Below are 72,089 nucleotides of genomic sequence, written 5' to 3'. Positions count from 1 at the left end.
TGGACATACATTTTCCTTTCATAGAGGTAAGGTGGCTAAAAAGGACTCAGGTTTACATTTTCACAACTTCAAGTTCAGAGATAATGCAATTTCTTGTTCAAAAGTCCCAAAAGTATTTTCAATAAGCTCTGATTGTATATCTTCCCCATCCATGGAATAAACATTGAGACCAGGACATATGCTGTTTTGATGGGTCAGGCTCAAGCCACAAGTACACACTGGGAAACTGATGTCAACTTCTCTCATGAGTCAAAGTACTATATCAGCTGAAAGATAAAGAAAATTCCCACCAGGAATTCTTTAAACTATTATTAGGGGGAAAAGTGTGTATGGGGTGGGGGTGTTAGGTAAGAAAACAAAGTAAGTATTAAGCAAGTAAATATTTACTACTGATACTAAGTTTAAAAGAATGAATCAAATTGCAACTGAAAGATTAAATGACAGTAGAACTAACCAGATATTTTCTCTAGCATATTTGGTCACACTTCATAAATAAAAAATAAATAAAAGGAAAATAATGGGTAATAAACACTGTATGAAAGAATAACACTGACATATATCTCCTGACTGGGTTAAGTCAAAGGTTATGGAGATAAGTAAGTCCACAGTCAAATATTATTAAACCAGTTTTTCATTTGGTTTTGATTTAAAGGTACATCAGGAGAAATGATTTATTTTCTGTCCAGAAGTAATACATCAAATAGTTTTTTAATGGGACAAAAGAGGGATAAGAGAGAAAAAATGAAAGAATCAGAGGAAGCATAGCATTATTTATCAAAACTTATACAATAATTCTGCAAACTTTTTTTCTCCACTTGGCCGCTCTTATTAAATTCTGTCTGGTGGAAACACAAAGTCATGGAACAAAGCAAATCTGTGTCATCAAAACCAAGTAGCTGGATGCTGTGGCACCTGCCTGTAATTCCAGCAATTCAGAAGGCTGAGGCAGGAGGATTAAAAGTTCAAAGACAGCCTCAACAACTTAGGGAGGCCCTAAGCCACTTAGTGAACCCTGTCTCAAAAATTAAAAATAAAAAAGGCTCAGTGGTAAGTTCCCCTGGGTTCAATCCCTGGAAACAAACAAACAAACAAACAAACAAACAAAAAATGGACATTATACTGGTAGATATTAATGAGGTGATGGGGCAATCATAACAGGTAGAAAAGGGACCCAGTTCCACACTCACCCAGGTACTTGAGTGGAAAGCCTTAGAGGGAGCAAGGCAGAGAACATGAGCCAACTTCCTGTCATGTAAGGAGCTCAGAAAGATTTTCAGTATATGAGACAACAATGGAGGATGAGAAGCTGCCCAAAGTGGAAAACAGGTGCAACAATACTGGTAAATGTCAGAAAACCCCTAAAGATCTCAAGAATTTCTTCTTACTCTTGAGTCTGCTTATATTTTGAGGGTATTAAGGACTTTTTCATGCACTAATTGTGCTTTAAACAGCTCTTGAATTCTACCTTTTGGTTGATGAACACCTGAATGCTAAGACTGAGCTCTTCTATCATCTGCCTTAACTGGTTTTCAACAAAGAAAATATTTTTCATTCACTTATCTGCCACATGGGAAAGAAGCAGATCACTGACTCAGAACTCCCAGGTTCATCTTTGTCTCACGCAGTTTTCTCTGAGTTCTATGAGAAAAAGACCTGACAAGAATAATTAGAGTAGGAAAAGTTTATTTGGGGCTCATGGTTTCAGAGGTTTCTGTCCATTGGCAGCCAACTCCATTCCTTGGGGCCTGAAGTGAGACAGAAAATCATGGCAGAAGGGTGTGGTAGAGGAAAGCAGCTGGGGACATGCCATTAGGGAGCAGAGGGAGAGAGCCCCACTCAACAAGGACAAAACATATATCCAAAAGTTTTGCCCCCAGGGTTCTACCTCCAAACACACCCTAACTAGCTATGGTTACCACCCAGTTAATCCATAAAAGAGAATTAATGCACTGATTAGGTTCAGACTGTCATAACCCAATCAATTCATCTCTGAACTTTTTGCATTGTCTCATATATGAGTTTTTGGGTGACAGCTCACATCTAAACCATAAAATTTTTGATGGATATTTTGGGTTCGTATGATGATAGAACTTTAGAATGATTAAAAACATAATAGTAATAATAAATGTTAAAATCCTCTAAAGCATCAACTTAATTGATTGCAGAAAACCTAAGAAAACCCAAGAATTCAAATATACATCCCAAAACAAAAGAACGAACCCCAAAAAATACAGCTAATGAGACATTGTGGCATCATTCTCCTGCAATCTCAGCTACTTGGTAGGCTGAGGCAGGAGGATCACAAGTTCAAAGCCAGCCTTAGCAACTTAAAACCTCAGCAACTTAGTGAGACCCTGTCTGAAAATAAAAAGTAAAAAACACTGGGGATGTGCCCAGTGGATTCAATCTCCAGTGCCTCTCCCTGCCAAAGAGAGAGAGAGAGAGAGAGAGAGGGAAAGGGAGAGGGAGAGGGAGAGGGAGAGGGAGAGGGAGAGAGAGAGAGAGAGAGAGAGAGAGAGAGGGAGAGGGAGAGGGAGAGGGAGAGGGAGGGAGGGAGGGAGAGGGGGCGGGGGGGGGGGAGAGAAAGAAGAAGGAGGAGGTGGAGGAGCCACCAAACATGTTGAGTGTTTCAGAGGAAGTCAGCAGTGCAAGAATAGAGTGACACTTGTAACCAACTACATGAAGGTCACTGGGTTTGGACAAAAGCAGTTTCAATGGCATATAGAGCAAAAGTGAGGCTTTCATAAGATTAAAGGAATATAAGTGAAAACTAGAAATTTATTGATAGATAAAACTCTTTCTAGAAGTTCAGTCTTAAGTGAGAGCTGAGAAATAGAACAAATGCAGAAAAGCAACATACGATGAATGAATGATGAATGGAAAGATGTAGTTTATCTTGCTGATATTTTGTCATTTACTGTTGTCTTTAGGAAGGGGAGGTAAAAGCCATTTTATACTATGATGGAAATGGTCCAGTAGAGACAGGGAAGACTGAGAAGAGAGAAGAGATGGCTGGAGTAGGGAAGTATTTGAGGAAGTTGTAACAAGTGGAAGAAAAAAAAGGTAAATTTATATTTCTTCTACTAGGAAAATGACTGATAAATAAATATAGAAGCAACATGCATTATTAAAAAAAATAGTAATCTACCTTCTTTTTATTTAATTGATAGGGTCTGAGGCACATGCAGGTAGAGATAGCTAGTTTCTAGAAATGAAAGAAGACATTGGCAGGAGAATTTTTAAGACTAAACATGCAGATTTGGGATGGTCCAGGCAAAGGTCACAGTTAAAACCATCACAGCCTTTGCAGTATAGCTCCCTTAGTTACAGAACACCCACTCTGAGGAGCCTACCCTGACTTTCTGGGCTGTGACAGATATTTCTACTACATGCCACATTAGGACCTTGTCCTCATTTCTACTGAAATCCTCATACACTCAACTCAAACTGTATATTTACCAGTCTGTCCTGGTATCTTCCACAGGATTCTTTCCTGGTACCTAGCCCAGGATTTCTAAATGGAGACAAGCAGAAGGGGATTTCTGTTTTGTTCAATTCACAGTCCTTCCATATCACCTTGATAAATATTTTGCACCTCAGAGGTACCCAATACAATCTTGAAACAAATAAGATATAACTTGAAAATTAAAAAAAAAACACAACAGGGTTTTGTTGTGCATTTTATAGCTGTCTTTGCTTAATGTGTTATCACTTTCCACATGATACTCTGCTCACAGTAGCCTTTCTAAAAGTACTTTGTTATTTTATAAACTTTCTTTTTAAATGTTTCCTAAATCACATTGAATAACAAAGTCAATTATGTGTAACTCATTTAATTAAATTGGCAATGAAAATGAAGTGAATAAACAGTCAGCAGAAAAAATAAATATGCTATAAAAAAGGATTCAAGTTTATATTTTGTACAAAGTAAATATAATAAACATTGTTCAAATAAGATGGAATGCATGGCAAAGAAGATGTCTGCAAATTTCTCTAATGCTTTAAGTGAAATGAGGAAATCATTCATTATGGTAACTTGATTTTACTTATGTATATGGAAAATATTGTAATTCTAGTTTAATGATATGAATTTATACCATCTTATATGTGATTTTTTTCAGTAGAGTAAAACAAATAGACCTTATTGTTATTAATTTATCTTCATATATAAGTACATAAAATACATATTATCATGAATTAAAATACTTATTGTTAAATATGTAATGTTTTATTTAAAAGCCACAAATTGAAAAAAACATGGTATAATCTTCTCTCTAATTTAAATCCAGATGTTACAAATGCTAGATTCTCCAATATTAGGAGTTACATTAAAAAAATGCACTTTGTCAGACAAGATTGGTTATGACCCACTAATATAATTTGAAAGAACAAAAGCAGAAGATTTATGTGGTTGGAGAAAACACACACACATGAGAATATATGTCAGAAGCATGATTTTCAAAAACACTCAAAGATTAATGTCCATGAGTAGGAAAGTGAATGGAACGTCTTAGAATGATTCTTTGGAGAATCACTTATAGGTTGTCCTATAGCCTGTACTACATAATCAGAAAAGAAAGTCTTCCCTCTGCCTGCAGAATTTATTGCTAGTTGGTAACTTAAGCAGAGTGCTTGCAAAAGGGAGCAAATTTATTTTCGGGGAGGAGCCACTTGGTGGGTAAAGGATCTGTGGAGAGTAAAGTAACCTGAGTCTCTCAACCTACAAAATAGAGGAGAAATTGAGGGAGTTCCAACTAGGAGCAACATATTAAGGTACTTCACTCACACAGAAAAGACTTCTTACTTGGGAAATAACCAGAGTTCTACACAGGTTTGCCTAACTCCAGCCAAAACCACCATAAAGCACATCTTACCAATGGGTTCAGACATCCTTACCCAGAGAACACAGCAGCATTTCCACTCAAGAAAGTAATCTTTTAGGTAAAGAGACATGCCCAGCTGCAAAGCAAACCTCCACTAGTTACCCATGAACACAGACATAAATGATGAGTGCAAAACTATTTAATATTTGAACCATGAAATTGAAAGACAATGATGAATACAGAGCACAGGTCATGTAAGGGGTTTAGACTCAATGTAAAGAACAAGGAAGAACTTAGGATTCTAACTAGTCTCTTCGGCAAAATCAAGATTGTGCAGTCTACCTTCAGAGAAAGTACACTACTATGAAATCGAAGAATGTCATCTGAGACATATTTCATTAAAATTATAAAAATAAAAGTATTTTTCATAAAAATTATAAGTTTTTAAAAATTTTTGTGAGCTGTTTGTAATTCTGGCTGTGATGCTACAGCTTGTAGCATGGGAATTGTCCCAATGAAAACTAGCAGGTAAGTGCTATAAAATACAAAATGAATCTTTCAGAAAGCATAGAAGGGCTGTTAAAGCAATGAGGACACGAGGAGCCAGACCCTAAAGAGAAGGGACTCTCACTGAGCTGAGCCCAACTTCCCTCACACATCTTTGGAATATTTACTTTTTTGGGGTACATGGTTGAGACACAGGACTGTGAACAGCTTCTGGGAAACAAGAAACCAAAGAAGATGCTGTCAAGAATTCTCAGGCAAAGAAACAAACATTGGAAATCAGAGAAATGAGGGTAACAAGAAGCTTCTCAAAGAAAGTAGGCAGCACAAAGAAATTAACAAAATATTTGGCATATATTTTAAAGAATTTTTTAAGATGCACAGTGCAAAATGTTACAGTCATAAAGAAAGTGGAGTGCTATAATACTGAACGCAAAAACACTACAATTCATTGTTCACCAAGAATCCTAGTAAATACTCTATACTTCTATCTGGAGCACCTAGGAGATTACACACTTAGATTAAAAATAAGACTTACAAATACTGCCTCATGGTCAGTTTAGAAATTTCTTAGTCCTTGACTGGACTGGACGTGGGCAATCTATCTTTCCTTTTTCTGATTACCAAAGAATGGTGCAAATTTTCTCTAGAGGAAAAAAATGAATCAACCATAGCTTCTATGCTTTTGTTTTTAAATTCATGTTCTTATTTACTTATTTTTTTTACATTTTTTCATATTTTTATTGATGCATTATAATTATACATAATGCTGAGATTGTTAACATATTTGTACATGCACACAATATAACAATATAACTCAGTCAATAACATACCCCAGTATTTGCCGCCCCTGTTCCTTTCCTCTGTTCTACTGAATTTCCTTTGATTTTCATGAAACCCTGGCCCTACTTCCTTTCTTTTCCTTTCACCTTTCTAGATTCCACATATGAGAGAAAACATGGAGCCCTTGGCTTTTCACAGTTTGACATATTAATGTTCTAATACGTTCTAACATAGTGTTCTCAAATTCCATTAATTTTCCTACAAATGACATAATTGCATTCTTTCTTAGGGCTGAATAAAATTCCACTGTGCATATATAGACCACATTTTCTTTATCCACTCATCTGTATGGACACTTAAACTGGTTCCATAACTTGGCTATTCTGAATTGTGCTGGTATAAACATGATTATACATATATCATCATAGTGTGCTGGCTTTAATTTTTTAGTATAAAAAATGAGGGGAACTTTAATATGTTTAGGATAAATAATGAGGAGTGGTATAGTTGAGTTATTTGGTGATTCCATTCCACTGATTTCCATAGTAGTTATACAAATTTAAAATTCCACCCATAGTGTAAAAGTGCTCCTTTTCTCTGTATAGTATTTATTATTGTTTGTATTCTTGATTTCTACCATTTTTACTGGCATGAGATGAAACTTTAGTGTAGAAATCTACACTAAATTTTCATTTCCATAATTGTGAAAAAAGTTGAATATTTTTTTGCTGACCATTTGTATTTTTTCTTTTTGAGAAGTGTCTGTTTAGTTCTTTTGCCCATTATTAATTCCTTTCTTTCTTTTTTTGTTTGTTGGTGTTACATTTTTCAGTTGCCTTATCCTCTTGACAGTAGGTTACCAGCAATGATTTCCCCCCATTCTGTAGGTTCTATTTTTGCATTCTTCATTGTTTACTTTGCTGTTTAGAAGCTTTTTAATTTGATATCATTCCATTTATTAATTCTTGGCATTATTTCCTGAGCTTTAAGATCCTATTGAGGATGTTGGTGAGTATGCCTGTACGTTGGAGTGTTAACTCTACATTTTCTTCAAATAATTGCATAGTTTTCTGGTCTAATTGCTAGGTCTTTGATCTATTTTTAGTTGACTTTTGTAAGAATCTTGTAAGAATCTAGCCTTCTTCTTCTACCTATGAATAACCAGTTTCCCCAGCACTATTTGTGTAAAAAGTTATCTTTATGCCAACATATGATTTTGTCACCTTTGTCAAGGATCAGATGACTGTTGTTTGTCATCTGAGTGTGTTTATCTCTGTGTCTTCTTTTCTGTTTCATTGGCCTATGTCTGTTTTTATGTCAGCATTATGTAGTTTCTGTTACTATAACTCTGTGGTATAATTTGAAGTCAGGTACTGTGATTTCCTTTTTTGGCTTAGAATTACTTTGGCTATGGGGTCTTTTATTCTCCCAAATTATTTTTAGTAGTGTTCTTCTGCAAAGAGTGTCATAGGTATTTACATGGTGTTTTGGGATTGCCTTGAATCTGTATAAATGCTTTTGATGATATGGTCATTTTAATATTAATTCTGCCTGTCCATCAACATGGGGTTTTCCCCCATCTTCTTATGTCTTCTTCAATTTCTTCAGTGTTCTATACTTCTCATTACAGAGGTGTTTCACCTCCTTAGTTAGATTTATTTGTGAACTCTAAAAACTTTTTTGAAGCTATTGTGAATATTGTTTTCCTGATTTCTTTCTTGGCAGATTCATTATTGGTATATACAAAAGCTATTGATTTTTGTATGTTAATTTTGTAACCTACTACCTGCTGAATTTTTTAATAGCTCAGACAGTCTTCTGGTGGAACATTTTAACCCTTCTTAATATAAGATCAAATCATCTGAAAACAATGATAATTTTACTTTTTCCTTTCCTATTTTCACCCTTTTATTTCCTCCTCTTGCTTAATTCATTTGGCGAAAATGTCTAGTACTATATAGAAGAGAAGAGGTGAGAGTAGACATTCTTGTTCAGTATTTTTACATGAATGCTTTCAGTTTTTTCTCATTTACTATGATGTTGCATAGCCTCTACACTTTTTATATCAAATAACTGGTATTTAGCAAATTCAATTACTTGCCAGGAATAGTAATTGGATCAGCAGATGCATATATATGCAAACATAGAAGAATGAATACATATTATATATACCATATTTTATTTATATACACACATAGACATGTGAGGAGTGAAATAGAGAGCAAAAATAGAAAAATAGAATATAGGTGATATAGATATTGTACTTGTCAGACTTTAATTAGAACCTATTATCATTATTTCAAGAAAACACGATAAAATATAATAATTCACTAATAATCAGACTCTCCACTTAAAAAAATAACAAACAAGGAGAAACTGAAGAAATAAAGACTAACATATCTGAAATTAAGAACTCAACAAGTTTAACATCAGATAAAGGACTGAAAGAACCAAACAGTAATATCCTGAATTGACATTACACATAAGATGAAAGACACATGAATGACTATAGAGACTTATGAGTGTGGTGAACATATTTCCAGTATATGTAATTTGAGTCTCAGAGGAGGCAGAAGAGAAAGACTGAGAAAAGCAATGCTTAAGACAATGATGACTATATTTTGCCAAAATTGATCAAAGGCTTCAATCTATAGATTTGATAAATTTTAGGAACCAAACAGAATAAATTAAAAGTAAATAACACATTTTGTGTCATATTAATATTTTAATATTGCTTAAAGATAAAAGGATATTCTTTAATACAAGGAAAAAATATCTATTAATATTTCTTTTCTTCTTAGTACCGGGATTTGAACTCAGGGTGCTTGACCACTGAGCCACATCCCCCACCTTTAAAAAAAATGTTTTATTTTGAGACAGGGTCTCACTAAGTTGCTTAGGGTCTTTCTAAATGGCTGAAGCTGGCTTTGAACTTGCAATCTTTCTATCTCACCCTCCCCAGTCACTGGGATAACTATTTCTTTTTTAAAAAAATATTTTATTTTTTAGTTGTAGTTGGACACAATATCTTTATTTTATTTTTACGTGGTGCTGAGGATCAAACCCAGGACGTCTCATGTGCCACGTGAGCACTCTGCTGCTGAGCCACAACGCCAGCCACTAATAACTATTTCTTTTTAACAAGCAATATTAAGGCTGAGAGCTGAGTCTTTAGTATAAAAACTAGAACCAAGAAGACAATTAAATAACACCTTTAATTGAAAGAAAATACCCATTGATCCCAACATCTCTACTCAGTGAATTAGCATTTGTAGGCAAATAAAACTAAGACAATTTTCATCATTAATCTTTTTTTTTTTTTTGGTGGTGGTACTGGAGATTGAACCCAGGGCCTTGTGCATGTGAGGCAAGCACTCTACCAACTGAGCTAGATTCCCCAGTTCCCTCATCATTAATCTTATTCTGAAGGAAAAAAATAATAATTGGGCAAAAGAATGTTGTTCCATACAGAAATGGTAGAAGGAATAGTGATTCAAAAGATAATTAGGTAAATCTAAGTGCAAACTAACTGCATAAATGTTAATAATGTTTAAAATATATGTAGAATTTATATGCATAAAATGGCAGAAGGATGACAAGTGGAATTCTTTTGGACACAGTAATTAGTTCATATTAAACAATGTTAATTCAAGAACAATTGTTCTAACATCAGGAATCCAGTGATAAAGGAGTAGGCAAATCCATCATTAGTAAGAAGAAAACAATATAAAATACTAAATGCAAAAGAAGAAAAACAATAGAAAGGGAGCATAAAAGAGATTAGAAAGGTTGAAACTGAATAATAAATGTATATAACTGGCATACTCCCAATAAATGGGAGTGGATAAAACAGTAACAACAGTCTTAGTGGATAAAACAGTAACAACAAACATACTGTGTTTCTTGGGAAAAGTACATGTAAATATGAGTGTGCAGAAAGTTAAAAAGAAAGAATGTAAGATGATATATACCATACAAATAAGTACTAAAAACAATAAGAGGTGATTTTGTTATATTAACACAAATCCATTTGACATTAAAGTCAAAAGCATTACTAGAGATACAGTAGCAAGGTTTTTGTATTATGTATTAGAATATGTATTCTATTTTTATTTCTATGTAACAAGTTATTTCTTTGTAACAAAAACCATGCCAATTTTAATTTTTCTCAGGGTTTCCAGGGATCAGGAGGCTCTAAGTGAGAGAACAAAGTTCTCTGCTCTAAGGTCTACCGGACTGCTACCAAGGTCTTGCCTGGACAGCATGCCCTCTCATCCCATCAAGGGGACCCATATAAAAGAAAAGCAGCCATAGTTTTTGTTTGGAGGTATTATTCACTGAATATGGGCTTCTGGGTTGAGAGGTACTTTGTTTTAATTAAAGGTGTCATTGGATTAAAAGTGGCTAGTAAAGAACCCATTCACTCATGATGTTGATAGAATGCCTTTCCTTGTGACTATGCAAACAAGGGCTCTGGCTTCTCACTGGCTGCTGCCTAGAAGATCCCTGAGGTTCCAGAGGTCTCCCATAATTCTGTGCCAGGTAGCTCTATGCATGGGCAATTCACTAAATGGCAATTTACATCTTCAAGGCTAGCAAGAGAATCTTTCTCTATGCTGCTTTAAAAATGGAGGTGGATCTTATATAACATAATGCAATCATGGAAAGGACAGGCCATTGCTTTTGTTTTTGAGTCCTACCTCAAGGAGAATAGATATATGAGGTAAGACTTGGGGTGGAGATCACACAAGCCATCTGAGGCGTTTACCTACCATAGAAGGATTCAAAAATTTTTGTGCATATACAAATGTATTTTCACAACTAAAAAATAAAAGAGTAGTCAGGCACGGTGGCAAGCACCTTTAATCCCAGTGGCTAAGGAGTCTGAGGCAGGAAGATCAAAAGTTCCAAGCCAGCCTCAGCAAAACCAAGGTGCTAAGCAACTCAGTGAGACCCTGTCTCTTATTAAAATACAAAATAGAGCTGGGGATATGGCTTAGTGGTAGAGTGCCCCTGAGTTCAATCCCTGGCACTCCCAAAAAATAAAAATAAAAAAGGAAAAAAGACAAATAAAAAATCATGTAGAAAGGTTTTAATTCACATCTTTCAAGATCTCATCATGAAAAAATTCTCAATGAATATAAAATTATGAAATTAAATATAAAGCATAAGATATAAAATATGTACTGTCTCTAGAACCGACTTCAGTTACATAACAATTTATATGATATGATTATATATCCTATTATGGCAATATGAAGAAGGAGCAGAGCAGGGTAACTGGAACAAGGAGACACAAGGAGACATGAAGAAGGTCCTGAAATGCCTGGAAATAAAATTTCTTAACAGCAAATGGATTACAGAAAAATAAAAATGAAAGTTCAAAATTATTTTTGCATTGAATTATATTGAAAATATAATATATATAAGATATGAAAAACAATCCTCCTTGGAGAACATTTACCAAAATATATACATTATAGAGAAAAGGTTGAAAAGCAATGATGTCAATTTTCATCTCAAGAAATTATCAAAAGAAGAATAAATAAACCCACATGATGCATAAGGGAAGAAATAATGGTAAGGTTCAAAGATCATAAAAGAGAAAACAGTAGCATAATAAAGAAAATTAATAAAGACAAAAGATTTTCCTTTGAAGATTAAAGTTCATAATCCAACAGCAGAAATGAAGAAAAGATGTCACATAAAACTACAAGAACATAATGTTTTTCTGGACCATGGAGTCCAATACATGAAATATATGTGTGACAGTTAAAAAGTGCTATAGGGCTGGGGATGTGGCTCAAGCGGTAGTGCGCTCGCCTGGCATGTGTGTGGCCCGGGTTCGATCCTCAGCACCACATACCAACAAAGATGTTGTGTCCGCAGAGAACTAAAAAATAAATATTAAACAATTCTCTCTCTCTCTTTAAAAAAAAAAAGATGCTATAAAGTTGACTTAGGGTTTTAATAACTTTCCCTTTCCTAATCTGCAGAGTGGGTGCACCAAGTGTGGTTTTATTTGGTAGAGTTTCACGGGGTTAGACACTATTTTTTAATGCTTTTTTATATAGATATCATGCCTCGATAAAATTATTATGTAAAACTATAATGAAATAACAAAAAAGACAAATTTTAAAAAGTGAAAAAATTATGGCTAAGAACAATAACACATCTACAATTATACTATTTCCAAAAGGTCCTGACTGATTGCTATTAACTTCAAACAGCGATTGTTTAAAAGTTTTAAACTGTTTGCTTTAAACTTGAAAAAATGAATGAAATGTAAATGCATTAAAAAATACAAAATTGACATCTCCTATGGTTTGTACCTTGAATATTCCCCAAAAGTGCAAATGTTAAAGGTTTGCTTCCCATAGTGGCACTTTTGGGAGGTGGTGGAATTTTAGGAAGCAGAGACTGGTGGGAGGTCCTTAGATAATGGTGCATGCTCTTTGAACGGTATTATGAGACCTTGGCCCTTTCCTCTTCCTTAATTTGTTTCCTGTCCAGGAGGTAAGTAGTTTACTCTACATGGCCACCAGAGGCACAATCCTAGATTGGAACTTCCAAAAACTGTGAGCCAAAATAACCTTTTCTCCTTACAAGTTAATCTTATCAGGCATTTCAGTATAGTAATATACAACTGGCTGTTTTAATCAACTTTTTCATTTCTGTGACTGTTATGGGCCAGGCTATATAGGCAATGACCAAACAGACTCCATTTTACCATGAGACTCCATGTCCTGCAAGGAATGCTTCTCCCATGGGAAAGCCCCACCTCTGTACCCATCAACAGTTGCTTAGCGTAGCGTGTTTGACAACACAAAATGGCAATTCTTACACAATGTAAAATTGTTCTCTTTTTGGTTCTCATTTTCCTTGGACAATGTACCCTGTCAGAGATTGTCAAGACATTAGTAACCATTCTTTAACTTGTACTCAACTAGGGACTCTCCCTTCTGCTGATGACTTTAGATTTCATGACATTTGTTTGTGGGTTTGAATCATAGCAACAGACACTTATGATTAATATGTTTTTAGACTATAAAAGGTGTACTCAAACCCCAGGAGGAAGTCAAAAGTTATAGACTTGCAGCCTGACCCTTGGTCCACCAGCTGGTGGATCTGGACAACTGGCTGGTGAATAAAGTTTCTGTCTCCTGCTTTAAGATTGATTTATTGCAATCTAACCATAACATAACCAAAAGACCTCACAAGAACAACATAGAGTGGAAAATTAAGGGGGTGGGGTGAGGACTCATGATTTCAGAGGTCCATAGATGGCCAACTCCATTCCTTGGGGCCTGAGATGAAGTAAAACATCATGATGGAAGGGCTTGCTGGAGCATCTCAGGACATTACCAGGAAGCAGTGAGAGAGATAATGTGCAGCCCACAAAATATATATTCCAAAGGCACAGACTCAATGACCCACCTCCTCCAGTTTTTACACCCTACAAGCCTTCAGTCAGCACCCAGTTAATGCTATCAGTGGATTAATTCACTGATTGGGTTAAGGCTCTCATGACCCAATTATTTCACCTCTAAACTTTCTTGCATTGTCTCAAACAGGAGATTTTGAGGGATACCTCATATTTAAACCATACCTCATATTTAAACCATAATACATGCTCTAATAATAAAAAAATTTCAAGACATTGAAATGACAATCAACATATCTTTCTTGCATGATCTATTCAATCACAAAGACATGAAAGTCATTAGCCCATTTTCTTGTCTAAATTTTACTAAATCCCCCAAATTTGGTAACTTTTTCAAAGAGTAAGAAAGAATGAAAAGTTGATTTCTATCTAATTCACTTTGTTAGTCTAGCAAGACTTTTTTTTAAAGAGAGAGAGAGAGAGAGAGAGAGAGAGAGAGAGAATTTTTTTTAATATTTATTTTTTTAGTTTTCGTCAGACACGACATCTTTGTTTGTATGTGGTGCTGAGGATCGAACCCAGGCCACACGCATGCCAGGCGAGTGCGCTACCGCTTGAGCCACATCCCCAGCCCCTAGCAAGACTTTTATTAAAAATATATATTTTTTTAGTTGTCAATGGTCTTTACTTTGTTTATTTATTTATTTGCAGCACTAAGGATCACACCCAAGGCCTCATGCAAGCCAGAAAAGTGCTCTACCACTGAGCCACAACTCCAGCCACCTAGCAAGACTTTTAAAGCAAAATTCAACAAAACAAATTAAGAAAAGAAAATTAAATACCAACACAATTGTGAAAATTCATGTAAATTTTTAAAATTTACCTTGAGTGAAGGAAGTTAAAAAAAAACCTTCTCATTGAAAAAGTCAACTGAATATAAGGCAAAATGAATTAATAAAAATTCTCCCACTAAAAATTTCAGATAAAATTTTATAATTCTAAGAATATGGAGAAAATTCTAGGAATGTTAGGAAGAATAAAATTCAAGTACCTATAAAAGAAAATATAAATCATGAAAATGGAAAGTCTGTATGGCTATTAAGTAATACTATTATTGATATGGAATTCAGTTTTCTGATATCTTGACATTTAAGTGTGAGAACAAAATAAACATTTTTAGAAATTCAGTGATTTGCAAAGTTTGACTTTTATTTTTTTATTTTTTTTAATATTTATTTTTTAGTTTTTGGCGGACACAACATCTTTGTTGGTATGTGGTGCTGAGGATCGAACCCGGACCTTACACATGCCAGGCGAGCACGCTGCCGCTTGAGCCACATCCCCAGCCCCCCAAAGTTTGACTTTTAAAAAATAATACCTGCACCTCTGATGGTGAAAATTTTAAAAAGGGAAAGTACATGAAAGTCAAGCAATACAAAATATATATTTATGTATTGTAGTTTGTCAGATTTATAGCAGATCCAGGAAGCAAGATTTGTCAGATAAATGGAAAGATAAATATTCCAGCAGATTGGATTATAATGAGATACCATTTCTTCAACATCATGATAACAAAGTTAATTAAAAACCACTATTAAAAATGAAACATACCAACAAACAAATTTAAAGAAAAGGGAACAGAAAACTACAAGAAAGTTATGATCCTAAAATGAAACAAACTGAGTTATAGACTGAGCAAATTTGATGAAACAAATAATTCAAACTGGTCTGTACCTTAAGATAGCTTTTCAATTTTTGTGGGTATTATCATATTTCTTGTTGTGAATAATATTCATAAAATAATAATCCTCTCAGTACTGTTAATTTACTTCAATTTTTAAAATTAGGTTTAAGCAAAGCATCAAAGTTTTAATTATAATTAGAGAAGAGTGATAAAGACAGATTTCTCATTTCCCTGTTGCACATGCTGGGAACTTGACAGAGTAGTTCAATTTGATTCTTCAAGAAATAACTCTGTTGAAATATAGCACTTAAAGCTCAAAAATAAAATATTACTAACAATACTAATAAAAGTAAAAACAATGATGACAAAGAGGTGGAGAATTGGCTTCATTCATTACATTTTTTGTTGTGGGGGGAATGGAGTCTATTGAAAGTCATTGATAAATCAATTAAAAATGTCTGAATATTTATTATTGTCATGGTGACCTCCAATGGAAATAGAATTGATTTATTTCTGAGGAATGGATTGAAATGAGCAAGGATGAAATTCATTACTTCTACTTTTGTAACCTTCGGTATTGCTTACATCTCTTACTTTATACTCCAGATAGAATAAAAATAAACAATTATAACCTAGTTGTATCTATTTAATATGATACTCCTGGAGCTGGGGATGTGGCTCAAGCGGTAGCTCGCTCCCCTGGCATGCGTGCGGCCTGGGTTCGATCCTCAGCCCCATATACAAACAAAGATGTTGTGTCCACTGAAAATTAAAAATTAAAAAATAAATATTAAAAATTCTCTCTCTCTTTAAAAAAATATGATACTCCTTACGTTGAAATCTCTCTGTAATATGATAAGCCTCTGAATATCTGCATTCAAGTAAGAGACAGGTTACTAAGTATCTTCTGAGCCATGCACAAAGCTCCCTTTTGCTTTTTGAGCTTTCTACAATTTAACTACATTAATACAAACTATGTCCTCTAGCTATCTAAAAGTAACTTCCTTCTAAGACTTCTCTTTCTGACAGTCTTTCTTCCTCCTATATCTTTTGTGTTAATTTATATTTAAAATGTTTTATACCTGTTAGATTATTTGCTTATCCCTCTTAGGAACTTCTGATAAAGATATTCCATTACTTCTGTTTATAGTTGAGAGAATGATGCTCAGAAAGCTTAAATGACGTATTCAGTTGAAAAATAGAAAAGCCAGCATTTGAACCCATGCTCACTGGCTCCAGAACCCATTCTCTTAATTACTGTATTACTTTATTATGAGCTGAATACTTAGTTTATAATAAATTTTATATCATCCATATCTTTCATATGATTTTGTCCTTGTGTAACAGTTACATTTTATATGCAACTTTGGTCATCTCTTTTTGATATATTTTTACCCTATTCAGACAAGGAAATTAAACAAGAATGGCTAAGGCAGCAAAACTTGGTCTAGGCATGGTGGCGCATGCCTGTAATCCCAGCAGCTCAGGAGACTGATGCAGGAGGATCCCGAGTTCAAAGTCAGCCTCAGCAAAAGCGAGGCACTAAGCAACTCAGTGAAACCCTGTCTCTAAATAAAATACAAAACAGGGCTGGGGATGTGGCTCAGTGGTCAAATGCCCCTGAGCTCAATCCCTGGTACACTCCTGCTAGACCTACCACCACCCACCTGCCAAAAAAAGAACTGTGTTTCTCAAGTTAGACTGATCTTTTTCAAATGGCAGCTCTACTGACCTTGTGTAGTCCCAGTTTATCAGTCAATCATTGGTCCTAATTTTGCATGAGATCTATCTCACAGGTCCCTTGCAAAGTTGTAAGATAAGGTATGTGTCCAGAATGGCACAGTTAATTAATTGTTGCTTATCTTTCCTTTTGTGGCACACTGCCAATATTTGTTGATGTCCTAAGGGTAATATATTCAATAGACACCTTTCATTGTTTCCCAGTGACAGCATGTTGGTTTGGTATCTGAGAATAATCACGTCATACTGACAAACTATACAAGGTGCACATTGATTATGTTACAAAATGAATAAAATTGAGTATTTGCTTCATTTACTTCACTTTCTCTCTCTTTTCCTGTGTCCCTTCTCATTCCCAGACTTCATGAAAAAAAAAAAAAAGAAGATATTGCTCTCTGGTGCCACACTGCCTTCCTTTTGAACAAGTCAGTGGATCTCTCCTTCCTCAAAGAACCAGAGACTGTTTGCATTGGACGGGAACTCAGAAGGCTTTCTAGTAAAACTCTTTAGCAAGTGTCATTCCCTGACACCACCCAAAGATGATATCCCTATTTCCCATTTTCTCTACATCAGTTCAGTTTCTAATACAGTCACTATCTAGAATATTAAGTAAATTTTTTTAAATTTAAGAAATGAAACAAAACAGGGAGTTGTGCTTGTTTTGTAACACAGATGACAGGAAGAACATCATTTTATAATATGCATATAAATTTGCATTTTAGAGAGACTCATTGTTTTAAGAAATGGATGAAAGATTCCTAGACTGTCTTTCTGTAGACAAAGTTCAGGCACATTTACACATGTGATTTTACTTACAATCTCAGAGTGTTTATAGCATCCCTTGGCTCACTTATGGACCTCAGATTCAAAACCCATGGCCTGCAACTGTTATGAAAGCAAGTATCTGCCTGTACTGCCCTTTAACATCTTTTAGATAAAAACATCAAGTACAGGTTATTACTTTGTACCTGAATACACCATTTCTCTAGAACTGCACAAAGGGTTTTTTAATATCTGGTTAATGAACGGAAACCTCAAGCTGGCTTGATCTAAGGGAGAAGCATATTAGAGATACATTGCTGGTAATGAATAGCCTTGTAGATCTCAATAACAAAAGAGTCATACATGCACAACATTTGCGTTATTATCCCCTCGTGTTCTCCCAAAGCACATGTTGGCCTTCTTGCCTCATTTATCTCAGTAGACTTAAAAGCACCCTCATGTGCCCACATGATAGCTTGTCAATAAACATCAAATAATTTACAGGAGGAATGCCAAGGAGAATCAAGAGTAACAGTGAACTTTGGTCCCTATCCTAGAAATTTTGGAAAATTAAAACACCTTGCTAGTGTTGGTTTTTTTTGTTTTTGTTTTGGGGTTTGTTTTTTGTTTATTCTTGTTGGTTTTAGAAGAGTCAAAGAAAACACAGATGTGTTTACCACATTTAAATAAAGCATTGTTAGTAAGAAGATTGCTACAAGTTTTTATTTGGGATGCTGTGGGCCTGACTGATGCAAAGGAAAAGATGAGGTGAGGATTCCTGGATGGATGGTACCTGGAACATTCCTCTTCCTTTTGTGTTTAAAGGATGTCAAGATAGCCTCTTAGTCCTTTTTATCAAACTTCATCCATTCCATTTACCTTAGAGACAGGTCAAGAGAAAATCCTGTGAACTCTAACAATATTGGACGATGTGAATTTACATGAAAATCAGAGCATGAGCTTCATATGAAGAACTAGCAAAGTGGGCTGGGGATACAGGTTCATGACTGAGCAGTTGCCTGGCAGATGCAAGGCCTGGGTTTGATACTCTGCACTGTAAAACAACAACAACAACAACAACAACAACAACAACAACAAAAGAACAAAGAGACAGAAAGCAAGAATCCAACAGATGAATATATAGCAAATTAAGTCTGATATCTATTGGTTTACCAATGATCCAAACAATAGTAGTACCTTCAGGAACTGTCCTTTAAACATTTCTCATGTCTACAATGTTCAAGTAAATAAAATAATTTGCATGGATTTGTTTTCCAAAGTGATATCATTACCATGTTCCAATTTGAAATTCACATTAAACCTATAAAGTCAGTAAGATAGGTTATATTTTTCTTTCAAAAACAGACTAGAAAACATTGCTTTAATTTATGCTGAAATGTTCTGAAGATTTATTTCCTTATGACTTTAAGTTATATCAAATGAAATTATCATAAAATTATTTTATAACCCTATTATTTCTTTTTATAGGCACAGAGAATTCAGAATGTTTAAAATGAAACAAAATAGACATTATAGTAAACATCTCTGGGAGGACAGAGAATAATTTCTTTCAGTCTTATTCCAAGGCGTTGCAAATCTAAACCCTACTTAGTAGATCAGTTATTATTCAGATAGAAATAGTGCCAACAGGATTAGAACATATTTGACATACATGCTGATACCCCTCTCCCTCATTTGTGGCAGATATTCTAATTGATCAAGACAATCTTTTTTGCAGATCTCTCATATAGTGCCATGGTCCAGTGCAACACACCCAACCACCATTTATAGATGAGAGTTTTCAAATTAGATGAAACCAAGTGGTCATTCATTAAATAAGTGAAAGTTTTCAAAATTTATGTAGTTCTCACACTGTATAAGCCACCTCCACTGTAGGGAGAAGGAAAATATATCTTAAAAAGTTGTTATAAATATGGGTTTTGTGAATATAGACATTGTAATGGAGAATAAAATCAAAGGAGTTACAGAAGTTTTTCTTTTTGAGTGTGTGCTTTTTAGTGAAGTCCAATAGAACAATGAATATATGGGTAAACCTGCCTATCTTGCTCTTTAATTGCATATGGCACTAGCAATTACCATGTAGCTTCCACAGCACACTGATAATCAGAACTTAGCATAATAAAATAGATCTATTTTTTCCCTAGATTAAATTGAAGGGCTATCACAAATACATACTATGAAGATGTTCAATTTTTTGCCATAAGAGAAATAAAGACAGAGCAGCTGAAGGTAGACAGATGAGATAAATCACCCTCTAACATTTTCATATTAGGGACCATACCTCTCAACTGCAAATTGAACGAGGTCAGCTATGGTCACAGAACACATACAACAGAATAGAAAAAGGAAAAGAAAAGATAAGTGCACCAGAAAAGCACACCCATACTCACTCTCCCACCCCATCTACCAGTGTTAGTGAAAATGACAAGGGTAATCTACATAAAAGGCTGTACCTTTTGGGGACAAAAATATGTCAAAGAGGTGGTTACTAGTAACAAGTGCTTGTGAGCATTTTTGATGCATTGAATTATCATACTGTACCTATAAATCAGTACAACTAAATAATAAAAAAGATAATTATAATATTAGCAGGGTTTTTAAATACATGTAAATTGTCAGTTTAAAGAAGTTACTTAGTATTCTTAACTTGCTGAGAAGTTTTGTTGTTATTGTTGTTTGTTTGCTTTTTGGTATCAGGGATTGAACTCTGAGGTACTTAACCACTGAGCCACATCCCCTGACCATTTTTTTTTTTAATTATGAGACAGGGTCACACTAAGTCCTTAAGGTTTCTCTAAGTTGGTGAGGCTGGCTTTGAACTTGAATCCTCCTTACTCCTGAGTCACTGAGACTTCAAGCATGGGCCACCAAGCAAGCAGTGAGAAATTATTTTAAATCTTTTTTGTGCATTTCCAGTGTTGGAACCCAAGCCCCCACCCCTACATTAGTTATGTGTTCTAACATTGAGAACAAACATCTCCATTCTTGCTGAGGATCATTATCAAAAATATGTGCTAAGTTTTGTCAAAGTTATTTTTCCCCTACAAATATTCAAATGATCATCTGCATATTCTTTTTAGAGTGATAGTAAATACTATAAAATCAATTGTAACATTAATTTGGGATACTGAATTAATTTATGTCAGATTTCATTTTCCAAAATATTTATAAAAGTTTTTTTTATCTAAGTTCATTTGGAATATTATTTGTAGATTTCTTTTTTAAATTGATTTATTTATTCTAATTTGTTATACATGATAGCAGAATGCATTTCAGTTCATAGTACACACAGAGCACAATTTTTCATGTCTCTGGTAGTAAACATAGCAGAGTCCCACCATTCCTATCTTCATACATATACATAGGATGAGGATGTCCATCTCATTCCATCATCTCTCCTATCCATGCCCCCTGCTTCCCTTTGACGTATCTAAAGTACTTCCATTCCTCCCATACTCCCCCCACCACATTACGGATCAACATCCACATATCAGAGAAAACATTCAGACTTTGGATTTTGGGGGATTGGCTTACTTTGCTTAGCATCATATTCTCCAACTACATCCACTTACTGACAAATGCCATGATTTTATTCTCTTTTAATGCTAAGTAATATTCCATTGTGTATATATACCACAGTTTGTTTATCCATTCATCTACTGAAGGGCATCTAGGTTGGTCCCACAGTTTAGATATTGTGAATTGTGCTGCTATAAACATTAATATGGCTGTGTCCCTGTAGTATGCTGTTTTTAAGTCCTTTGGGTATAGAACCAAGGAGTGGGATAGCTGGGTCAAATGGTGATTCCATTCCAAGTTTTCTACGGAATCTCCATACTGCTTTCCAGATTGGCTGCACAAATTTGCAGTCCCACCAGCAATGTATGAGTATGTCTTTTTTTCTCTCATCTTTGCCAACACTTATTGTTTGTATTCATAATAGCTGCCATTCTGACTGGAGTGAGATGAAATCTTAGAGTACTTTTGATTTGCATTTCTTTAATTGCTAGAGATGTTGGACATTTTTTCATAGTTTTGTTTGATACATATATTTTTTAGTTGTAGGTGGACACAATATTTTATTTCATTTTCATGTGGTGCTGAGATTTGAACCCAGTGCCTCCTATGTGCTAGGCAAGCACTCGCCCACTGAGCCACAACCCCAGCCCCATATTTTCATATATTTGTTGATTGATTGTATATCATCTTCTAAGAAGTGTCTGTTCAGTTCCTTGGTCCATTGTTTGGGTTATTTGTTTTTTTGGTGTTAAGTTTTTTGAGTCCTTTATATATCCTAGAAATTAGTGCTCTATGTGATGTGCATGTGGTAAAAATTTGCTCCCATTCTGTAGGCTCTCTCTTCACCTCACTGATGGTTTCTTTTGCTGAGAAGAGGATTGTGTAGTGTTCTTTTAGTGGCTTTGCCTGATATTACTGTCAGAATCAAGCAGACCTCATAAAATTAAAAAAATAAAATAAAAAGCATTTCTGAGAAATTTCCATTAAGACAGTAGTCTAATAATTGATATTTAGGTGTCATTGGAATTTTAAAGATATTTTTAGTTATAAATGGACCTTTATTTAATTTATTTATATGCAGTGCTGAGACTCAAACCCAGTGACTCACATATACTAGGCAAGCATTCCACGACTAAGCCACCATCCCAGTCCCTGCATTGATTTGTTTTAATTCATGAAATGTATTAGTGAAAGAAAACTCCTTGGATTACATTATTTGTTCTGCCCTCTATTGTCACAGTACTTTAACCACATTCTGAAAAAGATCTTACTTCATGAGTTATGTATGTTCTGCTCAAGACAGTCAGCACCAGGAAAAGACAAGACAATGTTCCCTTTCTAAGTTCTTACAGCTTAAGCATTCTGACATGCACTAAAATCTTTTAGAATGTTAATTATATGAAAAATGTAAGAAGTTTGATTGGCAAGTTCCTACCAGGCATGTACTTCCTTTATATTTGTTTAGTCCTCCATCAGAAGAACTCTGCATCATTCAACTGAAATGCTTAACTCAAATATAAGCACTCTAGATATCTGTGATAAGTAATTAAAGTAACAATAAAAATTAATTATGAAATAACCTATTATTCATTGGAAACAACAATGTGTAATGTGAATTCATGCTCTGGGATAATGGGTAGCAGTTCTAAACTTTCTATTCCACTGAGTTTACAGTTGCATTTTCTGGAATATTAGTGAAATCCAAGATGCTGCATCTTCCTGTCACAGAAAGATGGATTATTGTAGGATTTACTTGTCGGGCTGTGAAATGACCCGCAGCAGTAAGGCAGACCTGGCGCTGATTTTTGAAACGGCCTCATTGCTTTCAATGTATGATGTGATGAATCGCTGCTTGATACCTCTGTGTGTGTGTGTGTTTCCTTAAAATGCTGTTCTAATTTCAAAATGAACACACGCATATGTACATGTTCAGAGGGAATATATGCACAAGAAGGGGTTTGATAACCAGAGAGAATAAATTTGAGAAAACAGACAATGAGCTGACCACAGAAAAATGACAGGCACATTGGAAAGTCAATTAAAGAAAATCAAACAAAATAAAAAACAATCAACAGGAATCGAATGAACCGTATTAAAAATCCAGTGCCCTCAATACTCCCAGCTATTTTATCCTACTGCCTTCTCAAAAGATCACACAATTGAAAGCTAAATATGAAACTTCTTCACTGTTTAGGACAGAGATGGTTGGACTTATGCAGAAACATAAAAATTATAACCACATTCATTTTTGTTAATAGCAGCCTATAGCAAAATAAACAAAGAAATATAGCTTTCTTTTTCTTTTCTTTCTTTCTTTTTTATTTTAAACTCTGACACTGACTTTAAATGCATAAAATAGAGATGGGGATGCTAACCTCTATGTGTGCCAAAATCATATATTCATTTACTCTGGACAAATGTCAGTTATGGATACCAAATAAATTCAAGTGTTTATAAGAGTCAATGATTAATGTATCAGAATATTTATTGTTAATGGTTTTAACAGACATGTTGGAACTGGGCCGGAACTGTAAAAAAAGACAAAAAAAAAAAAAGTAGAAGGGAGAGCAGTAAGAATTGTGGCCCATAGGAATTAAAGAGGTCTCTTAAGACTCCTTCATCTGGTGTCTAACCATGAAGCTGATTAAAAGGAATGGTAAAATGTAGTGGGGAAAGTCTAGGCCTAGAAAACTAGAGTTTGGATGGTAAATAAGCATTTAGAAATTGTGAGGCTATTCACAATTACTGCTTTTATCCATCTTACAAGGGAGAGTTTAAGTAAAATCATAACTAGGTAAGATACTTACAGCTGGGCACTGTAGAATAATGAGGGAAAGGAATTAAAACACTTCCACATGGAAATGGTTTGTAATAATGAATCTTATGGAAGCGGTGTGGTTCAGAAAATAATACTAAAGGCTTTCAGTGCATTTATAAGAAATCAAAGTGCCAAATAATTTTAAAGGTTTTCATTTTCTCATGCTGTATAATCAGTGCGCTGTGAATGACTCATTTACCATCCTATAATCCCAGAGGCTTCCCAGCGGCTAGGAAGGCTGAGGCAGGAGGATTCCAAGTTTAAAGCCAGCCTCAGCAATTTAGTTAGGCCCTAAGTTACTTAGAGAGACCCTGTCTCAAAATAAAAAAGAATTCTAGCAAAAGGGCAGGGAATGTGGCTCAGTGGTTCAGTGCCCCTGGGTTCAAACCCTGTTTAAAAAAAAGATATTTAAAAATTAATAACCTATAAGGTCTATGACAAATCTAGATAGGAGTATATTGTAGAGGTTCAGTACATGAATTCTGTGGTCATTCTTTCTCTGGTGTCCCCTGCTTACCACTGTATAAAAGTCATGAAACTAGTTATTTAATCTCTCATGGCCTTAATTCTCTCATCTCTCATCTTTATGTAGATTTGAATCAGTACAAATGATAATCAAATGAAGTAAATCATGTAAAATGCAAAGACTCATATCTGTAATAATTAGCACTCAATAAATCTTATTTATCATTAGTCATTTTACTATAAACTTCTAAGAAGTGATCTGGAAATGGTACATTGTTGTTTGTTTCTGCCCAAATCCATCTTCTCTGGGACCAACAGTGAAGGAGTCTGACACTTAACTTTCAAATGGGTGCTCTTTTTTTAAAATTTTTGATTTAAAAAAAATAAATGACAGCGGAATGTATTACAATTCTTATTACACACATATACACACACTTTTTTATATCTCCAAATGGGTGCTCTTTAGAAACGTTAATCTGATTACGTAGCTACAGTTAGGACTGAGGACGTTTAGGAAGAACACACTGGATTATTAGTGTGGCTTATATGACCCATTGTTCTTGTTGTTTCCTGTAACATTTATTTTGTTGGATTCTTGATTAACTCTAATTCACTTGTTGCGTTTCTGGTCCATCTGAAGGAAGCATAATGTATGACTCAGATATCAAATAGTGTAGGGAGAAGTTTTGATTGGATCTGGATCCTGTGTCTCACCTTGGGAGGGAGACAGGAGAACTAGGAAAGAAGAATCATGTGAATGATGGACAGCTTTGCAGGTGAACCTGAAACTGGGCCACTGGTCTAGGTGTTCCTGTCTTAGGCCCTCCTGTGATGCTTTAATAGGATATCTGACTAATTTACTAAAAAAACTAATACATTTCTGCCATTTTGGAGGTTGAGAAGTACAAGATAAGGGTGCTGGCATTTGGTGCCTGGTGACAACCTTCTTTCTGAATCTTCACATGGAAGAAGGCCAAAGTAGAAGACAGCTGGCTAGCAGAATGTTGTGAGGAGCCTCTTTGATAAGGGCTTAATCCCAGTCTCAAGGAAGGAGCCCTCATGGTCTAAACACCTAACACTATTGCACTAGCAGAACTAGAATTTTTCAGGGACATGCCTAGGAAACAGTTGGTTCTCTCAGAACTCACTTTGGTAAAACTGTCCTGATACTTTGAGTATCTGGAAAAGAGTGAGCTGCTACTGGGGCAGGAAGGAAGGCAGGTACAGCTAAATAAGGGACATTTGCAGGTCATGAGTGAAAGAAGCACTCGGTGATCCACTGATCCTGGAGTCACCTATATAGCATGAGCACTGTCCTCCAGAGTGAGTCACACATACATACATATGTACCTATGCAGTCACGTGCTCACACACATGAACACATGTAGTCACATGGACCTGAGCTGCTTTAGACAAAACTCCTTCCCATACCATGTCTTTCAGTAATATGAGGCAAATAAAATCATCTTACTCATGACCCATTATGACACCCTGATACCTAAGGAGCTACAACCATATGCCCTCTTTATCCCAAGAAACCACTAGTAGGTTGACAAGTTTTATACAAAGGATCATTATCATTGCATTTGAGATTGACAGCTCTTGGTTTCCATTTCCTCCATTTTTTTCCTCATGCAGTCCTAATCTCCAGTGCCATAACACTGGAGTTGTAGAATAATGAGGGAAAGGAATTAAAACACCTCCACAATGAAATGGTTTGTAATAATGAATCTTATGGAAGCGGTGTGGATCAGAAAATAACACTCAAGGCTTTCAGTGCATTTATAAGAAATCAAAGTGCCAAATAATTTTTAAGGTTTTCATTTCCTCATGCTGTATAATCAGTGAGCTGTGAATGACTCATTTGCCATCCAGTTGCAAGCCTAAGTTGTATCACAGTGATGTCCCCAAGTAGAGACAGAGCCTTGGTTATGGTTTGGATATGTGAAGTGTCCACTAAAATCTCATGTGTGAGAGAATACAAGAAATTTTAGAGGTGAAATGCTTAGATTATGACAGCCTTAATCTAATCAGTAAATTAATCCACTGATTGGAATTAACCGGGTAGTAACTGTAGGCAGGTAGGTTGTACCTGGAGGAGGTGGGTCATTGGGGGTGTGCCATTGGGGTGTGTATTTTCTCCTTGTTGAGCAGAGCTTACTCTGTGCTGCTTTCCTCTGTCCCACTCTTCTGCCATGCTGTTCTGTCACACATGGAACCCTGAGAAATAAGTTGGCGGTCCGTGCACTGAGACCTCTGAAACCATGAGTCCCCCCCAAAAATTTCCCTCCTCTAATTGTTCTTGTCAGGTCTTTTCGTCACAGCAGAGCAAAGGCTGACTGACTGAAACAACCTTCATGCTCAAGTCTCAAGTCCTTATATTGAAAAACAAACATTTTAAAAATTATATTTCATCATTAGGTAGTTTAAAAGGAGAATGAAAATAAAACATTCTTATATCATTAGACAGACCTTGAACTAAGCCAGCTTAGTTCCGAAAGTTTTCCATTGGCCAAACAGAGACGCAGATAAAACAGTGTTTATAGATTATCCTGAACATGAACATTTCACTCTACTCTCGCTCCAGATGTAATGGCATTCATTAAGGGCAAATGCAGATGAAAAATGCAAGAGTGTTATTTTTCTGCTTATGAGAGAAAAGGCCGTTTTCTCTTTATCAATTTATTCTAAATGGTAAGAGCTCACATTTATTCTACACGTAGTAACTGCCATACACTGTTGTAGCTGCTTTCCATGCAATATCCTGCCTAATCGTCACTAAAATCCCTGTATGAGAAAGACTGTGATCGTCATCATTTTATAGGTTAAGAAAATAAAACATGGTTTTAGGCAAATTGTCAAACAGCTTACAGATTTTATAAATCGGGATTTGAACCCAGGCTCTCAGATGTCAGAGCTTATGGCCGTAGATGTCATCCTACACTGTCTCCTATCCTGTGAATGAGTTTGCTACATGTTTTTCTTTTCTTTCCTTTTTTTTTTTTTTTGTACCAGGGATTGAACTCATGGGTGCTCAACCACTGAGCCCCATCCCCAGCCCTAGTTTTATTTAGAGACAGAGTCTTACTGACTTGCTTAGCACTTCACTTTTGCTGAGGCTGGCTTTGAACTCACCATCCTCCTGCCTCAGCCTCCTGAGCTGCTGGGATTACAGAGTGTGCCACAGCACCCAGCCTTTTTCATATTTAAACAAACAGAATACATTTGTTACTTAATTTTCTTCCCACTCTCCCTCTTCCTTCTCCCTTCTTTCCTCCTTTTCTGCCTTTTACTATCCCTCTCTTCACCCCTTTTTCCTCCTCCCTGGTTTTATTAATCTTTCCCCTCCTTTTCTCCTTTTGTCCTCTCCCTTCAAATTGGCCTTTCCTTCCTTTCTCCTTCTTGCTTTCCTTCTTTTCTCTCCCTTGATTCCTCTCTTGCAGTCCTCCCCTTTGTCTTCCCACACTCCCTCTCTCTCTTTCTCATTCTTTCTTTCCTTTACTCCTCCTTCTTATTTCCTACCTTCCTTCCTTTTCTTTTCCACTCATCCTTCTCTTCTTTCCTCCTTTCCTTGCTAGTGACTGCAAAAATCATGGTGCAGCAGATGAGGTAATGATGGGTTATATTCTCCGAGGTCAATGGTCTGGAAGGAAAATCAGATCTAACAACGAATAGTTGCCTGGCCTTAAGCTCCTTAAACCTCCTAAGCACACCCTGCCATTCAGAAAATAGGACCACTGTGTTAGGCTGTGGGCAAATAGGTAAATCCATGCATAAAACCTACTTAAACTCTGCCCTGTCATGTGGGTACAGTCTAGAACTTACATTGTCCTCTGAATTGAAAACACTACCCAGGGATACCACAGGATGAGACTATGTTAACTTAGATGCCTTTGTGATCAGAACATGCATAAGCTAAAAGACTCAAACAATGTCCTAGCAGGAAGAGACCCAGATATCAAAGGGCAAGTTTATGCCTGAAATTTTGTTTTATGGTTGCATAGAATCTGACAAGAACAACAACAAAAGAAAGAGGAGTGGGGGAAAATTTTACAAGTTATAAAGAAAAATGAAGTAAAATTTGGCAGACATTCAAGAAATTTCCAGTAGCAAAGTAAAATGTGTCTTCATACAGCCTTGGATCTTTTTTTAGTCATCCCAGCCCCACATTCTCTGAATCAGAAAATTGTGAGGAAAATATGATATAGAAGCAAGAATCAGAAGAGCATAAATATCATGTTCAAAAGCAATAGGCAGGGAAGTTGCTTGAGCTGAGTAGAATTTGGCTGAATGCTAAAATAGGAAGACAAGAAGGTTCCAGAGAGCTGGAGAGGGCTTTGACTGATGACTGTCTAATACCAGCCATCTGTATAATTTCAAGAAACTCTACATGAAGTTTGCATTCCCTGGGAAAGCCATGCAGTTCATTTCTATAATGACTGCTCACTCTGCTTTCTATCCTTTGTCAGTACACTCATTCCTTGGTGTGACAATTCTTTCACATTTCTCAAATGACAGCTCAGATGTCCCCAGTTCTACATTATACCCTGCAATCCTATTCTTCCAGTGCAGGAAGTTAGTCATTCTTTTATCTGTGTCCCCTGAGAATCCTATACTGATTCTTGTTGATTGTCTCCATGAACAAGAAAAGGGCAGTAGCCGTTTGTCACCATTTCTAGCTCCTGAGTGCTTGACTATGGGCTGACTAATGGAATCAAAGGAGGAGTAAATGGAGAAATAAGAAAAAGTCAAAGGACAATGTAAGAACTCCACCCACAACCAGGTTCTCAGGTCTCTCATCCCAAGTAACTATGTTTTATCTTTATGGACTTGATGTATTTTTTTTCATTTTTTAATGCTTTTATTGTTGCCTTATAGTTATACATAATAGGGGGGTCCATTTGGACATATATATAAATGCATATGACATAATTTGCTTCATTTCAATTATATAAGTCCTCTTTCCTTTAAATGAAGGTAAGAATGACAAGACGCCTAAGGATTTTCCAAGGTATCTCCTTAATTTCCCTACATGCTCCATAAAAAAGTTACAGCTCATGTATAATGGCATAATTTGGCATGAACATACTTTATATACAGAGTTATGAAAATTGTGCTGTGAATGGATAATTATGAATGTAATGCATTCCACTATTGTCATGTATGTAAGAAATAAAAAAATGTTACAGCAACAGATGCATGCAGTATCTACAAATGGATTATCTCCCAATAAACGCTTGGCTCCTCTTAAAGACTTGATATTTTTAAAGGTTTTGATGCTTCTGAGGAAAGAGCAAGAATGTAGTAATCATCTCACAAATATCCATTTATGGTCCTTAATGAAAAAAAAAAAACTCCCGTTTAAACAGCACACATTCTATTTTGTTGTATTTTCATAATTGTCCTAACTACACAGTCTTATTATTAAACGTGACATATTTGTCAGTCCACGTAATTATTTTACATGGCTACTGTGTTCCTCAATACATCCGCATGTAGAAGGCTAAACAAACTAAAACATCATTGTCCTCACATCTGACATCAAGGTAATAAACAGAATGACCAGATATGTGACATAAAAATACTACAGAGGCAGTAAGAATTTGATTCTTCAATGTTCTCGCTAGCTCACTGAATTCTGTGAGTCATTAATCTAAATTCTCTTTATTTTATTAGCAACACACACACAAATCACAAAATACTAGGGATCTGTGTTTTTCAAATAAGAGTCTTGCAAATCTCTGAGGTTATCTAATGTTTATTCTATTTTTATAGTTCTTTACATGTGAACCCTTTATTGCACTTAAAAACGTATTACCCCAGATTTGCTTTTAGAGAAACAGTAGATGCTGGATCTAGTTTAGTAGCCATTTCTACTTCAGTTCACAATTTAGCTAGATGTGTCTCTTAATAGAAAAAAACATTATTTCCTCAGCCTACTTAGTGTGGTCTAATGCTTCCTAACACGAGTAATAAAGTTCATTCTGAAAGTAAATTCTAGGAAATAAAGGGAATAATCAGCACCTCTTTTTTTTTCTGCTAGGTTTTTTTTTGTTGTTGTTGTTGTTGTTGTTTTGTTGTTGTTAGGTTGGACTCAAGTAAAATGGCCTCTCAGTTCATGCTTTCCTCTTCCCTGGCTGGTTCCTTTTCCCTCGAATCCTACATTAGCATTCTCTTAGCTATAGGATCCTCTGAGTTGCTAATTCCTCATTTCTGAAGTTTCCATAGATCCGAAGGGTTTGGCCATTAAGTAATATATACTGACTTTGAGAGCTTTTCTCCCTGGTTAAACTCGTGTTCTGCATGCAAATTAATGCCAAGGGCAACTGCTTGATTCAGCTCATCAAACATAAATTCAGTATCCCAATGCCCTTTTGCCCTAATTTCTCAACATAAATAATTCTGCTATGTCTTTGTTGAAAAACTAAAGTAGGTTTCCAAGATTGAGATTCAGTTTTGAATGTCAAGGTTATTAAACATGCTATTAAGTTCAAGTCCATTTTTTCTTCATTAGTGTGCCAATAAATGACTAATTTAGTATTTTATTTAAACTAGTTTTAAAGTTCAAATAATGTAATATTTTGAGGATTTTAAGCCAGATTTTTTTTTATTTTTGGCGGGGGGTGGGTAGGTACCAGGGACTGAACTCGGGAGCACTCAACCACTGAGCCATATCCTCAGCCTTATGCTGTATTTTATTTAGAGACAGGGTCTCACTGAGTTGCTTAGTGCCTCACTGTTGCTGAGGCTGGCTTTGAACTTTTGATCCTCCTGCCTCAGCTTCCCAAGATGCTGGGATTACATATGTGTACCACCTTGCCCAGGCTTCAGCTAGATTTTGAAAGTGAAATAATCATATATAAATATATATATGAAGAATACAAATATGTGTATATATATAATATACACAATATGTGACATATATATAAAATATATACTATGTGTTCCTTATTGATGGGAATATATTCTGAAAAATATAACATTAGGCAATTTGACACTGTGCTAACCTGAGACTGTGCTTACATAGATTCAGATGATATAGCCTGCTACATTAAGTCTGTCTATCTATCTATCTATCTATCTATCTATATATATATATAATATATAGTCTCATAAAGTATACTTCATCATAGGTAGGACCAAGAAGAGTAAAACACATGAGATTAAATCAAGCACAGGAGAAAATGATGTGGTCAAAAGACATGGTGAACATAACATGTTTATGACTGCTTTTGTATCACACCACATACTGATTTACAGTAAAATTCTTTCAAGTAAGAGTATATGCTAAAATAGTAATAAAAATATAGTATAGTTTACTGAGCATGGTGGCACACACTTGTGATCCCAGTGGCTTGGGAGGCTGAGGCAGGAGGATCATAAGTTCAAGATGAACCTTAGCAATTATTGAAGCGCAAAACAACTTAGATAGACCCTGACTTTAAGTAACAAATAAAAAAGTCTGGGCATGTGGCTCAGTGGTAAACCACCCCTGGGTCCAACCCTGGTACCACACACACACACACACAAAAAAAAAAAATTAGTATAGTATGGTAAATACATAAATAAATGAGAACATATTTAATTATTATTACTAGTTATAGCCTACTATACATAATTGCACATGCTGTGTTTTTACATGAAGGGCATAATGAGTTTGCTTTACCCATCACCACCACAGGCACATGAGTTATATGTTGAATGAAATTGATGGCTACATCTTCACTGGCACACACAAAATTTTCAGCACCATTATAATCATATAAGACCGCTGTCCTATGTCCTGATTTAGATGTGGTCCATGTGTCATGCAGTGCATGACTATGTTTGAAAAAATCCTGCATGTTTGTGTTTTTGTTTGATAGTCATATGTGTGTGTGTGTGTGTGTGTGTGTGTGTATACACTATATATAGTGAATAGAGGTAAAGCTATATTGGACTAAGGAAATAAGGACAGATGGTGAAGTAATAATTATAACACTTTATTGTAGTTTATAACATTGATAGAGATAATATATTATATATATGTATATATAAAACAATATTACAAAAGGGGAAGGCAATAGAGAAATATAGTAGTAATATTTCTATAAATAACTGAAATGAAACTAGCATCAATCTGAAGCTTATTCTGATACATTAAGATATATGTATGAGGGGTGGGGTTGTATCTCAGTGGTAGAGAGCTTGCGTAGCCTGTGAGGCACTGGGTTTGATTCTTAGCACCACATATAAATAAATAAATAGATAAAGGTCCACTGAAAACTAAAAATTTATATTTATAAAAATTTACATATATACTATATAAGATAAATATATCTTATATAGTATATATGTGGGAAATAATATAATATATATGGGAAAACAGAGTTATCACTAAAAAGGAATCCAAAAAATGCAGTGAAATAAAATTGATAAAATTAAAATAATAGAAGATATTTTTACAAAAGATATTAATAAAAAGAAAGCAGTATAGGAGAAATGGGAACACAGACATATAGCAAACAAAAGTAAAGAAGTAAAGATGCAAAAATATATCAATAATAACATTAAATATGAATGGATCAACAACCCAATTAAAAAATGGGGATTGTCAGACTAGACAAAAATAAACAAACAAACATGATCTAATTCTATGTTTTCTACAGGATATAAACTTTAGATTAAAAGTCACAGACTGATAGTAAAAGCAAGGTGTGCATATCTGCATGTGTATCAGTGTGTTTGTATATATGTATATAGAAAATATAATTTTATACATACATAATGCAATCATAAACTATAGAAAATCTGGAGTTGCTTAGCATTATTGGTTCAAATAGACTTTAAATTAAAAAAATAGTCACCAGAGATAAAATGGGATGTTTTATAATGGTAAAGAATGATCAAAAAGTTACTACATAAGCTGGGTGTGGTGGCACATGCCTATAATCCTAGTGGCTTGGAGGCTGAGGCAGGAGGATTGAAACTTCAAAGGCAGCCTCAGTAACTTAGTGAGGACTTAAGCAACTTAGCAAGATCCTTTCTCAAAATAAAATATAAAAAGGGTTGGGGATGTGGCTCAGTTGCTAAGCTCCCCTGGGTTCAATCCCTGGTACCGAAAAAATTTTAAAGTTATAACGTGATAAATATACATGTTTGTATATGAAATGAAAGATTATCTAAATAAATATGAACATACATGTTTCTGGTTCTTCTGACTAAGATCATCTTCAACATGTTAGATAGCAAACTGATCTATGGATTCAACACAGCCTCTATAACAAACCCAGCTTATTTCTTTATAGATAAACAAATGGATTCTTAAATTCATGTGATATTACCAGGAGAACTAAATAGTTAAAATAATCCTAAAAAACAAACAAAGAAACACACACAAAAAAGGTAGAAAGACTTATACTTTAAGGCTTTTAAACTTATTGCTAGGCAATGGAAATCAATATGGTGTGACATGGCACAAATATCTTGAATCTAAAATGTATAAAATAAACTAAAACTTATCCTCTTATAATCCCATGATAATAATATAAATAACCAAATTAAAATGTGCAGATCAATTTAATAGATATTTCTCCAAAATTCCAGGGAGCATATTAAAAGATTTTCCCTATCACTAGTTATGAAGGAAATGCAAATCAAAACTAAAAAGAGATATGGCTTTACACATTCTAGAATTGATAGGTGGTAGACAGACATGAGCAATAGAACCCTGCACTTGGAGGAATGGTTCTATAGATTTTGTCTGCTCTGCTAAGCACCCCTATGCCTTCCCTTGGCCAACAGGGTGGCTTTTGTCGTCGTTGTTGTTTTGTAGTTGTAGGTGAACAGCTTGCCTTTATTTTATTTGTTTATTTTTATGTGGTACTGAGGAGGATCGAACCCACTGCCTCACATGTGCTAGCAAGCATTCTGCCACTGAGCTACAGCTCTAGCTCCAACAGGCTTTCTTTCTGGCCTTACCATGGCTAAAATCAATAAGGTCTTACATTCCTCAGCAGGGATTGGGGCCTACATTTCACTGCCCATGGAAAGGAGAAATGTAGGCCCTAAGACTCTTTCCTTCCATAAAGACCATTACAGGAGGAATTTAGTGACCTTTGTACAGACCAAGGATTCCAGAACTCAGGAAAAAAGACTATTAGAAACAAAGCCCACAACCATAAAATCTGTAAGAATAAGGTGACCCAGAGTTGTCTGTGAATCTTTAGCATATGATTATGATGGTTTTGCTTGAGTACCTGTGGGTAAGACCATGAACAATAGGGACTTGGAAGTCTGATGCAATCCAGGTGTCAGTCAAAAGTCAAGAGGTATACCTAGATGGTACTCTGTGAAAACTTCTCTGGGACCTCCAATAAAACAGGAGGATGGAGAGTATGCCATCCCTCTCCTCTCAAAGAGCACCCACTCTCCCCCTTTCTCCCTTGAGAGAATTCTTTTTCCTTTTCCTTTTCTCTTCTAATAAACTCCTGACTTCTATATGTGGCTTGCTTGAAATACTTCTTAAGGGTTCTAAGAACCTGTCGATTGTAGATTCATATGGTCACCCCATTTCTTCAGGTCTCCTCTTCTACATCAGAATGGATATAATAAAAAAGTCAGGGGCTGGGTTGTGGCTCAGAGGTAGAGTGCTTGCCTACTATGCATGAGGCACTGGGTTTGATCCTCAGCACCACCTAAAAATAAAAATTAAAGATAGTGTGTCCTTCTATAACTAAAAAGAATTAAAAAGTTAGAAAAGAACAAGTGTTTTGGGGCTGGGTTTGTGGCTCAGTGATAGAGTGCTTATGTAATATGTGTGAGGCACTGTGTTCAATCCTGAGCACCACATAAAAATAAAGATACATCAACAACTAAAGAAATTTTTTTTTAAGAAAGAATAAGTGTTATTAAAGATGCAGAGAAATAAAGAGTCTTCATACATTGCTGGTTGGAATGTATCATGGTGCAACAGCTTTGGAAAACACTCTGGCCTTTTCTCAAACAATATAATATAGTTTCCACATGGCCCAACAATTACACACCTAGGTATATATTCAAGATAAACAAAAACATATGCATACAAAGGCTCATACACAAATGCTTATAGTAACATCATACATAGTAGCCAAAAGATAGAGATGACTCAAATGTCCATAAGTAGACAAATGGATTAAAAATATAGTATAAACCTATAATCCCAGCAGTTTGGGAGGCTGAGGTAGGAGGATCCTGAGTTCAAAGCCAGCCTCATCCACAGCGAGGCACTAAGCAACTAACCAACTCAGTGAGACCCTGTCTCTAAATAAAATACAAAATAGGACTGGGTATGTGGCTCAGTGTTTGAGTGCTTCTGAGTCCAATTCCTGGTACCTGGCCCCCTCCCCCAAAAATATGGTATGACTATACAGTGGGATAGTATTTGACTATAAAAAGATCTGAAATCCTACCACCACATGGTACAACATGAATGAGTGTTGAGAACATGCTAAATGAGAAAAGTCAATCACAAAAGTTCATGTGTCGCATAATTTCTTTCATACGCAAACCCATAACAGGGAACTCTATCTATGGAGATGTGAAATAGATTACTGGCTTTTTGGAACTGGAGATGGGATGGTGGTAGTGGTGGTGGTGGTGGTGGTGATGTGATATTGGTGAGTATTGGAGTGATATTTAAAGAATACGGAATTTCTTTTTGAGGTCACAAAATGTTCTAGTTTACTGTGATGATAGTTTTCAACATTGGTAGATATCCTAAAAAATGACTTTTATATTTTCAAATGATATACTGTATGGTGTGTGAATTATAGCTCAATTAAGCTGTAAAAAAATCTTCAAATGCAATGAACCTGTATGCAAAAAACCCCACAAAAGCTCTTTGGAATCTAGCCCCAGAAGTTTGTAAACCTCTGTGAAGCTCACCTAAGTTTTGTAAAATCTGAATCTGAAGCATTTAAACTGACATTGATAGAAACATGAAGTAGTTTGTATTAACAGACATTATTTCCAAAAGTTCAATCTTTTACTTCTCCTTTGATCATTGTTCAACAGGGTTGAGAATCATAGGTGCTGGTATTGGATGCACTATTAGCACACTTTCTGATTTGAAGTAATTACTTTTCTTCTCTGAATCTGATTTTTCTTTAAAACAATAAGAAGGCTGCACTTATCATGATTTTCCCTCAACCTCCATGTGACACGATAGATCTTAATACATTAATTTCTCAGCTCTACAAGTTACTCTTTAATTACTCATCATTGGTCCCAAATTTAATTCACATAATGAAGATAAAAATGTCTAGCTCTCTAACCAACAAATTATTTTAGAATATAATTAAGTAAAAAGGTCATGGTAATCACAACTAAAATCTCATTTCAGTCACTGAGAAAGGAAAACGTTGTATTCATTCAGAAAATGGTGACTCATTTTAGTGCCTTCTGAGCTGTTCATGTCAGATTAGGCCTTTTAAGGGCCAATGAAAGGACTTGCCTTTAATGCATGTAAAATTAAATTCTGGATAGTTAAAAGAAAGCCGAACATAACATAATTATAGGGCTAATTCTGAAAAGGTTATAATAGAAGTGTTTTCCAATTATTTAGTGATGATTTAAATGTGTTATTTGAAATGTGTTCATGAAAACATCATTTATTCATCACAACAACTTTCAAAAACAGGCATAAAATTGCTCTGGTATCCATTATCCACAGTGGAGGATACAGAGATTGAAGAAGTAGCCGTGAGGGCATGGGGATGGCTGGACTTAGTTACACTATGGTTTCCTGAACCCAAGTTCTATGCTTACTCAATTAACCATACTACAGCCATCTTTGCTGCTAAAAATTAGATTTGGGTGTATGGAATATGTCTAAAAATATAGCTACTGGAGACTCGGGCTTCAGGAAACTTACATAATAAATTAATATACATACACTAAAGATGGTTCATCAGAAATACGGTATTGAGTTCATACCATCATTTAGCAAAATAACTTGGTTTATATTTATTCTTATGAGTTGACTAATGAGCTCTCAAAAGATGAAATTCTAATGTCAAGACTGATTAAGACTACAAGAGACACTAAGTCTCCTGGCAGGGTGAGGAGGCAGAACAAAGAAATGGTAAGAAGGTAACCATGCCATTTCAAGATGTCCAAGTCTCAGATCAGATCTAGGAAAGACAGAAGGAGTAACTCTAAATTAGATTTTGTGTAAAACAAAAAAATATTCATATATATATATATATTTAGGAGACATTGAATTTCAGTATAAAAATAAACATGCAATGGCATCTTAGAGACTTGAGTTATGTCTTGACTTTATAGATTACTTATAGTCTTTATCATGGTTGCAGTTCTGGCTCCTGCTCATATTTCCTGCCACCTTATTTGGAAATCAGCTCTGTGAAGATGTTCAAATAAAATTGAAGTCATTAGTGTGGGTCCTAATTCAACATGACTGATATTTTCACAAAAAGGGGGATTTAGACATAGAAAGAGGCAGAGACTCCTGGAGGAAAGGCCACATGAAGACACAGGGAGGACACCACCCATAGGTGAAGGAATGGTGAGGCCACCAGGAGAGAACAGCATGGTACATGCCTCCAGCCCTAAAAAGTACCAACTTTGTAGATATCTTGATTTATGACCTACAGCATGCAGAGATATGAAACTATAAGTTTTGGTTATGTGGTTTTTTATTACTCTAGTCCCAGAAAAATGAAACATTTTATTAACTACTAATGTTTTTAAAGTTTTAAGTAGAATCATTTTGTCTTGATTATCAGTATCAATAAAAGATAATAAATGCACATACATTTAATTTTCTAGGTGCTTTTTAAACTTTTTCAAAAACGCACAGTAATGTTAGCCATGGAAGGATATAGAGTCCAATTAATGGGCCACAGTTCTTTTAAAATGGGTTTTGTTGTAAAAAAAAATGCTTAGCAGGCACTGAATTTCACTGGAGAAAGTAATATGTATTAGCATTTTAAAGACTTCTATATGTTCTGATTTAAATAATTGTTTTGTTTATAATCTTTTACTTGGTTATAAGGTCCAGCATGATCTAGCCTCTTTCCACAATTCTTGCTACTCTCTCTTGCTGAAGTAGTGAGAAATTTTGTACACGGGAGTCTCGCTGACTTAGTTTGAAAACACGAAAGGCTAAGTAAGAGATCTGCAAGCCTGGTTTTGTTAGTCTACCACTACAGCTAGTGCTAGAGAACCACAGAGGAGTGTGGATTTAAAGACTGAAGACTAAAGCCTTCTTTGGAAAGGATTACCCAAGGACTGAGACTTCCACCCTTCTCCTAAAATAAAGCAAGAGAGAAAAGTAATTTTGGAGCAACTAAAGATTGATTAAAGTTGCAACAGCCACTACAACTCTTGATTGGTTGCAGAGGTAAAAATAGGAAATGTTAAGAAGGTAAAAATGCTGCTGAGTTGTCCAAGCCTGAGTCAGTTCAGAACTAGGAAAGAAGGGAGTGGGATAAATTTAAAACCATAACTTGACATTGAACCAGGCCAGATCTTTTAATGACCAACATAAGACTATTATTGTGACTCAGGAAAGAAACAGTGTTGGGTCATGATTGGGATTTAAAAATAAGAGGCCGCAAAAGGACTAGACTAAGAAAATTTGGAGAAAGTTGGGCAAAAGGCAATTGTTACTTTATACTTGCAGACTACAGAATCCAGTTTTTTTTTTCAGCAAGATGATTACATTTGCTGAGAAGGGGTTCTTTTCTTAAATGGTGTCTTAATCTGTTTTCTGTTGCTATAACTGAATACCACAGATTAGATACTTTTTAAAGAACAAAGTTCTAATTATTTAATGATGGGAAGTCCAAGATCTGGTGCTGGCTTGTGGTCAGGACCTTCTTACTGTATCATAATGTGGCAGAGGGCAGCACATGGAGAGATGAGCAAGTCTCCTATCTTAGATCACTCTTCCTCTTCTTAAAATGCCGCTAATTCCATCCCACCGTGATGGCACCATCTAATCCTAGTCACCTTCCAAAAGCTGCACTTCCAAATAGCATTAACATATATGAATTTGGAGATTAAAGTTCTAATACTGAAATTTGGAGGGAACCATTTGTTATGGTGTGGAGAGGAGGTGTACCTCAAATTCTCCTGTTAATCCAGGAATATTCAGAGGTGAAATGATTGGTTTATGAAAGCTGTAACCTAATCAGTCCAGTAAGGTTTTTTTTTTTTTTTAAAGAGAGAGTGAGAGAGGAGGGAGGGAGGGAGGGAGAGAGAGAGAGAGAGAGAGAGAGAGAGAGAGAGAGAGAGAGAGAATTTTTTTAATATTTATTTTTTAGTTCTCGGCGGACACAACATCTTTGTTGGTATGTGGTGCTGAGGATCGAACCCGGGCCACACGCATGCCAGGCGAGCGCGCTATCGCTTGAGCCACATCCCCAGCCCCAAGTCCAGTAAGGTTTGAATGGATTGACTGGATAATAACTGTAGGCAGGTGGGGCAAGGTTGGAGAAGGTGGGTTATTGGGGATGTGTCCTGAAAGGCTGCATCTTCCCTGTGGCCCTTTCTCTTTGCTTTCTCTCTTCCTGGCTGCAATGAACAGAGCAGCACCTCTCCATCAGCATTTCTGCCAAGGTGTTCTGCCTCACTTGGGTCCACAGCAATGGAATTGACTCACCATGGACTGAACCTCTGAAACCATGAGCCAAAATAAACTTCTCAACATCTAAGGTGCCCTTGTCAGTTATTTTGGTCATAGCAATAAAATCTGGGTAACACACATTCAATTCTTAGCAGAGGGTGTTTCTTAATGGAAGGTGATAACTTCACCATGCTGGTTTTCTCTCAATTTCTAAAATGTACCTAGGTGCTTTAGGCCTCAGGGCCACAGCATATGCTCCTACTGTGATGGAATGCTCAACCTTCCTCTTTTCTCCCCAGATAGCTGATCAGTTCTGACTCAGCCTTCCTTTTCAAACTTATTATCACTACTTTGGGGAGGACTTTATTAATCTTCTGTCTCTCCCAAAGTAGCTCAGATTACAATTGTTATTCATTCTCATACTGCTCTGCGTTTTCCTTCATGATAATTATAAAGTATTTATCTTTCTGTCCAAAAGTTCTGGAGGATATTCTATACCAGACATAGTACACCAAGAGAAATATGTTAAATGATAAACATGCTAGACGTTAATCTCTGTTAATGAGTATTAGCTCTCATTTGCTATGCAATAAAGACTCTACGTACAGTATTAATCATGAAATGTGTCTGACCTATGAATTTTTTAAAAGAATAGATTGGAAAAGACTAGAGCTAGTGTAGACAATAATGAAAGCATATGTAAAAATTAAAACTACATGTACTAGCTTTCGAAAAACAACAATAGTAGAGTTGCTAAATCAGATTCATTTTGTTCAATTTTACCACTGTCCACATTCACTAATTTCAATTTTCCATTAATCTACACTTTATTTTTTTTTATACTGGAAGAGGCTAAACAATTAAACCAGGTTGTGTATTTCCTTTTTACATGAGTTTGCATACATGTACTCATTTATTAATGATTAGACATTACTATTAATAGCTAATCATAGAACCAACCAAAATATACCAATGCTACCAAGAGCACTTGAGAGGAGTCACAATATTGATGTAAGAACCTGACCAGGATGAGATATCTGACCCTCAGGGGAACTAAAGCCATGTGGTCAATGGAGATGGAATGCTTTTATTGGGCTTCTCCTTACTCAGGCCAGGGTAATGTAGTGTGAGTCTCCATGGATTAATTAGCTCAGATAGTCCCTAGTGGTGTAGTATCACAGAATCAAAAGGAATGACTAAGCAACAAGTATGGAGGACTCTCACTGAAGCGATTTACTGAGAGATTTCTGTGTATCTGGTATGAAAGTTGTGTCCCCTAAATCACTTACCCCAAAATTCTCTCAATTCATTCATTTCTGTTATAGACAAAAACACAAAACAACAACAACAAAAAAGAAACTATGGGATAGAATATGGTTAATGGTACATGTGAAATTTTGTTTTATTTGGCTGGTATAATGGTTTGTGTTATAGTCAGCCATGACTAAAAGACCTGACAAGAACAATTAGAGGAGAAAACATTTATTTGGGGGCTCATTTTTTAGAGGTCTTCATCTACATATAGCCCCCTTCATTCCTTGGGGCTCAAGATGGGGCAGAACATCATGCAGAAGACGGTGGTAGAAGAAAGTGGCTCAGGACATGAAGATCAGGAAGCAGAGAGAGAGAGACTTCACTGATCAGATACAAAATATATACCCTAAAAGCACATGCCAATGAATATCTCCTCTAGCCACACCCTATCGGCCTATAATAACCCGCTGATCCCTATCAGAGGATTAATGCACTGATTGTGTTAAACCTCTTACAACTTAATCATCTTATTCTAAACTTTTCCTGCATTGTCTCACACGTGAGGTTTTTGGGGACACCTCATATATAATAGTTTGGATCTGAAATGTCCCTCAAAGGCCATGTGCTAAAGGTTTGATCTCCAACCCAGGGTGCTCTTGGGAGGTGGTGGAACTTTTTTAGATGGTGGAGCCTAATGGGAGGAAGTTAGGTCACTGGGGGTGTGATCTTGAAGATGATATTGGAACGCTGGCACCTTTTCCTCTTTGCTTCTTGGCAACCATGAGGTGAACAGTTTCTTCTGCCACATTGTCCCACCACCATGATGTACTGCCTTACCACAGTCCCAAAGCAATGAGACCAAACATGGACTGAAACCTTAGAAACTGTGTCAAAATAAACCTTTAGTCTTTAAGTTGATTTTATTTCAGGTATTTTGTCACAGTGGAGGAAGGCTGACTAGCACAGTTGGGTTTACTATTTATTATCTAAATAACTCTTTCTCTGCTCACCTCTACCACCTGTCATATTTTTACAGCAATTGTTCATTCTCATTAGGATCAAGTTTTGTCCTGGTTGGATTTTTATGTCTATCATCTTAATGCATGTCACTGCAATTGTGGATTTTATATGTCAACCTAACTAGGCTATGGTACCCATGTATTTGGCTAAACATCAGTATAAGTTTTACTGTGAAAATATTTTTTAGAAGTAATTAACACTGAAATTGTTAGGCATTTATTAAAGCACACTACCCTTTATAATATGGGTTTATGTCATCCAATTAGTTGAGATTATCAGAGAGAATAGTGAGACTCCCTGACATGGAAGGAATTCCATCTTCTAGACTGCCTTCAGACTAGACTAGAGCTGCAACATAAATGCTTCCCTGATTTTTCAGCTTGTTAGCTTGTCTGCAGATTCAGACATAATAGCCCCCATAATCATGAGTCAATGCCTTATAATAGACATTCTTCTCTCCCCACCCCTCCTATTTATTCTATTTCTCTGGACAGTACTAATACAATTTGACCATGTACAAGCCTATTAGACTACTGGTACCCAACACATCTTTGTTGTGAACAAACAAATTATCCAAATGATTTAAAGAGAAGGCTCATTCTTTTCTCTCTTGGTTTTGACCACCAAGGAAACTACAGAAAATAATTTTCAGACAACTCTACTCATTATTAATAATCAACAAGTAAAACTATAATAAATGTGGATAAAGAATAGTAGTCCAAAAGAGTTATGATAAGATCCTGCTTATAAGTAAAATGATATTTGAGGGAACACAATCTCTAGTGCTCATATTCCACTAGATACTGTACAACATTGACATAATCCACCGAAGCTTCATGTTTAGCTTCCATTAGGCCTAATATAAGTGTTTCTATTATTCTTCATTGTTTTTCTTTCTACCCAATCCCCAATATATCACCCATATTTTATATGTTTTGTTCAAAGAATAAATATACACAAAACTCATAGAATTAGAACAGTCAATTTATTATAAAATGTCCTAAGAGGGCTGGGGATATAGCTCAGTTGGTAGAATGCTTGACTTGCATGCAAAAAACCCCGGGGTAAATTCACAGTGCGCTCGTGCACACACACACACACACACACACACACACACACACACACACAAAATGTCCTGAGATACTCTTAGCTTGTCTCAGTTCAAAGGACATATGTGACCCAATTGTTGTATCAGATCTTATAATCTTAAAAAAAATCAACTTTGGTATTTATGAATGTAAATATTGTTAAATTCCTTTTTCATCTTTAGCTGGGATGACTCTAAATAGCATGGCCTTCTTAAGTCCATGGGTATGAGTTACTATTTTGAGGATATAATTCAGGACAAAGTAGTGGATGGACCAACATAGGAAAAACAATTGCCATGATACTACATATTCTTGAAATCAGAGGGTGGCTAGCTCCAGAAAAATGCACTCAGGTCAAGTCAAGAGAGGCAGTAGTTATGAGTACTTAATGGAAAGAAAATATACAGATGGTTCTTAATTTATGATGGGGTCATGTCCCAATGATATCAGTAGATGCTGAAAACAGCTTGAGTCAAAATACACAAAATATACCTAATCTACTGAATGTCACAGCTTAGCAACACTATACAAAGTAGAGTAACAGATGCTCACCCTTGTGATCCCTGTGGTTGACAGGGAGTGGGGACTCTGCCATTGACCAGCATTGCTAGGAAGATCCTATTATGAATTTCTAGCCTGGGAGAAATTCAAAAGTCCAAGTCCAAAATATTATTCCTGCTGAATGTGTTTTGCTTTTGCACAATCATGAAATCAAGAACTTAAACTATTTTAAGAGGAGACCATGTATAGTCTAGCTTGTGACATTTTAAAGACAGCAAAATAATCACCAATAAAATAACACATGTCCAGACCATTCTGATTAGCTATGCATTTTCTGATGTTATGTTTCCTAGATTGCAAAGGTTGGAATTTCACTTGGGAAACTAATGACATAGACTGACATGTCTTTAGATAATCCACAAATTGGATATAATATTTCCTCTATGATGATGGATTTGGTTTTGGGCAAAAGGAAAATATCATCCGGCCTTAATTATAACAAATATGGTGTGGCATCTAGTGAATAAAAAGCAATTTGTGTAAATTGTGTAAAATTAGTTTTCTAAGGCGGTGCTGGACAGAGGTCGAACAAGAAAACTCTGTTATGTTTCAAGTATTCTGAAAAACAGAATAATTAAAATAAGACTTCAAGACTTTGTTGTATTTAGTACACTTAAAAATCATGAAGTCCACAATATTATTCTCATATTCCAATGAAAATAATCTCTCAATATCTTTGTATTTTCATTTACTTTGTCCTCACTTCAGTTTCATAGAGTATTGCTTAACTTTCTTTTTCAGCCTAGAAGATCTAATTTATCTTTAAGACATAAGAAACTCATGATAAAAATAGAAAAAGATACTTATGCATGTCTCTTTCCTTCCTATGTGGTTACGACTGGGGTTGAACATCCTGAACACTCAAATTCTTTAACGAGTAACTCTTTTGTCTGGCATTTCTTGCCCTAGAAATATCGATGTGTCCAACATGCCCAATGACTTTCTTTAGGAATGCAAGAAATGGTTTCTTTAACATGATTAGTAAAGATGAATTTTAGAACTCTCCACGGCTTCATAAACCTTTCAGGAAATCTAATTGGAATTTTGATATAATAGTCTAACCCAACTCCAATAAATCTAGTTCTCAAAAGAAGGAGCAAAAGAAAATTCGAAAAGGAGATTCTGTCCTTTTCTGGTCTATTTGGCTTTTAGATTAAAGATAAAACTCAAATCTTTAGTATAAAACCTTTTCCTGGCCAGGGTTATAGCTCAGGGGTGGAGCGCTTGCCTCACATGTAAGAGACACTGGGTTCGATTCTCAGCACCATATAAAAATATATATGAATAAAATAAAGGTATTGTGTCCATCTACAACTAAAATATTTAAAAAAATCTTTTCTTTAGTCCTGTTCACTATTTTAATATTAAAATATAATAACTGGACTAGGGCTGTAGCTCACTGCTAGAGTGCCCATCTAGTATGTGAGGTGCCCTGGGTTCAATCCTTAGAACCACATAAAAATAAAGATATTGTGTCCAACTACAACTAAAAAATATTTTAAAAATATAATAACTGGTTTGTCCCAGAGTTAACTGAAAGAGCACATAGCCTTACTGAGCAAGTAACTATCTGGTATTCTATATACTTCTCTAAACTTCATTTGGAACAATGTGGACTTAGAAGAATTTATATCCTTTCAAGTTGTAGTGTTCTTATTTGTGTATAATTATAATAAGATTATTCTAAAATGAGATTTCTCATCCCTGGCACTATTGATATTTGGAGTCAGATAATTTCTCACTTTTAGGGAATTGTTCTGTTCACTGCAGGATGACGGCCAACATCTCTGGCCTCTACCTGTTAGATGCTAATATATTCTCCCACAGTTGTGACAATGAAATATGTGTCGACGTTGCCCCATGGATGAGACAATGGCCTCAGGATGAGAACAACTGTTCTAAGAGAACAAGTTGTTCTAAGGAGTTGTGAAAGCTTTTTTAAATGCTTAGACTTACCAACAAGGATATACCATGTGTTCAGCTCTGGGAAATCGTGGTGTACATACACAGGCAGGCCTCCACCATGGGAGAAACAAGAGCCCAGGAAATCAAAGCTGATGACGAAAATTCACATGACCAGCCCATGCCTGGCACACAAGGTGTTTTATTCAGCTTTTTCATGGCTATAACCAAAATACCCAAGAAGAACAAGTCAGAAGAGGAAAAGTTTACTTGGGGTTTATAGTTTCGGAGGTCTCAGTTCACAGACAGCCAAATCCATTGCTCTGGGACGAAGGTGAGTTGGCATATCATGTGGAAAATCTCAGGGGATGAGCCCTGCTTAGCTCATGGTAGAATCAGAAGAGAGAGAGAGAGAGAGAGAGAGAGAGAGAGAGAGAGAGAGAGAGAGAGAGAGAGAGAGAGAGAAAGGAAGAAAGGAAGGGGCCACAGGAAATATGAAGCCTTACAGGGTGCACCTCACACCAGGATGGACTGATGAGGTTATAGCTCTTAGTCCAATCATTTCACCTTTGAATATTCCTGCACTAATACAGGACCTTTGGGGAACACCTCATATCCAAACCAGAACACAAGGCATACTCAGTAAGAATGTGTCAAATAATTTATGTGTCCTAACAATAAAATAATGTACCTGACATTTGTAGTATGATTGTGCTAAATCAAAATTATGGGAGGCCACATTTTTGGACAAAGCTCCTGCACTAGACCCCAATACATGATGAGATGGAACAAAAATGGAGTCACTTAGGCTAACTGCTACATAATCAAACTGAAAATTTAAGGAAACAAATTCCCTTGCAGACCAATTTTTCCTGGAAACTGAATGTTCTATAGTCTATGTTAGTCAGACTAACAAGGAAGTCCTCTTTGCTTTAACCCTTTCAAAAAAGTAACCTAAAGTAACCTGAATTTAACCAATCAGCCTTTCCCTATCATTTGGTTTCCTTATTGTTACCTCACAAAACCCTCTGTGCTAATATTACCCAATGGGATATCTCACTGGGTTTTGTAGAATGAAGGCTGCCCCTATTCATGAATTATAAGAAAAAGCTCATTAGATCTATAACCAGATTTGCTGTAACTGTATTTTGTCTTTTTGACAACTAGAAAGCAAGAAAGTGAATTATATTGTTACACATATATGTTATATATTTTGATGCCTACTGCTAAATAAAGTCAAATAGCAACACTAACACTATCTAAGGTACATAAAATAGATGAAGAAATGTGTGTTCTGGTCTTTACATATATATTGTCCTTTACATATATATGATCCTAGGACAAGTATTCATAATTCAAGGTAGAATATAGTAGGTGCCACATAAGAACTTCAATCAAAATGCTAAAAGGGTTCAAAGGCAGAAGAACTGACATCTAGTTAGGGCAAAACAGGAAGCAATAGGTCCAACCTCAGAGAACCTTTATGAAATTTTATTTTACAGAGTTGCAAAATGATAATGCTCAGTGTTTCTTGTTTGGTTTTATGGCCTTTCATGTGGCACAAATTGCTGGCAAGGTGCCTTTGAATCTCTCACAATTTCTAATCTAAAATAATGAATTAAAGCTGATTACAAAATATGAAATGAGGCTCGCTTGAAATAGTTCATGTGATTTAAATGTGTTTGGTTTTCCTGGTATAAAATAAAATATGGTAGCCATAGACCATAGTCCTAGGAGAGGTAAAGTCATAGATATTTAGATATATTTAATTGCACATGAGTCTATTATACATTTATATATGCAGATCATATTCCTGAAATAGGTTGATATGTTAATATATTCCTCTTATTTATCATTCTTTTGTGGAATCACCTCCTATCCACTCTCATGAGATTTGGATGAAGCTAATCTGATTACTGGGTTCAAGGGTTAGATGTGTGATATCAACTGGGCCCATCAGGATATTCTACTCTCCTAACCTTGACAGTGAGATTAAAAGAGCATATAATCTCAAGAAGTGCACAGAATCAAACTCATGACATTTGGTACTACTTTTCAGGGAAATTATTCTGTTTTTCTGGAGATGGAATATTTGTTGGAAACGGCTGCCTGGGAATAAAGCCAACGGAGTATAAAGCTGAGGTTAAGATTGCAGGAAAACAGCTTCCTGGTTATGCTGTGTAGATACTGGACTTGACATTGCCTGAATGGGAGGTGCTCCTTCAACTGTCCAGGCCCATCAAGAAATACATTACACCACATAGGTCAGATCTGCATTCAAAGAGCTGCAATTAATAAGTATCCTAATTACTTAAAACATTAGCTTAAGTATATGACTTTTTAATATAGTACAGTGTCAAGATTTGATGAAACTCTGAATTAATGAGAGAGAGAGAGGACAGACATCAGGCTGAGTATCTATGACACTCAGTAAATATTTGTAGAATGAGAGAACAAGTGTCAATTGTGAATGAAACGGCAAAAATTGAATAAAACAAGCAATAGGCTTCCCAAGCATGGTAGATCACAAACATTTAAAGAAATGATTGAAATCGCAAGCCTCAAAATACCACATATAATATAAGGATTACTGACATTTGCTTCCTCTGGTTTATTCTTTTTTGACTACACAGTGCAGTTAATAAATTTTCATGATATTTTCTACATTCTGCATCATGATAATGATTATGACCCTTGAACTGAAATGATCACGTTAGTTCTCCCTCAGCTTTTCTCATTTTGGATTCTTCACAGGAAAAACAATCCCAGGCTTTTTAGGAACTGATTTATCATCCTTTCTTGCATGTCAATAGGTTATCCTTGCTGAAAAAGGTCTTTCAATTGTTCTTTGCATTTAAATCCAAATTAAATCAAACTGCTTTTTCTGGTTGATGGGCTGCTTACAGCTTTGGTACAAATCTGCAAAATACTGACCATGTACCTGATGTTTTGGAACTATTTCTATTTGTTGGTTTTACATGCTCAAAAGCCAAGAAATACCCATAAAATATGCCCAATTTTACCCTACCCCAAGTCAGGCAGATAGATTCCAATCTGGTAACAATCAATAAATCATTTATGGAACTCTTATGGGGTTTTTTGTGTGTGTTTGGCTGGGAGATATGGCAAGACAGGAGGTGGGTAAGTGGTTAATGAAGACTATAAAACAAATTATTACAGTCCTCAAGTATATTTAAAACACTGTGAGAGGACGATGATCTGAAATTAAAATTTCCTTTATTAACTGCAGTTCGTTACTGCTATATCTCAAAGCTAGCAACTACTAAGCATATTAAACAGTAGAGAAACTGCCTTTCTCAAGCATAGAAAGGCATAATAAAGAATATCTATGTTGTGTACCTTTAATACTGCAATACAGTGTGACACATGAAAGAATGCTGAATATGTTTCTATTTCTTTTTCTCCCTCCTTCTTTTTCTTACATCCACCCATTCATTTCTTTTATCTATGTAATACATTTATTCAGCAAGAAAAGATTCACAACATTCCAGGCACTGACATAGGCTGCAGAGGTATAAGGATAAATGAGCCCCAGAAGTTAGGTTCAAAGAGTGATAAGTTGAGCAGGACAACAGCCACAGAGACAGCTAATTGTATCACAAAGCCCCATAACTTACCACAGAGGGGTACACAGAAGTATTATGCTAGAATCAAAAAGGGAAAGGCTGGCAGGGGTGGGCAAAATGGGGTGCTGATGTTTCAGGGCTGGGGGCCTTCTGCATAACTGAGGTAGTACAAAGGCCCCCTGTTCACCCCAGTTTCTTGCAATTAGGTCGGAAGATTTCAGGCACGTCGCTCAGAGATACTCAGATTTATTAGAAGGGATATTCAGGGGAACACCGATACTCTTAAGGGAGAGAGTGGGTCCTCTCAGCAAGGAGAGGGATGACATACCCCACCTGCACTCCAGTTTTATTGGGACTCCCAGGGAAGTTTCCAGAATACCACCCAATTCCACCTTCTGACTGTTGACTGACAACATGGGAAGTGGATGGACCACCTCCAAGAGAGAATGGTATGGTGCTCAGAAACGGAGCTTGGCAGGAAATTGAGCCCCCCATTTTTTTTTTTTTTTTTTGAGAGAGAGAGAGAGAGAGAGAGAGAGAGAGAGAGAGAGAGAGAGAAAATGTTTCAATATTTATTTTTTAGTTCTCAGCGGACACATCTTTATTTTATTTTTATGTGGTGCTGAGGATGGAACCCAGTGCCCCAGGCATGCCAGGCCAGCACGCTACCGCTTGAGCCACATCCCCAGCCCGAGCCCCCCATTTTTGTCTCAATTTCCTGCACCTTCAATTAGTTAATTACCCTTTAATAGCCCCCATCAAGTTTTGAGAGTCTTGATGTTTTGGTGATCAGGGTGATTGGGGGTTGTGACAGTTTCCATGACAAGGAAGGAATAGTCTAGCTTACCCAGTAGGTGTGACATGATCTTGAAACCAGAGTTTTTCTTAAGGGGATGTAACTAAGGCATGGTGAGGTTTTGACATACTAGGTCCCCATCTTCTAGCTGCTTACCTGTCAGATAAGGGTCCCTGTGGTTTTCATTTCCCTTCATTGTTTTTCCCTGCTCACCCATTGATGGCTGAGAAAGGCTTTAGAGAAAAATTCCTAAGATAAGGGGAAAAACACATTTTCTTTAACTATTACTAGGGTCATAGTTCATATCCCAGTAACAGAAGACAGATTAACAGGAGAAAAGCAGACACATTGTTTTTTAATGTAAATTGCACATGACATCAGAGACTTTGACAATAAAGACCCAAAGAAACATGGAAACTTGAACATTTTTTTAGGCTATATTTATGAAAAAGTGGATAGTTTGGAGAGGTATGATAGCACAAAGTGGGTATAAAACAATGATAATAAACTGGGGGGGATTTGACAGATTTTTCAGATTCTTTACTGCGGCAATGTGTCTTCAGAGAAATGATTCCCCTTCCTCTGAGTACAGAGTACCCCTCAAATGAAGCTGTTTCAGGCAAATGTCAGAGGATCCTTCCTAGGTGTTTTGACTTGGTCAGAGAGTGACATTCTTGCTTCTGCTATTTTCTCAAATCCCAATAAACCATATTTTGGAGTAATGTGTATTGAATCCCATCAGTATCTTAGTCCCTGAAGTTTTGAATGTAAACTAAGATAGTTTACATGGAATTTCAGACAAAATCCAAAGAGTCAAGAAAGGACTAGACCTTTTTGAAGCATAACAAAACTTTCTGTGCTAGTCATCTTTCTGTTGCTATGACAAAATACCCACGTTAAACAATTTAAAATAAGGAAAAAAATTCTTTTTGCTCACAGTTTCAGAAGTTTCAGTCCGTAATCACTAGGCTCCACTGTTTCTTGGACTATGATGAGGTAGAACATCAGGATGGGGAGGGTGTGGTGGAACAAAGTTGTTCACCAGATGGAGCCCAGGAAGGAGGGGGGTGGGGGAGAAGGAGAATGGGGCAAAGGACAAAATATATCCTTTAAGGCACACCTCCCACGGACTTGCTTCCTTCCACGAGTCCCCACCCCTTACAGTTCCACAAGCTCCCAGTAGCACTATAAACCAGGGATAAAGCCTTTAATACATGAGCTTGCCATTGGCTAAGACAGGGACTACATGCAATGCAAAAGAACGTAGAAGCATAAGTTGACAGGAAGGGTACACTGAGGCTGACTTCTGAAGGGTGTCCACTGTCTTTTGAGGGAGCCCTCAAGGGCTATATAGAGCTCTGGAATGTTTTTGAGAAGTCGAGGGACATACTCGTTCTGTGTTGTATAGGGACTGCTTCAGCAACCTTTGGAAGGTATAGAGGGGGTGAAAATTCAGTAGGAAAACCAGCAGGGTGTATGCTTCATGAGAAAGTGGATAGGAACATGGACTGGAATGATGGAGCCAGGGAGAAAGGACATAGGGCTTGGAGACTGACTGACTGACTGACTGCAGTAGAGAGGCAGAAATCCCCAATGTTTCTAACTGTGCAAATGGGTGGATGCTTCCACATTCATGAAAGTACCACGAAGGAAATCTTTTGGGGGCAGAAGAAGAGTAAATTGCTGGCACTCTACCAATGCATGAGCACAGAAGGGCTCTAAGGTATACATCTAGTTTCATTTTCTATCTCAGAAAATTTGGCCTGAAAAGTTCCAGTGCAAATTCCCTTCACCTTCTCCCATTTTTGTTGCTACAGCATCTTTAAACACCATCTTGGTTCTTAGACTTGATTTTGGATAACACCCATCACTCATCTCAATCTTGGAGTCACTTAGGTTGCTTTAGAGTAAGTTTCAGAGTTTACAAACTTCTCCAAGTTTCTGGCTGCATCCCCTTGCTCTCCCTTTCTCACATTCTCTCCATCTTGGTAGTAAAAATAAAAATGGACCCCCTTATCTCACACAGGAAAGTTAGAACACCCTTTGGTTCCCTGAATGTCTCAGCTTCTCTCTGCACAAAGGCAGTTCTCTCCCACAAAGGGACCTGTGTCATATGAGTTTTTCATCTGATAGCTCACGAGGGTGATACAGGAAGGAATGGCGCTGCTCAAAGCCATAATCTACAGACAGTTACACCACTGAGGATCCCAAGCCCTATTTCTTAAAAAGCCTCATAAAGCTTTATGGAGCATTAAGTAGACAGATAGGTCAGACGCATAAGTCTAGCTTTAACCATTTCAGTCCATAGGTAAAATGGAAAAGTTTTTATATTTTCAAAGACTCCCACACTATTAACTTTTTTAATGTTGTTTACTTGTTGGTGAGTGGTATTAAATATCCATATCTTTAAACCTACTCTATTCTGTCTAGGGATGTGAGGTCTAATATGGTATTCACTAGTTACACATTGGCTTTTAAACTGAAATGAAGGAAAATGAAATATAGATGAAAAACTGAGTCCCTCATACTTACCACAGTTTTCATATATGACTAATGGCTACCGTATTGGCCCTGCAGATAGACAACATTTGCATCATTTCAAAATGTTCTAATGGAGAACCCTGGTCTAGAACTTTTTTAGGTCTTTTGGGTATTATATGGCATTTTCATTCTTCAATAATATTTACGTTTGCACATACTGACGACTAATTATATGTCAAGCTGGGTTCTGAGTTAATGTTTTTATTCTCATTTCATAGATGAAGTTACCAAAGTAGAGAAAGGTTGAAATAGTATTACAGTTGTTAGAGTCTGTAAACAAGTCAGGATGGCGCCTGGCAAAATGCCAGAGGGAGTGGTTTGTGAAGTAAGGCCAGCAAGCCATTAAGTGTGGAGATTTCTTATTGGTTGACTACTGTATCTAGTTTCTGCTAATTAAGATAAGCTGTGTGGAATGTATAAATACCACTCCTGTCCTACAATAAACGGCTCCCACTCCTGCTGTATCAATGTACACAAGTTGTTCGTCACCCCCCCCATCCCCCCACCCCGGTTATTTTGCTGCAGCCTGACTGCGGCAACAGTAGTCATAAAACACATCAACGTTAAGAGATGGGAGGTATAGAATGCTACAGCTCTACAGAGTATAAAACAATCCTGTTATAGTCACAGATAGAAATCACCCAGTGAAGTAGATTAGCTCCAGTCTGGTCTCTCACTCTGGCCTGAGGTAGCTGATTTCCTCTTTTCCATATTGTCTCCTAAACTACTGATTAAGTCATGATCTTCTGAGTCCCTTCATATATGAATAAGTGCTTCTCAGGAAAAAGCATTTTCTATTTCATTAAGATCAGGAAACTCCAGATCAATATAATATAGCTTAAAAACCTTCAGGACTTCATAAAGCCTTTAATAGGCGAATGTTCCTTGGGAATGTCCAAGACCAGGATAGGTTACAGTGATCCCTAAGTTCATTTGATCCCAGACTCCCTTTTCAACCGACTGTCTTATTAAGCGTGTGCTTTGTACCATGGGCACTATGAGCACAAAGATTCTGTGGTAACGGAGATGATGCCTGTTGGCATTCCCCTCTCAGTTATCAGACCATTAAAAGTCACCTGTCTAAAACAGATTGTCCAGAGCAGAAGAGCAGATATCTTGGCTTCTTTGAGTAGTGCTTCTCAAACTCTAGCATGCATCCAAATACACTGATGAAATACAGACTGAGATGCAGGAGGATGGCCGTGGTGTGGGGCTGTGGGGGTGCTGGTGAATATGAATTTCCAATACACTCCAGAGTCATGCCAGAACTGCTGATCTGTGGACCACATGGGCTCTTTGGAGTGACATAGTGCTCACTACCGATGCCAATGTCATGCCTTTGGACTTCAGAACCCTGAGCCCAAATAAACCTTCTTTCTTTATAAATCATCCAGCCTCAGGTATTCTATTATAGCCATAGAAAGTTATAGCAATAGAAAATAGATTAAGATACTATGTATGGTCTACAGTCCCAATCTGGCCCATTGCCACTTTGTATATTTCATAAACTTAGCAGAAAATTTTTAAATTTTTTAAAATGTTTAGAAAAATTCAAAAAATAATATCTTATGCAATATGAAGTTCATAGTCAGAAACCATAAATAGAGTTTTATTGAAACGATCATCCTCATTTGTTTAGCTATTATCTAAAGATTGTGAGCTGTAACTGCAGAGTTGACTGGATATGACAGAAACCAGGTGGCCCACAAAGCCTAAGATACTTGCTATCTGGTCCATAACAGAAAAGCTTGCTGACCCCTGGATTAACATATAAACTCCAGAATGAAACCACCTAATTTCAAATCCTGCTCTACTTCTTGCAGGTTGAATGATTTTAAGCACATTCATAACCTATATCTCAGGTTTCTTCTCTCGAAAAGGGAGATAATAATACTGACTGCCTTATAAGTTTGCTGTTTAACTGAAGATATAAAGGCAGATAAAATTTCCCTTTGTGAGTCAGCTTTTGATCTCTGTGAAAAAAAAAATACCTGACAAGAACAACTTGGGGGATGAAGTTTATTTTGGCTCATAGTTTCAGAGGAACAGTTGATGGTCAGCTGACTCCACGGCTCTGGGCCTGCAGTGAGGCAGAACATTGTGGAGGGTTAAGGTTTGGATAGAGCTGCCCACCCAAAGTTCATGTGGGAGACAATGCAAGAAAGTGTAGAGGTAAAATGACCGGGTCATCATTAACTGGATCACCGCATAAATCCACTTGAATTGATTAACAAGATGGTTAACTGCAGGCAAGTAGGTGTGGTTGGAGGAGTTAGGTCACTGAGATCATACCTTTGGGCTTTATTTTCATCTTTGGTGAGCACAGTTCTCTCTGCTTCCTGACTGTTCTGTCTTGAGCTGCCTTCTTCCTCAGCCCCACCCTTCTGCCATGATGTTTTGCCTCACTTTGGACCCAGAGCTATGGAGTTTGTCATCTATGGACAGAGACTCTGAAAACTATGGGCATCTTCTAAAATTCTGCTTATCAGGTCATTTGGTCACAGTGGAAAAACGAAGCAACATCAACAACAAAACTAAAACTTGGAGGAAGAGTGTGGAGAAGGACATGGTAGCTGGGAAGCAGAGAGGTAGTGAGGACCAGGATGAAGAGCTAATCCCCAGGGGAAGACCTCAGTGACTTATTTCCTTCAGCCAGGCCCTACCCACCTAGAGTTATCACCCATTTGTCCATTTAAATTTTTGATCCATCAAACGGATTAATCCACTGATGACGTTACAGCTATCATAATCTATTTTACCTCTGAACCTGAGCTTTTCAGGGGACATTTCCTATCACTCCCATAGAACAGTCCCTGGAAAATCATCAAGAACTCAATAAATATTCGCAGTGAAACTCACTAGTTGATAAGATCAGTTCTGACTGAAAACACAATAGAATGATATTAATACTGAAAGTGAAACATTGTTAGGATAGGACTATAGACCTGGGTGCTTTTCCTCTGTAACATTATATGTGTTTAAGCATTGTTTCATCAAAGTGAACATAAACAACAGAAGCTAGGAGTTCAAATCACACAGTGCGGATAGTTCTCTGTCCTCTATTTTAGATGATCCATTATCTGGTCTCTCATTTGCTGAATGCTCAAAAATTCAAGGCAGATGTTTGGATTCCTGGAAACTGTGTGACTTAAGATTCATAATCCAATATTTTATAAAGTGAAACTTTGAAAAATTAAATCTGCATGAAGTAAATTATATAACATCTAAAAAAATGACTGCATAGCCCATAGTCTACATGAGTACCTTTTTGAAACTCATTCAATATTTACATCCCTCCCTGCCCTAAACATCCTCAACGAGAAGATTTAGGATTCTTTGATAACCAGCTACTATTTATGACTGCCTAGAGGAGACCATGGAATCTCCTCTTAATGTCAGTGCTGTTGGTGTGAAACCTCTGCAACAATGAGGTCTTTAATCAATTAGGACTTACATAAATAAGGATCATGCCTAAGGCAAAATATATATATATGATGTTTCAGCCCTGTGTCCACACAAGGATTCTTACAGTCAGGAAAGTCACTCTTCACTATGGGTTTTCCTGGCCTCCTCATCTAATCACAGAGTGACAAGCAATTTGTTGACATATTCATTAGGACCCAAGGGAGATAGATTTTTAAAAACTAGACACACTCTTGCACTCTTTCACAGTGTGGACCCTTGTACCACTTGTGTTTATATTTTAAGCATCAAAATATCATTGACACAGCAATCAAGCCACCCTATATGGTCTGTCTTTTTTGTGATATATTTTCTGACTCTTCTACAAGGTATTTGAGGTTGAGTCACTGTTCAGAAGTACAGCTCCCAATGGTAACACTGTTTCTTTGGGCCAGGAAATCGCTTTATGATATGTTGCCCAGGAATTAGGTGTATAAGAATAAAGTGAATTCCTACTCTGGAAAAATAATTTTTCAGTGTTTAAGTTAAATGTGAGGTTCTTCTTAGATAGATGTACAAATAGAGTTGGCTGGTCACAGAGACACCACTATTACAAAGAAACTAAGTTGAAGATGAAAATTATCTTCAGCTTACCTGATATTTTTATCCAGTTGAATAAACAGGGCTTATCAAGCTTAGAAAATACCTATGATACAAAAGTACTTACTTGAAATATATAAACAACATGAAACAAGAACAGGCAAAGTAAATTTTTTTTGAGATTTGTACTTAGCTCTCAGTAATTTAAACAAATTATCTTCATTCTATACAACAAGGCAATAATATACATTTATACACTAAATGCATTTAGATGTGACAGGAATTTCTCTCAGTAGCATTATCGAGTCTATACAAAAGTACAATACTACAAAACATTTCAGACCTTTAATTATGCTCGTCGACACTAAAGCTCCAATTGTTCACTCTGCCATGGGAGAATGTAGGGAGAGGCGAAGGAACAGATGGACAAAAATCTCTATTCTGTGCTCTGCTGGCTGCTGTTCAGTGAATGGTAGTACACTAATAAAGTGCTCAGAGGACTTCTGACTCCATCTGCTCTTAATAAAAATAAATGAGGCTCTGAAGCAACCACAGGTTTTGAATCCTTTCATGGACTCCATCAATGCCTCAGGAGCAAGTGGATGGGTTGATTGAGGAGGGCTCCTTACAGGTGGTGACAGACCCACAATCCTGGGGGGCCTGTGTCTCCTGTTCCCAGGTTGAGCATCCCTCCCTATTTTCCTGACTATTTATCATGAGAAATTATCATGCTTGGACAACCTTGATCGCCTCTCAGCCCCATTGTTCCATGGCAAGTAATGAAATTATATTAGTGCTGTTCAGGTTAGTGAGCAGGGACTTTATGATTCTCTTATGTTTGGGGAAATAAATGTTTATGAAGCTGATCTTATAGTTCACGAGTGTGCAGCATGTGTCATTAAGAAGATTCATCTTGTTGTGCTTCTGTTATAATTTTTTGGAGGGGGATCAGGGATTGAACTCAGGGGTATTCGACCACTAAGCCACATCCCCAGCACTATTTTGTATTTTATTTAGAAACAGGATCTCACTGACTTGCTTAGTGCCTTGCTGTTGCTGAGGCTCTCTTTGAACTCAGGATCCTCCTGTCTCAGCCTCCTGAGCTACTGGGATTACTGGCTTGTGCCACTGCACTGAGCTCTCTTATGAAATTTGATTGTCAACACCACCCTCCTCTTGGTCCTCCCCATGCAGAGAGACCAGATAGATAAGAAATGACAATTTCTCCATTACACCAAACCAGAAATTCAGGGCAGTGGATACAAATTTCCTTCTTTAGAGGGAAATTTGGAACTGCCATTGTACACAGTGCATTAGGATCTTATTAAGCTTTACTCAGCAAGAGGGGGAATGAAATTGGGATAAAAAAGCATTTTTCCAAGATACAATGTTGCCAATACCTGTGGCAGAGTATTTAAGTGGAGCATTTTCTGTTTCAGAGATGCTGCTTATAAGTGTTCCATCTCCCAGGGATTATCCTTGGAGGTTAATGAAGGGTTGCAAAGATGCTTTAATGGGGATCCAGAGGTAGAAACTTCTGCTATTCAGTAGGGATAATAATCCTTCAATTAGCATTTATCTCTTTCTACTCTGGAGGAAAAAGTGGTCAATTAGTATAAAAGCAGAATGAATGGGTGCAAGTTACAGGAAGATAGTTTTCAACTCAATACATTATGAGGAAGAACTTTTCAATATGCAGTTTCTCTCAGTGATGTATGTAGTGGTATCTTATTTCCACTAGAGCTAATCAAATAGGGGGTTGATATTCACTTCGTAGGAACATTTTAAAGGGTCCGGGTCTTTTTTATTTTTAAATATTTTTCAGTTATCAGTGGACCTTTATTTTTATTTTACTTCTATGCTCTGCTGAGAATCGAAACCAGTGCCTCGCACATGCTAGGCAAGCGCTCTACCACTAAGCCACAACCCCAGCCCTGGTCACCAGGTCTTTTGTAGTTTGTCCAACACAGGATTGTTTTAGTATTAAAGTATATATCACGCTTTTCCCTCTAACCTATATGTGTGTGCAAAACACACACACACACACACATACTCACACATACACAAATGCATTGATGAACTGTTTAAACCTGAAGTGTGGTGAAGACAAAGTCTGAATCAACCATGCCTTGTGTGTCTCAGTACTTTTGGAAGATACTGACTCCAAGTTTAGGCTCCATTTACATACAGAAAGCAGGAAATAACAAATGGTCCTTCATGATTGGGGTCTAATGTGGCCATCTTGGTCCATTCATGCTGTCATTATATATTGAGGCCCACTTGTGTGATGCACTGGGATAGAAACTGGACATACAGATGAAAAGAACATAACTCCATCAGTCTATCTATCAACATCTCTGTGAACCCAATTTGCTATAATCTATCATGGTCTAACGGTATCTCTTTCTGCAGTATCTATCCACATCTGTATCTCTGTACCTATTGCAAAAACGTGGAATCAGAGAATGCATAGTCAAATATACATGGCTTCCCATCTTGCTACCTGAGAGAAGACATCCTGAAGTCAAAGCTGATTTATGCAAAAGAAAAAAACCAAGCTAGCAAAAGAGAAATGGAGCAGGCTCCATGATGGTACCTCTCCCTCTGCTCATGGGGAATGGCACATGACTAACAGAATCCCAACTGCCATAAAAGATGAAGCAGAAAACAATGTTGGTAGCCAGCTTTCATTTGTTAGCATGAAGAAGAAAACAACTGAGGGTAAGAAGGGAGCATGACCTAGCCCCTTCACATTTTGCTGTGTTTCACTATGACCTTCATTTTAGGCAAGAGGGAGCGAACTTAGAAAAAGGAGTTGTAGGCAAGCCATGAGAACATTACAGAGTTTCAGAACTATGTAGTGATGGGTAAGAATCTTTAGAAAGAGTAAGAAAGCAACATTTTCCCCCACCTAAGTTACTAAAAGAGGTTTTACACATTCTCCCCGTTGTGTTGTCCTTTATAGGAAAGCAAACAAAATTGACAAAACAGAAAAAAAGGGAGTTGAGCATAAGAAAGGATGGTACAGAGAAGCAGTGGGTATTCTGGATGTGGACACAGAATCCCTAAGCCCAGGGAACTGAACTTTCCACCTATCCACATTCCTTCAGCTCCAAGCGGCAGGCACATATCCTGCAATGCTCTCAAGTTACCCTTGGGGGCGGCTTGGGATTTGAAGCTAAAGAAGGAGGTGAGTGTCCCACAGAGGACAGGGTCAACTCACCAACTTGACCCCAGAGGGAGTCAGATCCATAGCATCCATGCCTCCTCATGAGACGTTAACTCACCCAATTTTCAAAACACACCAGTCGTGATACTTACTTAATATCTAACATTGCTTCAGGTGCAGAATTTCTAACACCAAGAAACAAAATTTGCTTAATATTCAATGACTTTAGGGTTACCTTTGCTACAAGACCACCCTAACATGTACATATTAGGCCAATGTATAAAGGTCTCTATGATAATATAATTGCAACTCAGGTATGTATGTTTTACCTTATTCTTTGATGCCTTTCAAACATAGACCACTTTCTCCTATTACTAATGTGATAATCAACAAACTACTACTATACTGAAAAAGTAAAAATTATTTAGTTTCCAACTCTTTCAGATCTTGAGTGATCTTGAGCAGGTCACCTAATCAGACAAACTTTGAAGGGCTACTAACAGGGATACTAATTCCTTCCAGAAATAAAAGTCACAATGAACCACTAACAGGGGTCTAAAATACATTTCCTAAAATTCTACTGTAATGAATAAAAGTTTGAGTATAGAATCAGACAAAATAACTAGTCATTTATTTAACTTTCCTAGATGAGCATCTTCATCTCTAAAAAGAGGTTAAAGGTACCTAAGTTATAGTCACTGTGAAGATTAGGAGACAAATACTAAGAATGCCAGCAAAATGCCTCACTTATAATAGATTTCCATTATTCTAACAACTAAGAAAGAAGCCCACAGTCACTCATGCGACCCTCTGAGTTATGCTGTCTTGTCAATTCTAGTTAACTTTTATATCACCTAAACAAAAGGTTGGAAATATTTGGAAAAACAAAATCAATCCCTAGAACATTCAGAATAACATGCTTCCTACAGCTTGGATATATGTAATTCGAAACAGCTGAGATAGCAAAACACGAAAATTGAAAATAAATTCTTGGCAGACTCGGTGTTAGGACCTAATTATAAGTTCTCAAGATGGCACCAAGGTTTGGAAGGGAAGACGGAGAAAAGAAGCTCTGTATATGCCTGATAGCAGACTTCTGCCCTGAAATCCCTCAACCATTCCAAAGCTGGCATTTATTTGTAAATAGTTAAACAGTAGTATACAGGAAAAACATAATCCCCAGAAAGTTTTGTATTTGGGAAATCATTCAGCTGTGAAAACATCCCACGAAGGTGACATGTTGATTAGGTGCCCATTGTGCTACCAGCTAAAAAAGAAAGTCTATTATTTAATGAAAATTCTTTGTGCTGAAAACAACTCTGTTGTCATTTGCTGATGCATAATTATTGAGTTGCACATTAGGTTTTCTACCTCAAGTCCGCAGGGATAATCTGTAACATTTGACCATTAGGATGGAGACATCTTGACACATGAGTTCCTTACATACAGATCCTTAAGGGGATATGTCTGGAGTCATCCTGTGACTCCAGAATGAATGAAATAAGATTGTATTTATGCAGATAGCTGAGGGAATGCAGTTCTCATTCACTGAATTGCCTTCACTGGTAGATGTTAGACATTAGTATTTAAAAAACACTGGCCTCAAACTTTAAAAGATATGACATGAAACCCAAGATTTGCCTTAATTGCCTTACTAAACTCAGGCAAGCTATTTAACCCTTTGAATTTCAGTTTTCTTACATATAAAACAAGGATAGTAAAGGCACATCTAAGTTGTTGCAAATATCAAGGTAAACTGTATAAACCACAAACCAGCACATTTGTGGCACCAAGAAACCAGATAGAAAATGATCACTATAATTCTTAATACTTCATGCTAAAGAAAAAAAATCTTTCTCAGGGTTAGCTCTTTTTTCACTTGAAATGTAAGTGAAAAGTTTTAGAACTGTAAAACTATTTTCCCTCTATGATTTCATAACCCATTGTATTTTGTGGGGGGCAGATGCCAGGGATTGAATTCAGGGACTTAACCAGGGAGCCACGTCCCCAGCTTTTTCTTTTTTTGTGCTACATGTATGTATGTTTTATTAAACTTTCATTAGTGAATAATGGAATTATTAACATAGAAGTTAATTTAAAGAATCCATAATTGTCTACTGTTCAGTTACGTATGTCCGTTTCAAAAGTTAGAATGATTTGAGATTTCTTCTGGTACAATTTATGTCTTCAATTCCTATAGTGCTCTATATTTCTGTACTTAAAAAGTAGATCTGTAGGGTTGGGTTGTGGCTCAGTGGAAGATCTCTTGCCTTGCATGTGTGGGGCACTGGGTTCGATTATCAGCACCACATATAAATAAATGAAGAAGTCCATCAACAACTAAAAAAAATAAAAAATAAAATAAATAAAAAGTATATTTGCAATAATCATTCCCAGCCCTTATTTATCTTTTATTAGAGATGGTCTCACTGAGTTGCTTAGAGCCTTGATAAATTGCTTTGAAATGTGATCCTCCTTCCTCAGTCTCCCAAGCTGCTGGGATTAAAGGCATGTATCACCATGCCCAGCACAGTATATATTCTTAATAATATCATTAGGAAGGTGACAAGCAAAAAGAAAAAAAATTCAACAAGGATTAAAAATTAAGCATATGGACAGATATTAAGAGGTCTGCAAGAATAAGTTTTGGAGGACATATAGATAGAAGTTCAGACTGCTCCACTTGACTATGAATGGGATTGAGAGATCACATCTAGAGGTGGTTGAAGGGCGGGGCGAACAGTATGAAACCACAGATGTGGACATGACTAATTGCTCTGAGTTCAGAACTTCCTCTGAAGGCCAGAGGGCTGGGTCTATGTGTGCATTTCCCTTTATTACAGCTAAAGAAGGCTCTTTCTCTCTTAAACAAGAAATAACCATTCATCTACTTTGGAGGCTACAAAATGTACCAAGAGCATCAATTTTTAAAGACCCTGCCTGTTTGATAGAAGAGCAGCCTTAACAATGTTGTCTTTGGAAAAAAAATTAATACATAGTAAATAAAGATAGGCTTGAACAAATACTATGAATGAGTCCTACCAAAATAACATTGCCAGTGACACATTGGAATGAACATGCCCCTTAGAAGAAGCTTAGGTAATAATTTAGTGTGTATATATATATATATATATATACACACACACACACACACACACACACACACACACAGATGACCCATGGTGGTGCTTCCTGGGTATGTGGAACTGAGTTTCAGTAAATACAATGTGACATATATACATAAAAATAATGAAGCAGGATGGATTAGAGACCCTTATTCCAGGTCCCAAACCACCTTGATTAGCAGAGCTGACATGAGCCTAAGGATCTCCCTTTCATCCAACCCCATTGTGTTATCAGATGATATAACCTCCCTGAAGAAAAAATAGCAAGGTCCTGTTTTTCAAAGATTGCCTGGCCATCTCCAAGAGTATGTGCAGAGATTTGGCACATGTGCAAGGGACATTATGGGCAAAGCACAGGAATCTGTCAGTCATCCCTCATTTAGCATAAACCACCCCTACCAAAAAGCCTGTCAAAGTGAAATAAAGAACAAAGAAGCACATTTACACCCAGACTCCACTCTGAGTCTGCAGGCAGACGCCTCTGCCCAGTCCCTACTGTGTTCTTGCAGCATATCTTCTTCCAGTAAACTCTCTTAACTACTCCCCTTTGTCTTCCTGGATTTTTCTCACTGCTGGAACAGTGACCATCACCTAAGGTCTGGATTATTGTGATTGACAACTTTGAGAGGGCAATTTTACACCCACACCTACACACTCTCTATGGGTGGTTTGGGTGTCTCACCACAGAGCAGACACTTTCTAATGCACAGATTTCTAAGTGTCTTAGCCTCATGTCATCAGGGTATTCCTAGTTGCTCCCAATAATAACTTGATATTATTCTACAGAGTCATGTCACTTTAAGGACAGGTCTACCAGTCCCTTGTTACTGGTCTTTGGCAAGAAGACGCTTCTGTGAGAAGATATATCAACTACATCATTAAGCACATCACTGAGTTCAATGGGTTTTTCTTGATTAAAGGAAGGAAGGCAATAGTTTTATGCTTTGTCTCCAGTAACAGAGCATAGGCACATTGAATAGCAAAGTGCAAGATTATGTAGGCAAAAGTCAAAGAAGAAAGTAGACCAGGGATAAATGTCCCATGTGGTAATGAAGATTTTAGGACTGATTGTTACAAACCAAACAGGATGGACTGGGACAAGCCTAATCCTTAACCTATTTTTCTCTTAAAAGCACAATTCTAGAAGAATCCACCACTTGGAGCTGAAGCATACAAATCATACCCAGATAATTTACTGAGTGTCAGCTACTATGCTGAGCAACATATTTGCTTCATTTGTTTTGGAAAAGCATCTGTTATCCCCCAAAATTAATTAGAAATCCTGGGCATGTGCTTTGGAAAATGCTTGCTGACATATTATGTCTTTTTGATTTCTTCAAATAAAGTAAATCACACCATACTCTTTGCTGCTTCACCGCTTTCCTACTCAAACATTCAAAATGCATGCAATTCATCTGTTCACCTAGATGTTATGGACTAGTGACTCTAGGCCAGACTCATTGTATACTGAATACTGTGTATGTAAAATATGAATAATTAATTATCATCGCCCTCAATGAACTCAAAATTTAGTAGGGAATATCCATGTTAAGAAAAGATAGGATTGCTTAAAAAGTTATACCTTTGAAAGTGTAATTAGCCTGAAAATACTATTTAAATCTGATCCCTATGTTACTCAGAACTTTTTAAATATAAATGATATAACCAAATCTCTCATGTAATGTCCCACTAAGAGCACAGCTAAGTGACAGAGCCTGGTGACGTGGGATTTGTGAGTTTTGTCCAGAGCTTATTCTATCTTGTCATTGTAGTAAACAACAGTCTTTGATAAATACACATTGGCAGTAGCCAGATACTTACTAAAAGCTAGTTCTTATTAGGTCCTTTTTTAAAAAAAAAAAAATGCTATTGCCAACGGGGAATTGTGGGAGGCACCTGCAATATCAGGGACACGGGAGGCAGAGGTAGGGGGATTATAAATTCAAGGCCAGCCTCAGCAGCATCATAGAGAGACTCTGTCTCAAAATAATAAAAAAAAAAAATAGAAAAGACAGGGGATGTGGACCAGTGGTAAAATGCCCATGGATTCAATCCCCAGTACCAAAACAAACAAACGAACAAAAAAATTGTTGTTGCCTGAATACTGGTCCTACTTGAAATCTCAAGAATACATCCTAACGGTTTCCATAGGCAGCTGCCTGGAAATCTTCTGGCTTGTTCCTTTTGGAAACCACTGTTTTCTTCTCTAGAAATCATTAACTACTTAAACATAATGCTGTTGTGTTCGATTCTGTCAACTGTCAGTATAATCCTTTGTACCTTTTGACAAGTTTTCAGAAGAGCTTCAATTTGGGTAGTACACATCCAAATGGATCTTGTCAATATCTAAATTGCTCAAGTGACAAGTGAACAGAGACACTTGTTTGTGAATAAACATGATAATTAATGACAGTCAATGGGACAGGTCAGTGAAGTAAATCTTAAGAGTATAGCTTTTACTAATAAGCATTTGTCAAACTCTATCGCTTGGCAAACTAGCTGGCTTTGGGGAGTTATTAGCAATGCTATTTTAACAAAACCATTGTCAAGGAGCACAAACATAAAACAGGGTTTCTCAGGAAGGCAAAGAAACGGTGCCTGCTGTGAAGACACAATTCTAAAATTCCTGATGGGATCAGTAATACATGTCCATTCTTCATATGTAACACTCATTGGCTCAGAGAAAAAGAAATCTTTCTCCTTTATACTTTTCTATCATCAAAATACTCTCAATCCCAGTTCTACAGCTGTCACAGTAAACATCTTTACAGTGTACAGAGTTTAGAATTATGAACAGAAAGATGCTTCAATGTATGAACATACAGAAACTAACTACATTGCATAAAATGAATTGATTTCACTTAGATTCAATCAGAAATCAGCAGTCAACTGAAGTGAAACTCTCCATGTATTGTTAACACTTTTTTCCATAATGAAACACACATCTTTTTAAAAAGTCATCTATTTTGTTCCTAATGGACATCCACAAGAAGAATGAATTCCAACTATTTGATCAAAGTCCTTTTTTGAAAAATAGTTTTGTGCATTTATGATAGGAATTTTTTTAAGTTGGTACTTTAAGAAACAGTTTTTTTCATATCCTTAATGTCAATACAGGATTTTAAATTTGAATAATTTGATTTAATAGGATGCATTTCGACTAATATCAAACATAGGAAAGAACTCTCTGAATTCAGATGTACTTTTCAAATGTCTTACAAGGCAAAGCAGTGACTGATAATTACTATTTTAATTATTCAAAGGCAATAAAGGATTCCTTTTAGTTCCTTTTTTAATCTCTCCAAGAGTTGGTATTTTCTATGCAAAATGCCAATTTAATTACTGTATTTAAGTGGCCCTATGTATGCACAAGAACCATGCTCTCAAGTCTAAAATATGAGATATGAATTCAGGCCCTGAGAGAATGAGTCTAGGACTCATAGGTCACATGCAAAATAATCTTGCAAACTCCCAATATACCAAAGAGGTTGATAATGTTACTTCATTTAGAAATTCAGTCAAGATAAGTAAACTATTTAAAAACAACAAATAGGGGAAAATCCTGGGGAGCGCTATTGGCCAAAATGTATTGTTATGTTGTATGCATGTAGGAATATGTAACAATAAATCCATCAGTATGTGTGACTATAGTGCACCAGTAAAAAGTGTGAAAAAATAATAAATGCTATAAAGTAACCTATTAAAAACTAAAAAGAATTTCATCAAAAATTCTTAAGTCATAAAGTTCATAGCAGAATAACATTCCTCCTTGACAGGTTCTAAGTCCTCTGATAAATTAGAGAAGAAGGGTGAGAATTTCATTTATAAATATTAACTAAACTATTGTTAGAGAAGCTGGTCTAAATCTCCAGGCCATGGCTCTCACTAAAGGATCAGCTGTGTGCTAACTGCACAGAGCTTGCTCACAAGAAAAATGGAAAGGGGTTAGGGTTTGCATGCCTAGTTTCTCCTTCCAAAGTCAGGAGTCATATGTATATCTTTCCTCTACCTCCAGGGCGCACGGTATGAGTGGGAAAGCCAGTTAAAAGTTCTATGCTCATAGGATATATCACAGGAAGGAACAAGAGGAGCAGGAAGAGGCATGTAAGTTATTACATATGGCTTCTGCAGGCATTTTCCAATGGGATCCTCACCAAAGCTTTGTGAGATATAAAAATATTATCTCCACTTATAAATAATAAAATAGGTGTATAGGGGTTAACTGATTTGACCCAAGTTATACTGCCAGTGAATAAAACCTAGAATTTCAATTCTGTATCTAAGAAGGACTAAAATCTCCTTAAAGAAAGACATACAGCCTCTAGGCCTCCACATGTCTATCATTGTACGTATAGTCAATACTATAGAATCCGTAGAGATGAATGTGAAAATGAATCCTCTTATATTTAAATATTCATTGAATGGATACTAATGTCAGGGCTCAGAATTCCAAAGTGTAATACCTTGGCATCTTGAGCATTTCTAAGTTGAAAAGATGTAAGAGGTTTTCAGAAGCAAGGTCTTGGATCTTCTCTTACCTTCCTGTCCCCATCCCTTTTCATCCCCTGAACTGAACTATAGAAACTAGAATTCCTGTCCTCAGAAGCAATGCAAATACCTAGAAAGGTGACCTTCTGACCTTCCCCTGCCTTTTGTGTGAAGCACAGGGGTGAGAAGGCAGAAGTCCTTTTGTCACCCATGATAAGGGTCATGGCTGATACTTTCATACAAAAGATGGGCAACCTTGAGAAAAGCATAATGCATTTATTTAATGAAAATTTTCATGGCAGAGGAGCCTTCAAAATAAAAACTCAACACTCAGCAAAAACTTTTTTATGCTTAGTTTTGAAAAATGTGACTGGATAAAAGGGAATGGTCCAGTGGTAACAGACTCAGTCGGGAACCCAGCAAGGTCTGTCTGCTCAGATTCTTCTTGCTCCATCTGCCTGGGTATTGGCAGGAATCCTCTGGAATGAAGGTGCTCAGGAAAGAAGGGGGAAGGTCAGAGAGTGGCCTTTCTAGGTTTTAGACATTGGTTTATAGAAGAGGAGTTCTAGTTTCTACCACTTGCCTTGGGCAGAGAGGGATTCAGGTTTCTATGAATTGTTTCAGGGGAGGAAGGAAGACAGGAGGCCAGAGGGCTGGAGGGCAGAGAGACCTTGCTCCTCAGGCTTTCCAGCCTCATGCAGTTCAGAGTACTCAACACAACTAGAGATACTGTACTTTAGGCTATTGTGTTCTGACCTTAGACAGAAGTAATGGTTACAAAGCAATTCCCTGGCCTATCCAGCCTGAAAGTGGGAGGATCCTCATTCCAAAGGGTCCTGCCCTATACCCAGAGGCTAAGAAAAATCTGAACAAACAGGCCAGGTGGGGTTGCTTCCCTTGGTTTATTACCTGTAGCTTACAGCCTCCTTGTCCAATCATGTATCTCTACAACTATTCCCTTCTTCCATCAGACTTAACCTAAAAATACAGAGTTTTCCTTTATCTTTGGGTAGTCATTTCTAAAGTTTCCTGTATTATGTAAAACTTTGGTTAAACATATGCACTATGTGTTTCTCTTATTAACCTGTTTTTGTTATAGGGGTGTAAACAATAACCCTAGCATGTGATGTGAGGAAACCAAGGGGCACAGGATGAATTATATTTACTATGCAAACAAAAAACAACAATAGCCTTCTCAATGAACTTTCAAGTACCTTTCCATTAGTGAGCTGATAGGTAGTGTGCATGGATTCAGCAGATACTCTTACTAAACACTTTTTGAAATGCAAAACTTGGAAAAAAGATGATGCCTGTCTTTTTAAGGACATGTGGTAACACTTCCCAAAGACCTGTCTAAGAGTTCTCCATTCTTCTGCCTTTCTGTTTACCACTCATCTTTGCTAATACTCTGAAAAGGAGATTTAAACTTGTAGAAGACTAACTAAGAAACCAGACTCTACCTCAGAGCAAAGCCTGTCCAAGGAAGGGGACGGGGCGTGGCCCTTGTCCTTGGAAAGACCCACAGAGCACTGGTAGACATATACCCACCCTGCTGAGTTGTTTATCTACAAATAATAGGAGAAATCTCCGGAGCCAGAGTCCCTGACTCAGTCAGGCTAGGTGAGGATCCATAGCAACCCCCTAGCAACCATCAATCAGCATGAGACAAGGAAAATACCTGGGATGCCAGATGACCCCCTAGTAGTTTATGGTGGTTGATAACATGCTGGGAAACCCTGTAGTTCAGCATGTACTCCCCTCATGGCTTAAACCAATCAGTTCAAACGAATCCCCCTTTTGTACTAACCAATAACCCTTACCCAACTTGTTCCCGCCAGTGAATGTGCTAATCAAGTTTTAGAGTTGTTTTATGATTTTCCCACGGTGTGTGATGATTTGCTAAGAGATGCTATGATGTATGTGAAGTCCCTGCCTTTCCCAAAGAGTGTATAAAACTGCTGCAAACCCTGAGCTCAGGGCCTCTCAGCGTCACCAGTTGTTGTGTGCGCGCGGAAGACAGAGCTAGCTCGCAATAAATGCCTTTTTTGCTGCTTAAATCCATCTTGGCCTCTGGTGGTCTTTTGGGGGTCCCGAATTAGAGCATAACACTAACACATTGAAAATAAATTTTGTTCAAGAGAAAAACACCATTATTTTTGTTTAGTAGAAAAGACTCCCTAAATATTAGAGTTTTGTCCTGCAGTCTTTTAGGACACTCACCAGTTATGTGTTGCCGAAAGATAAGCTTACACAGGTTAGTATTCAAATCAACAGTGGAACGAACAGTGATTCATGAATTGGGCAGTACTAGAATCTAAGCCATTCACAGATCCACAGAAGAGGGAAAAGTGGAAAAAAAAATTATAACTTGCCAGGCACCGTGGTGCATACCTGTAATCCCAGAGGCTTGGTTGGCTAAGGCAGGAGGATCTTGAGTTCAAAGCGAACCTCAAATTTAGCTAGGCCCTAAGCAACTCAGCAAGACCTTATCTCTTAAAAAAACTACAAAAAAGGGCTGGGGATATGGTTCCATGGTTAAGTGCTCCTGGGTTTAATCAATCCCTGGTACCCCCCACCCCCCAAATATATATATATATATAAATTACATGTGGAAGCAAGGCCAAGAAAATATTTGACTGTGGGATAATGGGAAAGTGCTAGGAGCCACAAGCAAATATACGATGTATGGCACCTTTGGTTGTAAAGTGATGCCAGCTAGCCACTGAGATATGATTATGTTAAGATTTACATTCATATCGAAATTGGACTCCCGCTGTTCACCTTGGCCTGCTACCGGACTCATGTTATGGGACTCATGGAGAGTTCCCATTGGTTGGGGAAGGATAGTAGGAGGGAATTCCGGGGGAGGTCCGGGGGACCCCCGGTTCCGGGAGACGCGCGGTTCCGGTGGAGGCCCGCGTGGGAGGACCGGGTTTGGCTTGCCGGCGCCTAGAGAGTATCAGCGGCTTTTTCAAAATAAAGTTTTGTTCCTGCTTGAGTGGCTCGTGATTCTGTGCCCAGCCAAAACTGTGGCAGGAAAGTGGAACAGTATCCCTGTGAAGCCAGACTTAAAGATAGGTAGTTAGTGTAGTTAGGTAAATTAGGTCTAATATCAAGTAAGATAAATAAAATGGAGGCCAGAGAATGGAGAACAGGAAACCAGAGCAGCACTTGGGGAAATTGAAATGTTAGTGTCCCTAGGAACTGTTAAGGAAGCAGCTCCCAGCAAACAGGGAAGTGATAATCCAAAACTGCTCCAGACCCTTCCTGCCCAGATTACTCCTTCAGCCCATCTATCTCCCACCTTTTGGGCCTTCCCACCTGCATTCTACCACTGAAAGATAAAGGGAAACAAAAGACATGAGTGTGGGAAAGCTGAAAGAAGACCTTAGCTATAAAAAAGGGAAGATCCTCTCCCTTCCAAGGATTCCGCCTTTTGGTCCCCTTTTTCCTCAGGGGAGAAGTCTTTTCTGCTGCCCTTTAATAAAGCTTCTACCTTCCACTCTAAACTTGCCTCGGTTTGCTTCTCTGGTGTTATACTTCAGCATTGGGGAAGGAAGGACTCGTCACCAGTTAACAGTGGTAACACCTGGAAGTCCCTAGTAGGAAGTGTGGGTTTTCTGATTGGTGAAGTTTAAGTTTTGTTTCCCTAGAATATGAATGATCATGCTGAGTTGGCTTCTGGTTTGCTCAGGTAAAAACTCAGGGTGCTACAACCTCTTCTGTCTAGTGGACCCCCAATTAATTATTTTAACAGTGTCTATGTTTATAATACATTTCAACATTCTGGTTTTCACTGATTCTAATTGCTTTGGACACTTGAATTCACATTTAAGCTAGTACTACTGGTTTTATTTTCAGAGTCCTGAAATTGTTTAAAATGTACTCCGATTATAGCTATAGGAGAACCAACTAATTAATTAATCTAAATATGCTAACTTTTTTTTTTTTAAAGAGAGAGTGAGAGAGGAGAGAGAGTGAGAGAGAGAGAGAGAGAATTTTTAATATTTATTTTTTAGTTCTCGGCAGACACAACATCTTTGTTGGTATGTGGTGCTGAGGATCGAACCGGGGCCGCACGCATGCGAGGCGAGCGCGCTACCGCTTGAGCCACATCCCCAGCCCCATATGCTAACTTTTTGAAGATTATTCATAGAAATTATCTTACTTTCGGAGTGTCTGTTTCCTCCTCTGAAAAGTAGGAATGGTAATAATTTCCTCAGACTCTCTGGGATTATTAAATAAGAGAAGCATCTGTTCATTAAGTGTTTGAACACAACCCAAATTATAATATTTACAGCAACAATTAGGATTGTGGATTGTAGTTGTTACAGTAATTTTTCTAGTGGGAATTTTCAGTCTACAAAAATATGTATGTATTTATGGCCTGAGTGAATAAATCTTTGCTAAAAATTTGGTGGGTAAGTAAGAAAATATTGAACT

This window comes from Spermophilus citellus, assembly GCF_964194105.1.
Source record: "Spermophilus citellus genome assembly, chromosome: 19".
NCBI lineage: Eukaryota > Metazoa > Chordata > Mammalia > Rodentia > Sciuridae > Spermophilus > Spermophilus citellus.
The sequence above is the reverse complement of the archived record's forward strand: the minus strand, read 5'-3'. Positions refer to the sequence as shown.